Genomic DNA, 72,089 nt, shown 5'->3' with positions numbered 1-72,089 from the left:
ACCTTGCTTCGGTGCCCAAAGATTCAAGTTGACAAAGCTTATTCTAGAGCTGCTAGTGTCCCAGAGTTGTTAAAAAAATTGATGAACATCACAAGGATGAGTGAACAGTGGGTTGTTGCCTAAATCCAACAGAAAGGTGACAGTAAGTGCGTTCCTTGGAAGGGCTTACGAAATTTAGTACTGGTACACCCTGATGTAAAGAAAAGAGTCGATGTCTTCGCTCTAGGTATCTATGGATTAGTAATCTTCCCCAAAGCTTTAGGGCACATAGATGAAGCTGTCTTTGATTTATTTAATCGGCTCGGTAAAGGGGTTACGCCTGTTCCGGCAATATTGGCTGAAACTTTCAGATCTTTGAATGCATGCCGGAGAGCAGGAGAGGGAAGGTTCATTGGATGTGTACAACTCTTATTAGCCTGGTTTCATAGCCACTTCTAGAGAGTAGAAAAAGTTTCTTATCGAGTATTCTCTGATAGCTACTCCCCTCTAGAGGAATTGGTGGCTACGCCAAGGTGAGATGACGTTTCAGAAGAAAAATGGATGGCAATACTTCAGAATCTTTGAGATGAAGATGTCGAATGGAGAGCTCCTTGGTTGATTCCCGATGAGATTTTATACCGGTGCAGAGATTTTGACTGGGTTTTTTTGCTCGGGATATGGGGAGCTATTGGATATGCTTCTCTACTCGTATCAAGACAGTTTAGATCACGACAATTCATACCAGCAACGCAGGGATTGGCCCAATGTGAATTTTCTTATAAGGGGACAATTACAAGAAAAAAGGTTCGAGAAATGTCTTATGCTTGGAACCAAACTCGTCGAATGAAGATCTTGGCTGTGGGTCCGTCAATGACCCCCGAATATAGTCAGTGGTGTGATAAAAGGGTCAATGACAATATCCCGATGTCGAATCCAGAAACTGCTCGATCTTTAGAGGAACACCTACAAGTATTGCCCTCTGAGATAGAAATCATCAAACAAGATTTTGAAAAGAGGAGTTTGGAGTTAGGAAATAAAATAGAGCAACTAGAAAAAGAAAAATGCAATTAGGACTAGATGTTGAAGTTCAAAAATTAGAGGCCGACAAACTGAGAAAAGGGAAGAACAAGGCAGAGGAAGATCTAAACAGCCTGAAGATGGATTACAAGAAGTTGCGTAGGTCAATGAGAATTACCGGCTTGGGTAAAACGTCAGAATAATGGCAACAGGAAATCCAGGAGGAAAAGACAAAAGTTGATCAATGGGAAAAGAAATTCCAAGATACTCGAGCTCGAGAAGTTGCTTTGGAAAAGAGTCTATTAGTTTGCCAAAACGAGAAAGCGGGGTTGAAAGTTTGAGTAATAGAGCTAGAAAAGTCACTTCACCAGCACCATAGTCGTAATTTTGCGGTTGAGTTAAAAGTAAGCTTAAGCAAAATCGAGAAATTGAGAGGAAAGGTAGGAGAGCTTGAGGACGCGTTGTAAAATAGCGAACTCCGAATAGAGCTTCTTGAGAGGGGTACTGAACAGTGGCAGGAGCAGTTCCATCGGTCTCAAGACCAGATTAGAGAAAGAGATTTTATTATGGGCGAGACGGTGGCTCAAGTACGCGAAGTAGCCGATCACCTACAAACTCTGGCAGTTTAGGCCGATGTATTAAGTCTAAAGTATGAGTCAGAATTGGACCGAGGCCGAGAATTAGCTTGGCTTCTTAGAAAGGTTAAGGCTTTAAGTATAAGAGCAAAGCCGTATATGTAATTTATTTTATGTAAATAAATTTCTTCTCTAGTAAAGTTTTCTAATGAAGTTGAATCAGAATCAGTGCCTCTTTTTGCATTCATATCATGCATTTACATTACATCATATGCATCAAGTTTCATAAAATGACCCTAATAATTTAAAATATGACAGTTACCCTGGAAACCGACAAAAACCCATCAATCAAATATCACAATGGTACTCGTCATCAAACAAAAGCAATGGATCAGAAGTTAGAAAAGCTGGAAGAATTGAAAAAGGAAATGCAGGATCGAATACATGAATGACTGGATAAAATCTAACAAGATATGCTAGAATCCCAGCAAGTATTGATGAATCAACTATCGCAATTATTGGCTGGAGCGAACGATAAAGGAAAAAGCCCAGTAATTGATTCTAGAGCTGGTCATAAAGATCCCGTTTATCCTCCAGGTTTCACTCCGATAAGTACCCAGGCACAACCAGAGATGTGCCCGCAGAGAGTACCTGTCACTATTAGGCCTCAATACCAAGCTGGTGCCGCAGTACCTACAAATTTTCAAGTAGGCTCGGGTTCTAATCCGAGAGATGATCTGACCAACCATATCGTTCTTGATCTGGACGATGTAGCGGAAGTAAAAAAGGCAAAAGTATATTTACCGAAGCAACTTGAAGATAGGTGTAGGTGGCTAGAGGAAAAATTCAGAGCAATGGAAAATGCCGATTACCGTTACAAGATTAATGCCAAAGACCTGAGTTTGGTCCCTGACTTAGTTCTCCCGCCTAAGTTTAAATTGCCCGAATTTGAGAAGTATAACGGGACTAGCTGTCCTGAAACCCATATCACTATGTTCTGTCGGAGGATGACGGGATATATCGACAATGATCAATTGTTAATTCACTGCTTCCAGGACAGTTTGATCGGAGCTGTCGCCAAATGCTACAACCAGCTGGGTCATGCCTAAATTTGCTAATGGAACGATTTGACACAAGCCTTCATGAGACAATATAGCCATGTAGCAGACATGACGCCCGATAGGATCACGCTACAAAACATGAAGAAGAAACAGAATGACAGCTTCAGGAAGTATGCCCAGAGATGGAGAGAAATGGCAACTCAAGTCCAGTCGCCTCTTTTGGAAAAAGAAACCAAAATGCTTTTCATCAATATTTTAAAGGCCCCGTTCACTACTCATATGTTGGGAAGCGGCACTAAGAGCTTCTCAAACATAGTGATGACCGATGAAATGATTGAAAATGCGGTGAGAAAAGGTAAAATAGATGCGGGGTAAAACTTTAAGAGATCAGCCTCAATGAAGAAAGAAGGCGATATAAATAATGTGAGTACATACAACACGTGATATTCAAAGCCAATCACTGTTGGTTCGCCAAAGATGGTAGCTACAAGTCATCAGGGTCCTCCGAGGCAGGAAACCAATTCGAGGCTAGAAAGACCCCAGTTTACACCTATTCCGATAACTTATGGAGAGTTGTATCGAAATCTATTTAATGCATATGTGGTAGGCCCTTTTTATCTAAAACCTATGCAACCCCCGTTCCCTAAGTGGTATGACACAAACGCTCAATGTGAATATCATGCAGGGATAACGGGGCATTTGATTGAGAATTGTACTGCGTTCAAGAATGTGGTTGAAAGACTCATCAAAATAGGTATTGTAAAGTTGGATGACCCCTCCGGATCAAACGTAGCGGGAAATCTGTTGCCCGATCACACCGATAAAAGGGTAAATATGATAGCCAAGGGTGGAAGTAAGAGAATTAAGGTAGACGTTATGGAGGTAAGAACCCCAATGAATTGTGTTTGGGAACAAATAGTATATAGGGGTCTAATCACACGAGATTCAGACGAAAGGCCTGAAAGGAAAGGAACATACTGTGAGTTTCATGCCAAAGAGGGTCATAATATTTAGGAATGTGCAGAGTTTAGGACCATGGTACAAAATTTGATGGACAATAAGGAGATATAGTTTTATGAAGAATTCAAGGGATTTGAAGAAGGAGAGGTCTACGCCTCAGAAGAGGGACCCGTTGAAAGATTCCAGAAGGTTAATCACCCAATAGTGATTATTTCACGGCCAAGTCATAATCTAAAAATTGGTTCCCTTTTCCTATAAGGATAACAAAAGAGTTCCTTGGAACTATGACTGTAACGTGACAATTCCGAGAGAAAGAAACTTGATAAATGCTTTAGAAGAGAGCAATAATGATAGCTTCTACATACGAAGTGGAAAGCGTTACGATCCAGCAATTTCAAAAACGGAGCCTGTAAAAGGAAAAGCCTTGGTGGTCGAACAGAAGAAGAAAAAGGCGGTCCGACTAGAATTACATGTCAACGAGCCAGTAACAGAGATTGAAGCTAAGGAGGTTTTAAAATTCTTAAAACATAGCGAATACAGCGTCGTAGAGCAGTGATATAAACAGTCAGCTCGTATCTCGGTACTAATGTTACTTTTAAGCTCGGAGGCACATCGCAGCTCATTAATGAAAGTATTAAATGAAACTTACGTCGCTAATGACATCCCTGTGAACAAGTTAGACCGTCTGGTTGGTAACATAAGCGCTGATAACTTTATTTTCTTTAACGACGATGAAATACCACAAAGAGGTAGGGGATTGACCAAAGCTCTGCACATCACAACCCGCTGCAAGGAGTATACGTTGCCAAGGGCATTTTTTGATAATTGATCAGACCTAAACGTTTTACCCTTGTCCACTCTAAATAGGTTACCCGTGGACAGCTCGTATATGAAAACGTGTCAGAACGTAGTGAGGGCATTCGATGGTACTGAAAGAAGAGTAATGGGAAGGATTGAAATACCCCTCTTAATTGGCCCAAGCACATACGAGGTGGATTTCCTGGTAACGGACATCAAGCCTTCTTACAATTATTTGCTAGGAAGGCCTTGGATTCATTCGGCAAGAGCAGTACCTTCATCGTTTCACCAAAAATTGAAGTTGGTAACAGAGGGTCGACTAGTGACAATCAATGCAGAGGAGGACATCATTGCGGCTGTAACTAGTGACGCACCTTATATAGGGACAGAAGAAGAAGCGATTGAATGTTCATTCTGATCTTTGGAATTTGTAAACGTAACCTTCATTGTTGAAGGGAATAAGATCCTCACACCCGGAATATCCAAAACAAGAAGGATGGGCTTACAAATGATGGCTGGAAAAAGGGCTCTACCTGGAAAAGAACTTGGGAAATACCTTCAGGGGAGGGTGGAGATACCCAGATTAACGGACAAACGAGACTGCTTTGGCTTAAGATATAAGCTAGATGCAAAGCAAAAGAGGAAAGAGTTGGAGAAAAAGCGGGAATTGAGAAAAACGCGTTTTGATAGATAAGAGATTAAATGGGAGCCCATGGTATTCCCTCACATATCCAGAAATTTTGTATCAGGGGGAACCATTTATTCTGAGCGGAGGACGTAGAAGAAGGAAATGATAGAAGAAACGTTGGGGAATCTAAGCATCAATGCTATATACGAGGAAGAGCTGGGAGAAAGAAATTCATTAGGCATCCGCCCTTATGAACCGAGAAGCGTTCTAAATAATTGGACTGCAGAGGAGATCCCTGTAACTTTTAAAGTCGATTCAGAGTAATATTTAGAACACACTTGTTGTTCTGAGCCTGGGAGCAACAAGAATCTTTTGTAAAAGGCATATGTCTAAAATCTTATTTCAGTGAAATATATCATTCAGTCTCATTTTGAGCAAATATTCTTTTATTCTTTCCATTCCATTCATAAACATACTGTGCATATGATTATTCTTAGATTATTTTTCTTTGAATGTCTTTTTCACCTCAATAACAAGTCCCCAGATATTAATGATATGAGCGACACTGCTACTAACCCAGAGTCTCATTTTGAACAAGACTCATTCTCAGGATTTTGAAGATGATCAAGGCTGTAACTTATCTCCTGATTTATTAAGAATGGTAGAACAAGAAGAAAAATAGATCCTTCCTTATAAAGAGTTGGTGGAAGTTGTGAGTTTAGGGGAGGGAAAAGAAGTGAAAATTGGAGCTTGCATTGACGCAGAGATGAAGCGATATCTCATTGAGTTGCTCCAAGAATTCAAAGATGTCTTTGCATGGTCCTATCAAGACATGCCCGGGTTAAACACTGATATAGTGGTGCATCGACTCCCCATAAAAAAAGAATGTAAACTAGTTCAGCAAAAACTCCGAAGGATGAGACCTGATGTCTTGTTGAAAATAAAAGAAGAAGTTAAGAAGCAGTTCGATGCTGGTTTCTTACAAGTGGTCAAGTATTCAGAATGGGTAGCCAACATAGTCCCTGTTTCTAAGAAAGATGGTAAAGTGCGAATGTGTGTGGACTATAGAGATCTGAATAAATCCAGTCCCAAAGATAATTTCCTGTAGCCCCATATTGATACCTTAGTGGACAATACGGCCGGTTGCTCACTTTTCTCTTTCATGGATGGTTTCTCCAGGTACAACCAAATTAGGATGCATCCTAAAGACATGGATAAGACCACATTCGTAATGATATGATGAACATTTTGTTACAAAGTGATGTCGTTTGGACTAAAAAATGCAGGGGCAACGTATCAGAGGGCCATGGTAACCTTGTTCTATGACATGAAGCATAAAGAGATAGAAGTCTATGTCGATGACATGATTGCAAAGTCTAGAACAGAAGAGGAACATGTGCAAGTCCTTAGAAAATTGTTCATAAGGTTAAGAAAATTCCTGCTAAAGCTAAATCCAGCAAAATGCACCTTTGGGGCCAGATCAAGAAAACTGCTGGGGTTTGTGCTCAGTGAGAGAGGAATTGATATTGATCTAGACAAAGTAAAGGCAATACAAGAACTACCTCCGCCGCGTACTCAAAAAGAAGTTCAAGATTTTCTAGGGAGACTAAACTACATCGCTCAGTTCATTTCACAATTAATTGAGAAATGTGACCCCATATTTAGTCTCATTAAGAAACACAATCTAGGTATATGGGATAAGAAGTGTCAGAAAACTTTTGAAAAAGTCAAACATTACTTGTCCAACGCCTAGTGCTAAAGCCACTTTGCCTAGACAAACCACTAATATTGTATTTGGCAGTATTTGAAAATTCCATGGGATGCGTGTTTGGCCAACATAATAGGTCAGGATGAAAAGAAAGAGCAATTTACTATCTTAGTAAGAAGTTCACTGAATGCGAGATGAGATATTCGCCAATTGAGAAGCTATGTTACGCCCTGATCTGGACAACTCGGAGACTAAGACAATACATGTTGTACCATACAACCTGATTAATCTCTAAACTAGACCCTCTGAAGTACATGATGGAGTCGACTGCTCTGAATGAAAGAATGGCTCGATGGCAAATTTTGCTGTCTGAATTTCATATAGTCTATGTGAACCAGAAAGCACTAAAAGGGAGTGCAATAGCGGACTTTCTGGCCAGTAGAGCACTGGAAGATTACGAGCCACTAAACTTTAATTTCCTAAATGAGGATTTGATGTATGTCGCAACTACAGAAAAAGACTTTCAAGAGGACAGTCCTTGGAAGTTGAATTTTGATGAAGCATCGAATGCTGTGGGTAATGGGATTGGGGCAGTCTTGGTATCTCCCGATGGTGATCATTACTCATTCACTAGAAAATTAGATTTTGATTGCACAAATAACATGGCGGAGTATGAAGCATACATTATGGGAATTCGTGCGGCTATTGAACGCAAAATTAAAGTGTTAGAGGTGTATGGGGATTCTGCATTGGTAATTTATCAACTCAAAGGCGAATGTGAGACAAGAGACTCCAAGTTGATTAACTATCGAAAGCTGGTCATTGAATTAATTGAGGAGTTTGATGACATTACCTTCTGTTATCTCCCACGGGATGAAAATCAGATAGCCGACGCATTGGCTACATTAGCCTTTATGATCAAGGTGAATAAACAGAAGGATGTGAAGCCTATCCAGATGAGCATTTATGAGGCTTCAGCCTATTGTTACAACATTGACGATGAAGAAGAGAAGGATGGTCACCCCTGGTATCACGACATACTGTGATATGTAAAAAATCGCGAGTATCCCGGCCAAGCGACTGAGAATGAAAGGAAGACATTGAGAAGGCTGGCTAATGATTATGTCTTAGATAGGGAGATCTTATATAGAAGAGGAAAAGATCAAGTGCTGCTAATATGCGTAGACGCTGTGGAGGCCAAGTAAATATTGGAAGAGGTGCATGAAGGAGTTTGTGGAACACATGCTAATGGCTTCACAATGGCCAGGAAAATCATGAGATTCGGATATTATTGGTCCACCATGGAAGGGGATTGCATCAAATATGCCAAGAAATGCCATAAGTGCTAAATTTATAGAGACAAGATTCACGTGCCCCCTTCACCTCTCCATGTTATGACTTCTCCATGACCTTTCTCTATGTAGGGCATGGATGTCATTGGGCCGATCTCGCCAAAAGCTTCAAATGGGCATCAGTTCATATTCGTCATTATTGACTACTTTACTAAGTGGATAGAGGCTACTTCTTACGCCAACGTTACAAAGTCAGCAGTTAGCAGATTCCTAAAAAAGGAGATCATATGTCGGTATGGGATGGCAGAAAGGATTATATCCAATAATGCATTGAACTGAACAACAGCACGATAGTAGCGGTCTATAATCAATTCAAGATCAAACCCCACAACTCATCACCATATCGCCCAAAAATGAATGGCGCGGTAGAAGCGACCAATAAAAACATCAAGAAGGTCGTAGGGAAGATGACTGAGACTTATAAGGATTGGCACGAGAAGTTACCATTTTCCCTTTTTCCCTATCGAACGTCTATCAGAACCTCTACCGGGGCAACACCTTTCTCATTAGTGTATGAAATGGAGGCAGTTTTGCCCATTGAAGTAGAGATTCTTTCCCTCCGAGTTTTATCAGAACTGAAACTAGATGAAGCGGAGTGGATTCAATCTCGATATGATCAACTAAATTTGATCGAAGAAAAGAGGTTACGAGCTATACGTCATGGTCAAATGTACCAAAGGAGAATGATGCGAGCTTACAACAAACGAGTTCGTCCTAGGGAATTCTACGAAGGAGACTTGGTACTGAAGAAAATCCTCCTCATACAAAAAGACTTTAGAGGAAAGTGGATGCCAAATTGGGAAGGATCTTATGTGGTAAAGAAAGCCTTTCTGGAGGAGCGTTGATTTTGACCGAGATGGATGGCAAGAACTTACCTAATCCTGTGAATTCAGATTCAGTCAAGAAGTATTTCACCTAAAAAAAAGAAAAAAAAAAGAGGAGAGGCCAAGATGAAAACTCGCAAAAGGCACCTTGAGACCAAAGGGGTTTTGAATTGAAAACCTAGGAATGGGCAGTTCAAATTTTGGATCAAAATGGGACATGAGGTGATCAAAGCAGCTCAAATTTTGATCAGATTAGGGCATGTGGTGATCTTGTAATACCTAAATCAATAGGAAATGGTAGGCGACATCTTGAGGCGTCGACAAAATACTGTAGATCTCCTAAACACATGTCAAACTCAGAATGGTCTTCAGAAAGTTTGTACAGAGAAGCTCATACTGCGATATCTGGGGCACCTATTCCCATTTTTGTATTTTGATGAAATACACCATCTTGTTTAAATTACCCTCATTTTGTAACACCCCTAACCCATATCCGTCGCCGGATTAGGATTAAGGAGTGATACTAAATATCGAAATCTTACACTTAATAGAATGAACCAAATATCAAGCTGTATATAAATATGCGTCTTGAATATGTAAATATATATATATTTAAAATCCTAATTTATTTCACCTAATTATCAGAAACAATTTATTCGCCAAAAATATAAGTCAATAACAATCCACACCAAATATCAATCATGGTTTACTAATTAAAAATTTTATATCATTCAAATACTTAAAACATTTTAAAATTAACATTTATCAATACATATCATATGTCAAACCAATATTAAAACTACTATTTGCATACATTTATTTCATTATTAAATGATTAACTATGTAACATACTACAGGCATAAAGAACCAACCCTGTTTTGGACAGTAATTATTCATCAAATTAGACAGCAATAATATGCTTAAAATGGACAGCATTATACATCAAATTAGACAGCTTAAATATACTCAAAATTGGACAGCATTATACATTAAAATGGACAACATAAATATACTTAAAATTGGACAGCATTATACATTAAAATGAGCAGCATCAATATACTCAAAATTGGACAGCATTATACATTAAAATGGACAGCATCAATATACTTAAAATTGGACAGCATTATACATTAAAATGGGCAGCATCAATATACTCAAAATTGGACAGCATTACACATTAAAATGGACAGCATCAATATACTTAAAATGGACAGCATTATATATCAAATTTGGCAGGTTTAAATTGCTTCAATTGGATAGCATTATACATCAAATTATAACACAAAAATGTACCTATTTTCTCACTACCATTTTGTGCGCATATAACCATGACAACTTGAACCATATTATACACTATTAACCTCTAATTTTATACCTAATTTACATACTTAATATGCATACAATAAATCAAACCTGCACCACACAATCGATCATCACAACTTTAAAAAAAAAATTTATTGAACTCATATCTAAGCCAAATATATACATTATCTAAATCTAATTAATCATGCACATGATACATAAGCATATACCCCAAATTGTCCATTAAACTATATGTATCAAAGTCAAATTCAAACAAAAAGAGATGAGCCATTTTCGCATGGCTTTTAATTACACAAACACATTGATTTCAAAATCAACATTTTTAACTATGCTATACATGCCATATATTTGAAAACAATTTAGCAAAATACCAAAAGGAGACACCGATAGTGTGATGAGCTTAGCTGACGATACCCGAACACGTAGCGATCACCAAAATCTATACATCAAAATAATAATCCAACACATGGTAAGCTAATTTAGCTTAGTAAGTTACAAGCAAATAAAATCTACAATTTAACGTGACATCTAGAATAATATTTAACCAATTCATACTTCTAAATCATCTTACCTTTAGCTTACCATAGCATAATATAATTATTCACTTCATACTATGATTTAACAAAAATCAATATAATAACACAACTATAAGCATTTCTTCAAATTTAAGTACAAGGTCAAGTACATTATGCATTTTATTATCATAAAATATAAAGAATCATCTTAAATAAATATGATTCCAATTATAATCACCACCTAGGTTTAATACTTAATCTTGAATACCATCAAAATAATTATTACTCACTTTATTACTTATGATTTCTCGATAAATCAAATACTCGATATTAATAATCTTTCGAAAATATTTGATAAGTACGCACACTTAGTGCTTAATAATCAAACTTGCACACTTAGTGCTTCACCCTTATACTCGCACACTTAGTGCATTTCAATTAAACTCGCACACTTAGTGCTAATCTCATTATCGTATATTTTTAAACTCGCACACTTAGTGTTGGAAGTCAACAACTCAATACGTCATATTTCAAAAATTTTATCACTACATATATATCAATTCAATTCAGTATAATTACGTAGATGTTAATATAATTTAAAACGACACAAATATGTATGCTTAATAACTTACCTCAGATATCGTCGACTAATAGATCGGCTACTCAACTACCTTTGATTTCCCCCGATCTAAATCCGATTTCTTGGTTTCTTGATCTAAACATATTCAAATAAATCTCATTTAAACATATTTTTATCCAATTTAGTCTAAGAACACATAAATGAGAAAATTACATTTTTACCCCTACTATTTCACATTTTCACAATTTAGTCCTTTTTGCTCAAAACACAAAATATACAAAATTTGACTACACTCCTTAAGGGCCGAATATTCCTAGTGTCCATACAAACCCACACATTTCATTTATTTCACATTTTAGTCCCTCAAAAATTTTATTTTTACAACTTAACCCTAATTACTCAAATTCATCAAAAATTCAAAGACAAAGCATGTTAATCTTTCACATATCTTTCATATTTCATCATCAACTATCACAAAGCTCAAGCATTCATCAATGGCATTTCTCAAATCATCAACAATTCACAAAATTAAGACATGGGTTTTGAAGTATTCAAAACAACGATCTCAAAAATGTAAAAATTATCAAAAACCGAACAAAAACTAACCTTGAATTAAACTTCCAAAATGACCGAATATTTCAAGCTCTGAAACCTTGTTTTTCTTTTCTATTTTCGGTGATACAAACAATGAAGAAAAAGCTTATTTCTTTTATGTTTTATGATATAATAACATAATATTATACTATTATTATTATAACTTTTATATTTAATATATAAAAACTATATATTAACTATCATTGCCGTCCACTATCCTTTAAAATGGGCTAATTGCCCTTTAAGAACCTCATATTTAAAAGCCACTATCAAATAAACACTTTACACCTTAATAAGCAAACTTCACATTTTATGCAATTTGATACTTTTGTCAAATTAAACACATAAACAACAAAATTAATTCACGAAACTTTCACACATTTAAATTCACACATCATAAACACACAAAATAATATTAAAATATTTTTCAGACTCGGATTTGTGGTCTCGAAACCACTATTCCGATTAGGGTCAAAATTGGGCTGTTACACATTTTGTATTCCAGCAAAATTTTCTATCTTAATTAATTTATTCATTCTAAACTTTGTTCTCGACGAAATTTCATCTTGTCCATTATGATAATCTTTTTCTTTCTTCTTTCTTCATTGAAATAACGATTAATGGACTAATTATACTTTTATTGAAGGAGTTCTGCATATTACTCTAAAAGCTTCTAAATAATACGAGGACCTGAATCAGGACTATTGTTTAGAACTAACCAAACCTAAGGGTTGGAAACATTTGAAGAAGAATAGTCTAAATTGTGATCATTTCTTTGATTTTTTTTGAAGATACCAGTTGAACAAGAATGTGGTAATACATCAATGATAAAACCTTGATAAACAACGAGCAATGACAACCCTAGTATTAAGAAAACGGATCATTCTCATGACATTCTACATTCATGCAAACATTATTCATGTACATCTAGTCAGGAGCGTTTGATGCATTTTGATCAATACATCCTAATCGTCTAGACATAAGTAGGTCCATAAAATGGATTCTGCAGGTCATGTTCCCCAGAAAACAGATCGGCGAAGTCACTAACCTTATCCCCCTGAGGTTGCAGTGGAGCGGGTTGAACATACAAGTATTGCTTCCCTGAAGTTGCAGTGGAACAGACTGAAGCCACTAATCCTATTTCCCTGAAGTTGCAGTGAAGCGGATTAAAACGAGAAATCCTATACCTTTGAAGTTGCAGAGGGCCAGATTAAATTTTATCATAGCAATTCTTATCTCCCTGAAGTTGCAGTGGGGTAGACTGAAGCTACTAATCCTATCTCCCTGAAGTTGCAGTGGAGCGGATTCAAACAATGAATCATATACCTTTGAAGTTGCAGTAGGTCGAATTAGATCTTATCAGATCAAACCTTATCTCCTTGGAATCACAGTGGAGAAGGTTGAAGATACAAGTCTTATCTCCCTGAGGTTGCAGTGGAGCAGACTAAAAACCACAAACTTCGTCCCCCTAAAGTTGCTACTAAGAAGATTAAAGTTACAAGTCATATCTCTCTGAAGGGCAGTGGAATGGATCAAAGTAACAAGACACAGTGGACGGGAATGAAGCTACTTGAAGAAGATGAGCACCAGAATAAGTCAAGACTCGGCAAGACCCGGCAAGACCGGGCAAAATTGGTCTTTCTTAGTCTTTGCTTTGTTCTCGTTACACGACAACGAGCAAAGAGGGGCAGCTGTACAAGCCCATTTTTCCCGGGGCCCATTACAAATAAAACACTTAAAAACCTACCCAATAACCAACCCAAACAACCCATTACAACAAAGCCCAACTACCCAATACCTCAGCCCAAAACCCAAAATAAGGAAAAACCCTAGCAGAAAATAAAAGAACCCTAGGTGCCGTACCTCGGGTCTTCTGACTCTCGGACTTCTATGCCACCACACGTCCCAACAAGACCTACCCTCGCCCACCGCCCAAAGAACCACCAAAAAATAGAAGAGAACTTGCAAGCAGCAAAAATAATAGGAAAAAATAGAAACAGATCGGCTATAAAAGCCAGACACCATTTTTGTATTTGGCTTCTTCTTTTACAACTGGTTAATGAAAAGCAGATCAAAAAGCTTTAAGAAAAAGGTTGACTCCAGTGCTTCTATTTTCCTGTTCTTGTGTTTTTCTTATTTTATTTTATTATTTTTTTGTATTTGTTTTTTTACAACTCATTTGTAACAGAACGAAAAAGGAAAGGAAAATGAGTACTTACCGATTTTGAAATCCCGTTACTGGAAACCTTCTTCAATGTTGGAATCGGACCGAAAAGGGTACGAAAGACCCCTCCTTTTTCAGCCTCTTGGGTCCAGAGAGTCGGGTCTTTAAAAGGATTCGGGAACGGGGTTGAAAGCCCATCTTTTTCTGGCTCCGACCACCGCTCACGGCAGAGTTATGGCGAAGCTATGACGGCAACATGCCGGAGCCGGCCGCCATCTGGTCTGAAATCCAGAGGAAAAATAAAAGAAGAAAATTTTGAAAAAAGGGGGAGGGGGCGGCTGTTAAATGAATTTTAGGTTAAAATTTTATTATTTATAACAATGCCTATACGATGTCGTTTTGGGTCTGAGATTCAGACATCAAAACGGCGTCGTTTCACTCTCTTAACCCGCGACCCGACCCGTCCACCCTTAGGATCCGCGTGTTTCTGCGGTGAAGGGATATTTATGTGGCAAGTCCTTCCGCTTTCACGCTGTTGTGCAATGTGGTCCCTCTTATTTTCTTAAATTTAGTCGCGTAATTTTCCGCGCATTTCATTTCAGTCTGCACTGAAACGCTGCGCATTGAGGTTGGGAATATTGCCCGATCGGTCCCTCGTGCCTTCAGCGCGTTCTATTTCAGTCCCTATCCACTCATTTTTAATTTATTTGCGATTTAGACCCCTTAAAGTTCTGTTTTTAGTTTAAATTAATCCTTTTTTGTTGTATTTTTGCTATTAAATTAATTAATTTCAATATGTTATCATTATTTTTATTATTATTGCTTTTAATATTGTTATTACTATTATCATGCTTATTATTATTTATACCTTTGTAATTTTAGATTTAATTATTATTTGGAAAGAATGTTTTAGTTTTATTTATCTATATGCTTGTTATTTTGTATGTTGTTGTTTTGTCTTTTTATTTATCTTATTTTTGTTGCTATGACTCGTATTACTTTTACACTATCGTATCCAATATTGTTTTGTACGCATATTAACATCGAGTTTCATTTCTACCATTTCGAGTTAGATTAATTCGATGCATGAATCATTTTTTAAAAAAAAAATGGGTAAAACCTTGTATTGTAATTCGATAAAGTCGTACCCTAACTTACGGGATTTAGATTTTCTCGATAAATTCAAATACACAAATCATTTAAAACTAAAATTTTTTAATATTCTCGGGGATTAACAGAAGATCGTGTTCTAACTCACGGGACATGATCTCTTTCCTAAACTCGAGATAATCAAATATCTTTTAATTTTTTTCTTTCTTTTGGCATTTATTCACGTATCGAGAATTCAAGATATTGTATCCTAACTTACAGGATATAATTCTCTTTCTTGATTAACGTGAAATATGCTCATTTTCTCAAAATTTTTAGCATTTTAACAAAGGATCATGTTTTGAATCTTTTTCAAAATTTCAATCTTTTACACTAAGACACTACGTAATCAACTAGGTACCAATTTTGGGCGTTACGGGGGTGATAACCTTTCATCGTACATAACCGACTCCCGAACCTGTCTTCTGATTTTTCGTGGACCAAAATCGTTGTTTTGGTAAAACCAAATTGTTTATTAAAACAACCATTTTTCGAGATGGCCCGATCACACCTCATCAAAAAAGATTGGTGGTGACTCCTGTTTTCATTTTTGTTTTCAAAATCCAAGTCGACCCCTTTTATCAAAAAAATGGTGTCAACAATGCCAACTTGAGAGACTTGGTAAATACATTAACAACTTGATCTTCACTTTTACAATACTTTAGCTCAATTATTCTTTCATGATTAGGGTTTCGCAAAAAGGTAATATTTTATATCAATATGCTTGTTTCTTCTATGTAGCACAAGATTTTTTTCTTTTTTTGGCGATTGGATAATTGAGTTGTTCTCACAAAAAAAAATTGTAGTGTCTCTTTCTTGCTTGAATTCCAAGTCTTCAAGAATTTTCCTAAACCAAATAGCTTGACAAGAACAAGCTTGTGGAGCTTCAGTATGACCACACCAAACTAGTGGAGCTTGTTTTAGTCCATATAAAACATTTTTCAATCTATAAATTTTATGCTCTTTTTTTTATCTTAATATAATTATAGGGTTGTTCAATAAATACCTATTCTATGCAAGAATGTCAATTTGATATTTAATTGAAAGTTAGGCCAATAATTATGTATTGCTGATGCAATCATCAATATGATGATGTCATGTACTTTAACTAGGGCAAAAACTTATATATGGTCCACACCATACTTTTACTTGTACCCATTAGCTACTTACCACGCCTTGCACTTGTCAACTTGGCCATTTTCCTTCACATTTGTCTTGTAGAGACACCAATGGTTTTATGCCCTTTAGGAAGATCAACTAACTCCCAAGTATAATTCCTTTCAGTGGCTTCAATTTCAATATCCATTGCCTCTTGCTGTTTTGCTTCCTTAAAAGCACTTTCAAAATTTGTTGAGTCACAAACTACAAGCAATGCAAAATGAGTAAATGCATTATCATTTTCTCCAATTTCAGTAACCTCATAACCTTGCATCCATATATGCCTTCTTCGAACATGGTGAAGTACTTTAGTTACTACACTAGTTTTTCCTTCTTGTGTTGGCAAAATTTCAGTGGTTGGTGGAGAAGTACTCTCGGGCATTCGAGTTAATTTCTTCAACTTCATTAGCACAAAGGACTTGAGTAGGCTCCTGTTCATCCCAATCCCAAAAGTTCTCTTTATCAACACACAACATCTTGACTTATCACAAGTTTCTTTGTCACAGGATTGAACAATCTATATGTCTTTGATGTTTCATTAATACTAAAAAAGACACACTTCTCATTTCTATCATCAATATTCTTCTTTTTCTCCTTTGGGTGGCGATAATCTAGGGTCCAAACTTAAGGTCATGCCTTTAACCAATTTGAACCATCAATAGCCTTTTGATGCATTGATAATGTTTGGGCTTATTTCTCTAGAAAGATGAAGCCCCAAATAACAAATAGAAGGAACTTACCCTTCCGAAAGACCAACAAAAGATAAAACATTAAGCCTACACTACATAGGTGGGTACTATCCCTTACCATTGACAACCACCATATACGTTTTGTGGTTGGAATATCAAAGAAACAAAAAAAAAATACACGACAAAGAGACAAAAAAAAATACTAAAGGGATTAACATTCAAACCTTACAAAAGAAGCTATGGCTAAGGGTGTTTAAATTTTGGTTAAAATCGAATTAATCGACCGAACTGGTCTAATTTAGTTAATCGGTCACTTAACCGATCTAATTCGGCCGGAGGTCAATTAATGATTTTTTAGAAGTTTGATTATCGTTTAATTCGGTTCGAAATCGGGTAAATAACTGAATTAACTGAACTTAATAATTAATAATACAAATTATATGTAGTTTTAATTCGGATAATTCAGTCAAATGAACATTATTAATTTTATTTTGATATGTTTTATACTTGTTTTAAATAAAAAAAATAAAAACATATAAATTTCGGTTAATTTGGTTTTAGTTCGGTTAACTTTTTTTGAAAAAAAATTGATTCAGTTAACAGTTAAATGATAAAAAATTTGATTAATTCGATTAATACTAGTTTGGTTTGGGTTAACCGTTTGAAAAGCCCTAACCATGGCAACTCTTTAAAATGATCGACAACTCATCCTTGTTAGTCTTGTACCAACTCAGCAAATATAGCTTAACCAAACAATAATAGAATCACAACCCTCTAGGGTTAACAAACTAAAAACTATATACATTGCTTCAAGCCGAGCAAAAAAAGTAAGGTAAATTACTCCGATAGCCACTCAACTATTAGTAAGTTTCTTTTTTGATTACCCAACTATGAAAAATACTTACAAAATGATCACCCAACTAATCAATTTTTTTTGTCACTGATCATTAATAGCTAATGGAAAGATAACATGACATTTTAAAATTGGCATAATAACAAATTTAGCCCTTAACGTTTATACATTGTGTCAATTTAATCTTAATTTTAAAAAATTAGCTCTTAATATTTACACATTACCTAATTTTATCTTAATTTTACATGAAAATGTAATTCATTACACAATGAGTAAATTAGGAATAAAAACAAAAACAATTTTTTTAAAATTTCTATTTATTATTAAATTAGGTAATCCTCAAATATATTACTTTCCTTATACTTTAAATGGTTGAGAACTTGACATCTTTTAATAACAATTAACTCGTTTTTATTAGCTTGAGCTAACTGCCATTGACGAGGCAAATCAAAACTTAATCTTTTTGAAGTTGTTAGACTTGAAATCGGGTTGAACTAACAAAGTTACTTTTTATTTTTAAGGAATTGAATTAGCTAGTTTACAAGATTTGGGTCATGTTATTTATTCTTCTTGTTCTTCATTTTTTCCATTGAGTCAAATGTAGGGACGATATCACAAAGGATGAAGTGGTAGAACTTCAATCGCTCCTATTTACCAACGAAACCCATAGTTTGATGTTAGCTTTGGAGACCAATAATACAAGTTCATTATGACTTTGTTTGAACTCTCGGGTCCCTAGACCATTTAGCTTATCCACTCCCCAAACTTATCTAAGATTATTACGGCTTCGACTGTGGAAGTTGATGATATCAAAAGCACTTTTGTTTTCCTTATAATAGTGGACTAATTGGACGAGTGACAAGACTCTTTGTGTTTGTAAAGATGTAATAATGACAACAACAATAATAATAAGAGCAGCTCAGCTGAATTGACGTCGAATGATTCAAGCACAAATCTTATGAAGTCTAAAAAAATGAATCGGTGAAAACTTAGTTATCTCAGTTGTTAGTGGTCAATCCAACGATAAAGAATTAGAGTATAAAAAGAAAATAATGAGATAAGGTAAACATTATAACCTAGGGTTTTCGAGAGTTTTCATTTTTTGTATGCTTTTGATCAAATTTAGTTGATAAATTTATCTATTTTAGCTTTTTAGGTGAAAAAGATTGCAAAAAAGCAAAAAATGCAAAAAAGGACCAAATTATATAATGTGTAAACTTCGAGGGTTAAATGTTTTAAAATCAATACTAAATTGACATGTATAAATGTTTGAGGATTAAAGTTGCTATTATGCCAATTTTAAAAGTTGACAGGTCAAATTTTTGTTAGCCACTTAATGAAGGGCGACAAAAAAGAAAAAAAATCGAATAATTAAGTGATCATTTTGTAACTTTTCATAGTTGAGTGACCAAAACATAAATTTACTAATAGTTGAGTGATTATAGGAACAAATCTGAGGAAGGTAGGCAAGGTCCCCTCAAATGGAAAGATTGTTATATAAGTTTTTATCAAATGATTAAATTAAAAATTAGTTTAAGATAAAATTACACTTTAATCCCTTAAAATGAAAAAAAGTATTTAATCCCTTTAAAAATGATGAAATCTTAAATTAATATATTATAAAATTATATTATGGAATGATTCCACTGTAATTTTTCCAAAAAATAATATATATTGATTCGTGCTATGGTAGGGAGTCCTTAAAACCAAAGCAACGAAATGTAAAACCTATTTATAACTAAAGGCACTAATAACTTTCAGGCCCGACACACTATTTTCGTCGGAAAGAAATTGAGCGTAAAAGAGTGCTTCAAATCTATCAATATCGACAATAGAAGAGGCCATGGCAGGAACATATTGTATAGGGTCTAATTTCACAAAAGAAAAACCATATCATGTCATGTCATGTCATGTGAACCTTCATTGCCTTGTTCCTTTCTTCTCCTTCCATTACCTCTCCAAAATAATGAAGACCCATGGAATCATCCCGTGCATCCGACACCACAGTCACAGCCATACGCTTATCATACTTTCTTTGACTAATTATAATCGACGGTTAAGATCGTTTTAAGAAAACTTTGAATTTTCTTTTCCAAGAGGTGTATAAATACATTTCCTTTTGGCGGACTCTTTCTCTGCCATCTCTTCGCTTTTTAATTGTCCGAACGGTAAAACTCTATGCGGTTCTCTTATTTAAATTTAGGGTAAATTACATCCGTTGTCCCTTAATTTTGGTCAATATTATATTTCGGTCACTCAATTTTTTTAATTATTTAATAGTCATTAATGTTATCGGATTATTACTTACATGATGTGATATGTTATTTAAAGAGTTAATAACCAATTTATTCTTGAATTATAAATAAAATATTGTCTTGATATATTTAATTATTTTTTTAATAATAATTCTAAGTTTTTTAAAAAAAATATTAAAAATAAATTAAAATTACTAAAAATATAAAATGTATTATATATAATTATTATATTAAAATAAAACTCTCCCCACCCCGTTTCCCTTCCCTCCCCCATGCGTCATTTACGATACCAGCAAATGAAAAAATTCCGTCGCAGATGGTTATTGACATACCATACCAATACAGCGACCTGTCAAACATGGTAGATTCAAATACATTGGTGGGACTGGAATTTTGGAATCAATCCAGGCCCAGTTTGGACCATTTCAAGTAAGACAAATTAGATGAATTTGGTTTAAATGGTACAAATGTTCCTTTGAAATACATGTTAAAACATCCCTCATATTAGACTCACGCTTTTGTTCTTTTTCCCTTTTTATGGAGTGATTAAATTTAACCCTTTCATAATTTTGCATCAATTCATTTTGTAATTTAATGATGTGATAGTAATTTTCTTCTTGTACGAAATTAGGTATATGTAAGTAAAGCTAAAATAATCTATAAACCATGTCTGCTAGCTGGTAATTTAGAATGGGAATTGAAAAGGTTGGGAATAGATCCGTATAAATAATGAGATAATAAAAATGAATAAGAACGAGCATAAATATTTGATGTGGAAAACCTTCTGAAGAGGATAAAAAAATTACGGGTAAAAGAGACTTTAGCTTTTCACTAATGAATAAACAAATATGAGTACAATATAGAGAAAATAAACTTAAATGTACTAAACATATAAACTCATATCTTGAAAATAAAGCCCTAACTCTGATAGAATTCTCTCAAAAGGATACAAAATTTTTTCCATAGTTACCACGAAAACTGTCACCAAAACTTATCTGTGACTAAATCTTGTTGCCCCCAAAAGAAAAGCCCTATAGTCTGTTGCATTTGAGAACACGCCATCATGTCGTTTTCTTCTCGTCAGAATATTGTCTGTTGTATCGTCGCGACGAGGATTACGCTGTTGCGGTGTCGTCTAATAAATACAAAGCACACTCCACAGAAAATATTGTTTCAACCTTGCCTTTTTGTAGTGTCATATAATTAGAAATTTGTAGGACATGATTATTTCTTTTACAACCAAAGGCAAAAGAGAGGATCGGGGTGGGGGATAGTTTATTTTATTTTATTTTATTTTATGTAATATTAATATAATGAATTTTACTTAATATTAATATAAAATTTTTAGTTAATTTTTATAAAATTTTATATGTAATTTTAATATTTTTAATATTTTTAAAATTTAAAATAGTTATTAAGAAAATAATTAAACATATCAAAATAATGTTTTATTTATATTTCCAAATTGTTATCAGCCCTTTAAATAAAGGTGTCACGTTGTCATCTTAACCGGAGATAATATATGAATGGTAAAAATGTAACAATTCAATAACGTTAATGACTATTTCGTAAGTAAAAAATATTAAATAGCTGAAACGTAATCTTGACCAAAGTTAAGGGACAACAGGTGCAATTTACCCTTAAATTTAATATATATATATATATATATCAGAATTTAAAAAAAAAAAAGTATTCTCTGTCTTTGTCAACTCGAATAAGCTGCTTTTCGGTTAAGATACCGTATCAGATTCTGGTTGGAACTTTATGATCCAAAACGAGGACGTTTTATTCTCAGTTCAATACTTTTCTAACCACGGAACTGAGTTGAGGTGAGTTGGATTCTGACTCAGTTTTTCTCATGCTGATTTATTTGGTTTTTTTTTTTTTAATTCTTCTTTGTATATTTGAAGCTTTCTTTTTTGAGTTGCTGTAGTAGTTCTGTTTGGCCGGTGAGAAAAAGAGTAGGAAAAAGGTGGAAAAAAACAAGGAATTCGTTGTAGAGTTTGATTCGTTCCATTTTTATTTTCGTTCTGAAATTTTTTATGTGTTTCGAATTTTATTTTCACCTATTCTCCTCTAATGTTTCTCTGCAGTCAAACTAGAAATTCTAAGAAACTGAATTTCCAGCGGAATTAGCACCTGGAATGGGAGTTTCCTGATCCAAAATCAAATACTTGAATCAAAATTAAATTCTTAGTTCGTACTTTCAAAATCATTTAATTCTTGATTGTTAATACGATGACAATCGGGATAATAAGCTTCGCTTTAGCAAATTCAGAGACGACTTTCGCATCTGATCATGCCCCAATAGTTTCAATAAACTTATTCGTGGCGCTTCTTTGCGGGTGTATCGTGATTGGTCATTTACTAGAGGAAAATCGATGGATGAACGAGTCTATTACTGCTCTGGCCATAGTAAGTTTTAGTTTTGCATATATACACATAAATATTGTTAAGGAAACAAAAGCCATTAATTTTCGTAATTCCGAATATTTCTTTTTATTGCAGGGAGTATGTACTGGAGTTATAATTTTGCTTACAACAGGAGGAAAAAGCTCACGTCTTCTAGTTTTCAGTGAAGATTTGTTCTTCATTTATTTACTTCCTCCTATTATTTTCAATGCGGGGTGAGTTATTGATGCTTGCATTTAATCTTTACTTTTGTATTGTACTTATTTTTTAAAGAACACGATTTATTTGCTTTAGTTGTTTATGTAAAAGTACATATAAATTCGGGTTTTTTTTTTTTTTTTTCATTTTTTCAGTTTAGTTTTGGGTGGTATACCAGGACTATGTTGCTCTGACTCTTTATTTTTCTTAAATTATTTTTGGTAACCACACCCGAGTCCAAGTAACATGGTATTGGGATAATACTTGATTGTTCTTTGCTATACTAAAAGCATCTGAGCAAATGATTGATAATTTATCTTTGTACCAACAGATTCCAAGTGAAGAAGAAACAATTTTTCCGCAACTTTATGACTATCATGCTGTTTGGTGCAGTTGGTACTTTAATATCCTTTTGCGTCATTTCTATAGGTATGTTTAATGGTTTAATAACCTTATTATGTTTCATATTTTAATTTAGTTGGTGAAGCTCAAAGGTCTTACCCTGCTTGTGTTTTCTTGAACAACTTGACATTGTAGTTGAAGGTGGCTGGTTTATGGAATCCATTGGTTTCGAATTATTATTGAAACTCGGACTCTTATTTTGGTTGAAGTACCTTTGTGCAACATTCATGTTATTAGCACATATGAAGGCATGAGTATGGGATATGATACTACGAGGATCTTCCAAGTACAGTACATGAAAATACTTGGGAAAATTGAAAATAGATGCATCAGACACATACTCGTATTTGAGACTCGCACCTAAATCCTAGTAATATAGCAATTTATAATGAAATTGGCCATATTCCAGAGAATAAGGCTGGTTAAAGATTTTATAGCATGATGATGGAATAATTGGAACCATGCCCTTAAGTTATTTGTGTTAATAACTGCATATTGCATCTATATTACTTGGACTCAAGTGTGAGCACTAGGTAAGAGTATGTGTCTGGAACGGATATGTTAAATTTTTATAAAGTTTTTCAATGTATTTGGAGTCTTTGGAGGGTTATATTCTTATACCTATATCCAAAAATGTGTCCAACAAGGGTGATGAACTTAGGTACTTCAAAAAAGAAAAATAAAGTACTGGAGCAATATGGTTATCTACCTAATTTATATCCTACCATCTATTAATTTGTCCTCTTATTGTGAATTAGGTGCCATACATTTCTTCAAGAAAATGAACATCGGTGATCTTACTTTAGGGGATTATCTTGGTAATATTCGTGTCGCTATATCTTTTCCTATTATTGTTGAAATTTATGTTTTACTCTTTTGCTAATTCTACTCTCTTAACTGCAGCAATTGGTGCAATATTTTCTGCAACAGATTCTGTGTGCACTTTGCAAGTATGTCTGTGTGAGATCTAGATTCTTATTAGAACTTTTAAAGGGCAGTTGTGCTCTAGTTGTTGGACTCTTTCTTTAAGAGTACTTAGGTTCGACACCCGTATGCAACACTCAGAATCGAGTTTAAGTAACATAAGTTGTGGTGACCTATTCTCTCCTTATTCATTCAGGTGCTTAATCAAGATGAGACACCTTTATTATACAGTCTGGTTTTTGGTGAGGGAGTTGTCAATGATGCCACATCAGTGGTTCTTTTCAATGCAATCCAAACCTTTGATCTTTCTCACATCAACTCTACCATGGCTTTGCAATACATCGGAAACTTTTTGTATTTATTTATTTTAAGTACTTTGCTTGGAGTTTTGGTGAGGCTTTCTTTCTCTTCTCAGTTTGAATTTCCTTGATTTTGGTTGGATTTATTTATTTATTTTTGTTTATCTTCTACAGGCTGGACTGCTTAGCGCTTACATTATCAGAAAGCTCTATTTTGGAAGGTATGCATATAAGTAGTGTTCATTTGTTTGCCTCATCTAACTTGCTGAGGGTAAACTGAATTATCTGATAATTTCATGAGATATGAGATCGTAGAATGGTTGAACATTTCACATCCTCAATTTGGGTTGAACATAATATATTTATATTATGTTATTGTGTTATGTAGCGTTGATAACAGTTTGGTTCGGTTTTTAAACAACTATGATTAATGTGCAGTATTTTTAAGTTATTTTCACTAAGTTACAAAAATATTTATTTTTATATTATAAAATAAAATTAATAAAAATTAAATAAAATTATAATTCGGTTCAGTTTGAAGGTTACTTTTTTTAAAATATATATATATATATATATATTTTTTACTTATGAAAATAAAATTTGAACGGAATCAAATACATTAAGATAATATATGAACCAAATACTCCTATTCGAATCAGCTTTCAATTTTCTCTGTTTCTTTAAACCCTGCTGTTATGTAATTAGTTATATACACTAGTAAATACTTGCTTATGTCATATATGAAGGAAAAGAGTTCCATCTTTTAAGATAGTGTTATCATTTCTCTTCCCTTCTTGTAAAACAGGCACTCCACTGATCGTGAGGTTGCTCTCATGATGCTTATGGCTTACCTATCATATATGCTGGCTGAAGTAAGGTTTCCTCCTACTTGTATGGCACCTCTTGGGTTAACTTTTTTCTTTGTATTATGCTAAAGGCTGTCTCACCACAATATTTGGCCCTATTGTCTTGCAGCTTTTCTCGTTCAGTGCTATTCTCACAGTATTCTTTTGTGGGATCGTTATGTCTCATTACACATGGCATAATGTTACCGAAAGTTCGAGAGTGACAACCAAGTACGTCTGATATCCAAAATCATTTATTTTGATAGTTGAATTCTGTGTTGCTTTGATACTTGTGTTGAACACATATTAGAACATACATATGAGAATGCGATTCTTCAAGGACCTTCCGTTTATATGGAAAACATAGAAAACATACTCGGGTCAAATATATATTCGTATTTGACAATCATATCCAAGTCTAGTACCATAGGTTGAATTAGTTTGCCACTTCTTTTGGGTCTTGGGAGAAAGCCAGCCAATCAGTCATGGTACTGACATGTCATTACACCTAATCAAGGAACAAAATATTGAACCGACTGGCCATTCGAATTGACTGAACCAAAAATCAGTGGGCAGCCCATTCCTGTGGGTATCAAAAGAAAATTGAACTGGTTTAATTGCTGAAAACCAGTAATTTTTTTATAAGATACACATCTCTTAGTTTTATATTGAAAATACGAACACGAAGCTAAATACATTTCTTTTTGTTAATTATTAACTATTTTATTAGTTTATTTCACATTCAGGAAGTGTTTAAAGTATCTAAACACTAAAAATTCGAATCAGCATATTTAACCAGTTAAACCAGATGAACCAGGAAAACTGGCTCAATCTGTGGTGTTGTTATTTAACATAGGAAAAATTGAACATATCCTTGTTGGATACACGCTCATATTTGACATTAATATCTGAATCTGACTTACATAGGTTGAATTAGTTTGCTACTTTTTTTTGATCTCGGAAGAAAGCCAGCCAACCTTTGATAGTACTGATATGTTATTGCTCCCAATTGATTATTGCAGGCATGCTTTTGCAACACTATCTTTTGTTTCTGAGATTTTTATCTTCCTTTATGTTGGTATGGATGCATTGGACATTGAGAAGTGGAGAGTTATCAGTGACAGGTGAGGTCAATATTAAACTGTTTTTAGATCTTACAGATAACTTAAATGCAGACTTAATTTAACCCTTTCCTTCGCAGCCCCGGAACATTAGTTGGTGTTAGTGGAATTCTGTTGGGGTTGATTCTTGTCGGACGAGCAGCCTTCGTTTTTCCCTTATCCTTCATATCTAACTTGACAAGGAAAGCGCCGCACGAGAAAGTTGACTTCAAACAGCAGGTATGAGTTTCAAACCATTTTGATACATTATGATATTCTGACTCTTCATTTTTGTTGAAGTACTTCTGCCTGATACACGTGTGACAGATGGATATGGTGTGCTGACCTTTAAAAATCTGACCATACTTGTACCAGATACATATCCATATCCAACACTCATACTTGAGTCCGAGTAACATAGCTGATTTGTATCTCCAGTGTGCTTGAGACAGATTTGATGAATTCATAGCTCTCTTTTGACATCTGTTTTGCAGGTCACGGTTTGGTGGGCTGGTCTTATGCGTGGTGCTGTCTCAATGGCACTTGCTTACAATCAGGTATAAGATTCAATTGCTTTTTCTCTTCTTGATTGGATCCTTTATCTAATAAAAAATGAGTTTCGATTTCCATGCTTGATTTTATTTCTTGTATTCAAGTTTGAAATGAAAATTTTCAATACTAATTAAAACTAAAAAATAGATATTAAAATTAAAATTAAAATTAAAATATGACTTAACTAGACTTGTGACTAGTCGAGTCAAGCATTATGATAGTCGATAGCTCGAGATGTTCAAGTTCAACTTGACAATGACTGAGCCAACCCGAATAGTTTTCATACACAAGTGTCTCTTGTTTACACCCAATTTAAACCCTATGTTACTTTGATTGGGGTGAAACTGTCGGACATGAGTATGTCTCCCGCACGGGTATGTTCATGTTTTTTTCTAATATTGAGTCTTTAGAAGATCATATCCTTATACCCATATCTGGATCTGTCTGACATGGTAGAAAAATGAAAAATTATATGCAATTATATATTCTATTTAGTTATTATTTGAAAAAGGAAAACGAATATTCACCTGCAAGTAACATACGCAACAACCAAAGCTAGTAGAGAGACAAATATGTAAAGATGGACTAAACTATTTGTCCTTGCAGTTTACCAGCTTAGGTCATACGCAGTTGCGAGGAAATGCGATGATGATAACCAGCACAATCTCGGTTGTTCTTTTCAGCACAGTGGTAAGACACAAAGTATATATGTTATTTGAATTTGGATGTAAGCATTGGATACGAGTATGGTAAGATCTTTTCAAGTTTTCCCATGTATTTAGAGTGTCTTTGGTAGTCATATCCTTATAACCCCATGTCAGACACGAGTGTCAGGTATAAATACTTTAAAGAAAATAGAATCGGAACATCATAGTAAACTATCCCTTTCTTTGTCACCGAAGCTTTGATCATAAAATCTCATATTTTTCAAGTGGCAACATGGCACTCAAAAGTTGCTTTAATTGTAGCACTCTGTTATCTGATCTCGGGATGAATATCGGATATGAGAACATATTTGGTGCCTAGTATACTTCTCATAAGTTTACATATATACACACACACACATATATTTAAAGGATTAATTATATTTTCAAACTCATGTTTGAATATGCATTCGACATTAGTTTTTTTAGAAAAATAAAGAGTCTCGGTAACATATGAAGTACTTCATTCTTATATTCCTCCAACTCTTCATTTTTCTTGAAATAACCATATCCGATATCTGTGTCCGACATATTTTGAACACGAATATGGGATATGACCCCCCCCCCCCAAAAAAAAAAAAAGACACCCATATCAGACATCTATCCAACACTCCGACATTCACTCATGAGTCCCGGTAATCTATCTTTGCTATGTTTCAGTTAGCATGAATCTCCCTATGTAATTTTATGTTCCTCTAAACCATACAGGTTTTTGGATTGATGACTAAACCATTAGTGAGACTCTTACTTCCTTCTCCAAAACATCTCACGAGGACGCTTTCGTCTGAACCATCTACTCCGAAATCATTCATTGTACCACTAATTGGCAATGAAGGCGAACCCGAAGCTGACCAAAACAATCGTAATGCACGTCGACCGACTAGCTTGAGAATGCTCTTGACAACTCCTTCCAACACTGTGCATTACTACTGGAGAAAATTTGACGATGCATTCATGCGACCTGTGTTCGGTGGAAGAGGTTTCGTTCCGTTTGTTCCCGGATCACCCACCGAGCAAAATGGTCATCAATGGCAATGAAAAGGTACTAGTAGATTTTACATTAGAGTCAACAATTAAGGTATTTTATTTGTATATAAATATTGATATATTAATAAAATCACATTATATAGATTTATGACATTTGTTTAATAGTACTTTTTTTTATTTTTTGGGTTATGTAGTGTTTTAATAATATTTTCTTTTCTTTTCTTTTCCTAGCTCTATGTTGTGATTTAATTTATATACGGATTAAAGGATAATATGTATTTAAACTTATTTGGATCTACATTCTCTTACATATTGCAACAATCACAGTACTATGTGTTTAATTTTAATTTTTTTTCAAAGTATATAAATTATTTTATATGCTTTAATAATTTGTTATACGATATATTTCACTAATCAAACCCTCATCTTTCATTTTCATTGGAGTTTGTTTCATACAACATATTAAACTTTTTATGGGTTGAATACCTTAATGCATATAGATGTCACGGGCCAAAGTGCAAAGCCCGTGACCATGGCACAAGATGCGCCCCATGGAGGTCCATTGATAAGATGGGGAATATTTAGCCCACGAGAACTGGCCCGATTCAAGGAATTATTAGAGAAGCCTGTCAGATTGAAGCCTGGTTGGCCCGATGATGAAGACATGGCAACTTAGGCTAATTTTGGTAACTAATCTTAAAAGATAGAGAGAATCATATCTTGTAAAGATTGGATTAGATTTGAAATGGCAAATCTTGTAAATCCCTAAAATCAAGGGATATAGTGAATCTCGTCCGTCGATGTAAATGTATCTTGACCGTCGGTTTTGGGGGAGCTCAATTATAAATAGAGAGCCTCCCCCTCATTTGTATTCATCCATTGTAACTTGAGTTCTTAAGAGTAATAGAATTCTTGAGCATTTACTCAAACACTTTGTGTGCATTCTTTCTTTGGCTTTCTGTTGTTCTTTTGTAGCTTCTTTTGGCACAATCGCTTCCGCTACACAAATTGGTGCCTTGAAGGAGTTCTAAGGAATCCTCACTTTTGGGCGTAAAGGCTGACTTAGGCGAGTTTGGAGCAAACGGATCGCCTAAGGCCGCACGGTTTGCGAGACGAAAGGTCTAGCCCCGTGACAAGTGGTATCCGAGTAGGTTTTGAACCAAGTGATATTCGAGTTGGTTCGAAGGCACCGTTGGGATGTCAAAAGAAGTCGTTGGTCAGAGTGAGCCAATGGAGACCCATGGGAGGGCTAGAAAAGCCAGTCGCTCGAGGGAAATGCTGACAGCTTTGGAGAACCGAGTGGTCAATCTCGAGGAATCCGTAGGGAATGTGAAAGAGACGCTTGAATTGGTTGAGGGATGCACGGATGGGTTTGACTCGATGGAAAAGTAACTCAGAGATTTTGTGTTGGATTCTCTCGATGCAAATAGGGAAAAGATAAGGGAATTACTCGAGTTCACTGAGGAAAAGCTGGCAGTGAGGGATGAAGCTCTCGAGGATATGGCGTTAGCCATGAAGAAAGAAATAGAGGAGCTCAAAGGGGAGTTCGCGATCTACAAAGCAGCTTTAAGTAATGGGATGTTGTCTTCAAGACCGAAGCAACAGACAATGGATGTTCCCAAATAAGAGAAGTTCAAGAGTGCATGATCCGCAAGGGATGTGGACAACTTCTTGTGGGAAATGGAGCAATCTTCCGAGCGATAGGCATCGAGGATGATGCCATTAAGGTAAATACTACTTCAATCTATTTTACTGATGTAGCTCTCTTGTGGTGGCGTCATAGGTCCACGGATGAGAAACGTGGTGGTAACGCAATTGGGACTTAGGAGGAGTTCCAAAGAGAGTTGAAGAAACAGTTTTACCCTCAGTATGCTGAGAAGAAGGCTCGGGCAAAGTTGCGTCGTCTCACGCAACAAGGAACTGTTCGGGAGTATGTGAGGGCATTTAGCGAGTTGATGCTTCAAATCTTCGACTTGAGCGAGAAAGAAGCTTTTTATTGGTTCGAGGATGTGTTAAAGCTGTGGGCAAAGCATGAGTTGCGTAGGCAAGGAATCACCGAACTTACTGTAGCCATGGCCGAAGCAGAGTCCTTTGTCGAGCTTGGTCCAACAAAAGACAAGTTCGAGTTATCTAAGCCCAATGGAAAGGGAAATGGTGAGAGAAACCATGAAGAAGATGAAGGGGGACATAGCGATGGGGGCAACAGTACTGATAGTACAAGTGGCAATGGGAAACCACGAGATACGAAGCGGGGATTCAACAACCCAAGGGACAAGAGGAAGAGAATAAAATGATTCATTTGTCAAGGACCACACATGGCGCGAAAATGTCCGAATAAAGTGATAATTTCGACAACCCAGAAGAAAGAGGAGCCGAAGGAAGAGACGAAGCCTATCGAAGAGAAGACATCGAAAGTCAATTCGATGATGCTCATTCCTGGGAAAAGGAATGGTGGAAAAGGGTTGATGTTTGTGGACATCAACATTGCGGGTCAGAAGCGGAGTGCTCTTATTGATACGGGAGCATCGGACTTGTTCATGTCGGAAAAGGCTGCGAAGAAGCTTGGTCTGTCGATTAGGAAATCGAATAAGAAGATCAAGATAGCAACTTCCGAGAAAGCCCCAACTGTGGGAGTAGTTCGTGATGTGGAACTACAAATCGGCGAATGGAAGAGCAATGAAGAATTCGAGGTAATCCGATTAGATGATTACGATTTTGTGCTTGGCTTAAACTTCCTTGTCAGGATTCAGGCAACTCTGCAACCATGGGTCGATCAAATCCATATTGTCACCGGTCCATCAACAAAAAGTGTTGTGCCGGTGCATCGAGATGTGAAGGTCGGGACTAAGGTGTTATCGTCAATCTAACTAGTCGAAGATGTTTCGTATGGGAGAAACATTAATTCGTCGAACCGGAAAGGTACGAAAGCCCTTTCGGAAGTGTTAGTAGCGCAAGGGACCGATATGAAGCCCGCGGGATCGACTGTGGAGCCGTCACCTTTGGGAAAAGTGGGTTGTGCATCGAGCTTCGAGGGGAAAGGAGTGATTCAAAGACGGTCGAGACGAGTAAATGCTGCGAGTAAGGTACATTGCAAACACTCTGATAGTGTTTTGAATTCTGACTTGTTGGCTTGGCAAGGTCGTAGGGGCCCTTTCAAAGTTCATAAGCAAGGAGGCAAAGGGACTATGGGTGGTACGAAGCCAAGATGTGAGAATCCCGGGGATTCTAGTGGAAGCAAGTCAAAATTGGGGCAAGTTAAAGCGGAGACTTCTTGCCAACAGAATGTACCAACGAGTGCAACGGTTCAAGATAAAAGGCAACGGAAGCCGAGGCATAAGTTCTGAAGGAAGGGACAACCCGATCGCAAGGCAAGTCGGGAAGTAGCCGAGGCAACGAGAAAAGGTGAATCAAGTCAGTGTCATCCAGAAGTCGCAACGAGGGCGTTGCGAGAATGGGTGGGGGAGAATGTCACGGGCCAAAGTGCAAAGCCCGTGACCATGGCACAAGATGAGCCCCATGGAGGTCCATTGATAAGATGGGGAACATTTAGCCCATGAGAACTGGCCCGATTCAAGGAATTATTAGAGAAGCCTGTCAGATTGAAGCCTGGTTGGCCCGATGATGAAGACATGGCAACTTAGGCTAATTTTGGTAACTAATCTTAAAAGATAGAGAGAATCATATCTTGTAAAGATTGGATTAGATTTGATATGGCAAATCTTGTAAATCCCTAAAATCAAGGGATATAGTGAATCTCGTCCGTCGATGTAAATGTATCTTGACCGTCGGTTTTGGGGGAGCTCAACTATAAATAGAGAGCCTCCCCTTCATTTGTATTCATCCATTGTAACTTGAATTCTTAAGAGTAATAGAATTCTTGAGCATTTACTCAAACACTTTGTGTGCATTCTTTCTTTGACTTTCTGTTGTTCTTTTGTAGCTTCTTTTGGCACAATCGCTTCCGCTATACAAATTGGTGCCTTGGAGGAGTTCTAAGAAATCCTCACTTTTGGGCGTAAAGGCTGACTTAGGCGAGTTTGGAGCAAACGGATCGCCTAAGGCCGCACGGTTTGCGAGACGAAAGGTCTAGCCCCGTGACAAGACATAATTATTTTACATTTGATTAGTCACATCCTTGTATTCATTTTTTATATGACATATTCATATAATGCAACATCTTTATTTAACTTGAGTTAGAATTTTTTTACGGTTTGAATTTAATTTACCTCGATTATACTTGAATATGTTTTTTTTATATAAAAAAAAGATAAATTTGCTATAAAAGTTTCAATATAAAGTAAATAAAACCATCACTCAAAACTAAAACATAGGCTCAATATAATAAATTTTCCAATTGCTTTGTTCTTTTTACATAAGATTTGTTCAATTTATTTAAAAAAAGAAAGAAAAAAGAGCAGTAGGAGGTTGTATCCGAAGAGCAAGGTGAGAAGGTGCACACAACTCTTTTCACTCCACATTTCCTCTACAACATTTATGAAAATTAGCAAATATCACAAAGTTGAATGAGAGTTTGAGAAATGCAAATACTTATACTCTACACTCCCAACATGTTACTCCATTTCTTTATTTAAAAAAAAAACAAGTATTTGTGCTCATTACGTATTCATGCATGGGTATGGAGAATATTTTAGCTCATGAAGTCTCAAGTTTGGCTGAAAAATCCCATATTTGGAGCAGGAATGAGATATTTATCATGATTATTTGAAACTGATTGGTCCAGTTAGAAATTAGTTGAGTATGAGTCTAGCGAGTAGGTTTTAGATTAGTTGAGCCGCAAACTAATATGAACTGATTGGATTTATTTTTAATATTTTTTTAGTTTTTTTAATAATTCATTAAATCGAATTGTCTAGACTGATGAATCAATAGTTAGATCGGTTTGAATAACAGTTCAATTTACACTATTCATAAATCGAGCTTGGACAAAAATTTTTACATCTCGACTTGACTTGACCCAACACGAATTCAATTTAAATAAGAATAAAAATATTTTTTAATATTTTATTAAAATTTTAATAATAAAGCAATTTTTTTATCAAACCAAAATGAATTTCGACTCAACCTACAAATACTTTTTTAAAACCTTAATATTTATAGTTTTAAGATGTTGGTTTTGGTAAGTGAAGTTTGTGATATATGGTAGGTATCTATGATGGTGTTAACATATGACAAATCAACGTCACCCTTTTAGACTGTTGCACCAACAAACCCTCTCTTTCCCACCTACCCCTTTTTTCACTTAACCAATCTTCAAATCTATCTAACAAAAAACAACACCAATTTGATAGTGAAATCTACTTCAGGTAAATCTGATAAATTTAAACCCAATAAGATTATAATAAAAAGTTTTAAATTGTTTTTTCTAAGTTAATTTATGAAATTGGCAATTATTCCGGGCCCAAGGACGAAAGGGAGTCCAAAATTAAATTGTAATTTTTACAATAAAAAAAAATACAATTCCACCATTTTAATAGACTATATCTTTATAATTTTTAAAGGGTTAAATCAATTTTTTATATTTTTACGGGTGGCCAAAGTATAATTTTACTTTTAATAATTAAAAATTATAAAAATTTTAAGAAGGCTATATGGAAAATTCTTCATTTTAAGGGGGCCGAACCCCTGCCAGCCCCCTAATTTCGCCCACTATAGGGGTCTAAACTTTTTTTGAAACCAACTTTTTTTCAAGGAAATATGAAAAACTAACTTTGACCCTCAAAAGTTTTAAGTTGTGTTCAGCAATGCTTAAAAAAACATTTTTGGCTTGAAAATCACATTTGAAAGAAAAGTTATACTAAAAAAAAACTTTTGACTGAAATAAGTAGCTTTTCAAAAACACTTTTACTCATAAGTTAAATTGTTTAGTTTTCTTGGGCCAAAAGCACTTCCGGAAGTATTATTACTTTTTCATTCCTCTATTTTTCTTCTCCCATTTTGCACTCACTTTAAATTGCAAATGTTAATGTAAAATTTTAATATTTATATTTGGTATATAAATATTACCTATTTTTGAAACTTTAATCCAAATACATGTAATATTTTAATTTGTTAGGTTTATGTTTTTATGTTATGTCAAATTACATTTTAAAATAAAATCATTAATTAAAAAACATTTCTTAAAATAATACAAATGTGATAATATATAATTATAAAATGTAATGGTTATATTTAAATATTTAAAATATACATTTTATAAATAATTAATATTAATTGCTTAAAATATTTAAAATTATATTTCATATATTAAAATATTAACAATAAGTTATAATAAATTATTTTTATATTCTTATTAAAATATCATAATATTAACTAATTTAAATATTCGTTAAATGCATATTTGTTACTTTATAATACCATGTCTAAAATAGGCATTTTATTTCTCAAAAGCACTTTTGATAACAATACTAAACACTTAAATCTTAAACCAAAATTTTTAAAAATACTTTTCAAAAGTATTTTTTCACGACACTTTTAAAAGTTTTATTCAAAAGAAATGCTAAACTAGCCCTAGTCTCAATACAAGAACAATTGTTAAGCTCAAAGATTAATTTAGATAAAAAACAGTTTAAATTCCAATATAAAATAATTATAAAATTCAAAGAGCAATTTAGAAAAAAACTAGACCCAAAAATACTTATCAAATTGAAACCCAAACATTAACCCCTTTGTATATGATGCCCTCTAAATTTAGACTACTCCTTTTACTGTACAATAAATATAAGGGTAAAGTGCACCATTAGTCACTAAATTATAGATAAATTTTTGTTTTGCTCGTTTAATTAGAAAAGTTATAATTTGGTCACTAAATTATTTGAAAATTTTCATTTAAGTGAACAATTCAAAAGCTTTAATTTATTTAAGTCACTAGGCTGTTATTTTTTTTTTTAAAGTTCTGCCAGCAAGTTTCAAGTGATGATTTGACGATCAGTACTGTGGATTAATACCCATCAACAAGTAAAAGAACATAACTTAGATCCAAACTGATCTTATGGCTAGTGTTGGAGATCGGGAAAAAGACTGATTGAATTTTGGTTTATAAATTCATAACGTCCAAAACTGTTTCATGAAAAAGAAAAACTGAATTATAGAAAAGAAATGGAAAGAGAGCTTCCGATCGGTGCATACAGTTTTAACAACCCAATGACTTAAATAAAAACTTTTGAATAGTTAAATGACTAAAACAAAAATTTACCCATAATTTAATGACTAATGATATAGCATGTATTAAATATAATCATCCCTAATTTTTTATTTTGAAAATTAAAAATTTTAAATAGATTTTATGTTTTTACTCACTCGTTATAAAATTTAATAGTGGTAAAAAAGATAAAAGTAAAAGAGAAGATACACATGATAAGGTTTAATAATACAAGGTAGGTGGCCCAAGTGATTAAATTAAAAACAAAAGAAAAGTGATTATTCAAACTCATGATTAAACCTATTTCCTAACTTTCTCTACTCCTACAATGTTTTTCAATTCCCTACTTGAATTAATCAAACTTTTTTGATTCAACTGGTTCATATCGATTTTTGAATCAACTAGTTTAATACTTTTCCTTGAATCAATACTTTAATTGATACATTCAACAACCATATCTACAACAATAAATTTTATTTTATTTTTTAAAATTAGCTTGAAAGCTAATTTCACGATTTAAATTGTACGAACATTTATATTTTATCTCTAAACTTCGTAATTAGGTTGTTTTTAATACTTATACTTTTTTTGTCTATTTTGACATTTAAATTTGACAATTAGATCCATTTTAGTTTTTGAACTTGGAAAATATAAAACTTTGATGATGTGATACTCTAAAACTATGCCTCATCATCACTTGAAAATTAAAACACAATTATATAAAAATTCAGGTGATGATATAGTATAATCACAAAAGGTTATATTTAATGTTTTAATAATCGGGCTAGTGGTTGAACAAGTCAGATCACCGGTTCTCAGTTCAACCAAATTGACCGATACAACCATCAAAACCAACAATAATTAAATACAAAATTCATAAAAACCTAAAAGAATAAAAAAAAATTTATTAAGCTGGTTAAACTATAGATTATTGTCCTGATTTTTTTATTTTTACAAATTTCAAGTAATTTTCAAGTCAATCGATTCAACCCTTTTGTTCAAACCATTATATTGATCAATTCTTGATCTGACCTTATATCAGTAACACTGGTCACATAATCAAATCTTGATAGAATTTGAGTTTAACGACCAAAATAGATCTAGTTGTCAAGTTCAATGATTAAATATAAGTATAAGTACCAAAGTGGACTTAGTTGCCAAGTTAAGGGGCCAATAATTCTATTATCCCATTATTTTAATATTCATTTAATTTAACTGGATCCAATAATTGTCAAAAAGTCCCACCAACCAATTAGGTTCCCGGATAAAATTAGCCTACACCAATAACCCGTACACCCCAAAAGTGGGCTTTGGCTTTTTTTCTTCGAGTTTTCACTCTCAAAAACTTCACCAAATCCAAATGGATACTGTCAACCCCTTGGTAAGTCTTCATTGCTTTTGATTTTTGATTAATTTAGTGTTTTTTTGTTAAATCTATGAGCAGATGAAAGATGGTTTGATTTTTTTTTCAATTTGAAAGCTTGTTTCATCAGCTTCTGGTTTGAAAATGGATGTGAATGGAGGTGAAATGAGGAAGAATCCCACACTGATTTGTGCTCCATTAATGGCGGATTCCATTGATAAGATGGTGACTCTCATGGCTAAAGCTAAAGCTACGACTGCTGATCTTGTGGAAATTAGATTGGATAGTCTCAAGAATTTCAACCCTTTTGAAGACCTCAATGTTTTAATCAAACAAAGCCCTTTGCCTACACTCTTCACTTACAGGTTTTTTTTTTCAATTTTCTTTTCTAACTTATTTTCTTTGGTTTCATGCAAGTTTTAATGGTTATTTTTAAAATTTTTCTTTTGTTTTCTGGGATTTCCCTCTTTACCCGTGTTTGAATCTTTCATAAATTCCACCATTGATGGATCTTTTAAGCTTGTTTTGACTTGTTTAACTTGCAAATTTGTGTTGCAGACCAGTATGGGAAGGTGGCCAGTATGATGGTGATGAGAAAAAGAGATTAGATGTTCTTCGATTAGCCATGGAGTTAGGGGCTGATTACATTGATGTTGAGCTTAAGGTTTCTTCGTAGAACTTCATTTGTATACTGCTTGTATCCTACTCTTTTTTTTTTTTTTTATCATTGTTACTCAAACTTAGGTGTGAGTCTCAAATGCATTATGTGTCCGACATGTGTATGTTCGTTTTTTCAAGCTTTTTCGTGTATGTGAAGAGTTATATCCTCGTGCCCCTGTCCAGATATGCGCCTAACACTAGTACTTTCAGAAAAATCAAGAGTTGAAGTAACATAGTGCTTGTTTCTTACTCTTTGATCAATGTTATTTGAACTCCGGCATGAGTGTGAGTGCCAAATATGAGTATGTACCCCACATGGCGTGTTTAGTTTTCTCAAGTATTTAAAGGGTTATTTTTTCATACCTATATCTAGATATTAATCGGACATAAGTACTTAAGAAAAATGAAGAGTCGAAGTCACATAGCTCTTGATTGAAACATCACATCTTTTATATCTAGTTACTTTGTGTTTAAACTGTAAAGTCTACTGATCTTGGAGTGATTCAAATTGTATAGTGCTCGTTTCTTACTCTTTTGATCAATGTTACTCGTGTTTGGTGTGAGTGCCAAACACGGGTATATTTTCGACATGGGTGTGTTCAAATATTTTTTAGGTATTTGGAGAGTTATATCCTTGTACCCATGTCTGGACATGCGTCGAATATGGGCACTTCAAGAAAAATAAAGTCAGAGTAGTATAGCTCTAGATTGAAGCATAAGCTATGTTACTTGGACTTGAGTGCGAGTGTTGGATACGGATATGTGCCCGATATGGGTAAGGTCAGATTTTTCTAAAATTTTCCATGTATGTAGATTACATTTGAAGGCCATATCCCGGCATCCATGTGTCAGACACATGTACTTTGATGACAATGAAGAGTCCAAGTAACATAGAACATAACATCTTATTATATCAAATTATTTTGTCTGTAAACTGTAAACTTATAGTGATCCAAATTGCTGTCTTTTCAAGGTTGCTCATGAATTCATAAAATCCATTGGTGGAAAGAAGCCTGAAAAGATCAAAGTTATAGTTTCTTCTCACAATTATCAGAGCACTCCATCTGTTGTGGAGCTCGGAAACCTTGTTGTGAAAATACAATCAACTGGAGCCGATATAGTGAAGATTGCGACAACGGCCATTGACATCACTGATGTCGCACGAATTTTTCAGATAACCGTGCATTCTCAAGTAAGAATCATATACGCCATGAATATAAATATGAAACACAATCTTATAGCTTTACATTTGCATTCTTGAGTAGATTTGTTTATGGTTAATGCAATGTTGGACTTCTGAAAACCGAGCAGCAGTAGTGTTAATGTAAAACAGTTGATAATCTATGCCGAAAACTTTTGCATAATGATGAGTGTGACAGAAAGGGCCATTTCTGTTATAGATTTGTCGTTTTCTTTAGTCTCGTTGGAGCATTATATGTTTCTAAGATTCTTTGTATGTTTAAATTCTTTGGGTTGATTTGCTGCTGAATATTTCAGGTACCTATAATCGGACTTGTTATGGGCGAAAGGGGGTTGATTTCACGGATTCTCTGCACAAAATTCGGTGGCTATCTTACTTTCGGAACTCTCGAGGGTGGAGTTGTTTCAGCTCCTGGTCAACCGACTATCAATGATCTATTGAATCTATACAATTTCAGGCAGTTAGGTCCCGATACAAAAGTGTATGGGATTATTGGGAAGCCTGTTGGTCATAGCAAATCACCTATGCTCTACAATGAAGCATTCAAATCAGCTGGTTTCAATGGGGTCTTTGTTCACTTGTTAGTAGATGACTTAGAAATGTTTCTCCGAACTTACTCATCGACCGATTTTGCTGGATTCAGGTTCGTTCCTGTGTTGGACATTTTCATTTCTCACGGTGGCACATTTTTAGTTAGTGTACATATAGGATTTATCTTGTATAAGTTATTTTACGGTTTAGCCCAATTCTTTAATTTTCTAGAAGTACCTCTGTTAGACGCATATCCGAGCATGAGTGCCGGGATATGGGCTTCCAACGACCATCCAAATACATGGAAAAACTTGGAAATATCAAACGTGCCCATGACAATTTACATACCGTACCTGATACTCACACCCAGGTCTGAGTGGCATGGGTTAAGCCTATTATTACACTCAGAATCTTGGTTTCATATAGAATAATATTGCAAGATGATTTACTTCTGTGGCTTACATGCAGCTGTACAATTCCTCACAAGGAGACCGCAGTGAAGTGCTGTGACGAGGTAGATCCGGTTGCAAAGGTAATTTACTATTTACTTATCTAGCAATGGTAATATTCCCATCCACAATTATGTACATCACGATTCTTTCAACTTTTTCGGAGATGAGTGTTTTCTATGTGTCAAAACTGTGCATGATTGAACTTTATCTTTGATTAAATATTACAGTCCATTGGAGCTGTTAATTGCATTATAAGGAGACAGAGCGACGGGAAGTTGTTTGGTTGTAACACGGATTATATCGGTGCTATTTCAGCCATCGAGGATGGATTACAAGGTTCCTTGTTCGTTTTTAAGCAATGTACGTTTTCTGTTGTTTGTTTTGTCTGAAGTTCTTTAACCGTGTTTTTTCTTGACAGCTGGATATAACATGAGCAGTGCAGCCGGATCGCCATTAGCCGGTAAGCTGTTCGTGGTTATTGGTGCTGGTGGTGCTGGGAAGGCATTAGCTTACGGTGCAAAACAAAAAGGAGCGAGAGTTGTAATTGCCAATCGAACCTATGGTACGATGCACTTGTTTTTCTTGTTGTAGCATTCTAACAAGAGTTATTTTTTGTTTTATACATTTTCCGGATCTGCGTTGGTGATAATTTGAGATTATTGTTTATTTTATCGATTTAACTTCAAGAACGAGCTCGAGAGCTTGCCGATGTAATTGGAGGAGATGCTTTGTCTCTTGACGATTTGGCTAGGTTCCATCCGGAGGATGGCATGATTCTTGCCAACACAACATCCATCGGAATGCAACCTAATATCGATCAAACACCGATGCCCAAGGTTTGCTTTTTCTTTTTCCTTTTCCCCTTATGATAGCACATACTAATTCGAAAATTTCCGAAGTTTGGTTCAACAAGTTTTTTAGTTCCCGCGAGAGGGAAACAGGAGTCCGTCCTCTCATAGTAAGCATTGAGTGATCTGTTCAACATAAATTGCAACAATAAGGGAAGTAAGCAATTTCTATATTATTGCAGGACGCTTTGAAATACTATTCACTGGTTTTCGATGCCGTTTACACCCCTAAAATAACCCGACTCTTGAGAGAAGCCAAGGAAACCGGAGCCACTATTGTTTCCGGATTGGAGATGTTCATCGGGCAGGCCTACGAACAGTTTGAGCGATTCACTGGTTTGCCAGGTAAAACCTAACCGTAACGTATAATTTACCGTCTTTTCAAGTGGATCCACTCGATTTATTTCAGTTGATTAATTCATTGTCCCCTCCCCACAGCACCGAAGGAGCAGTTCCGGAGAACTATGTCAAAGTACTAACAACGTTGACACAACGACTCGTTTGTCTGCAGCAAATTGCTGGTTTGTTTTTACTATTCATTTGATGAGAAGGGCATTGAAACAACAATTTGTTTAGGAAGTACTTGAAGTGTTTTTGAATAATTCCAGGTTTTGTTTCATATGAACTTTATTTTCTTTATTTCCTATGATCTGTGAGTATGTACGATAGACCGGAAAATTCATATATTCCTATTCGTGTAATTTGCTTTGTAGTAATCGTGTTTATGATATAAATATTTACATATTAATAATATTCGTGTTATATAAATTTTGAGAAAAGAGATTTTTATTTTTTAGCATAGTTATTTATTTTACGGTCGAAAAATTTTAATAGCATTAGCATGGTAGCTATAAAAATTCTATAAAAATTCAAAACTTAACATCAATGGTTAGACCACCAAGATATGATTTATTAAAAAATAAAAAAGAATATAAAACCACTCATTTCATCAGTTCGGTACCCTAGTCTGACCAACTGATTCGGTCAAATTTGACTAAATATTTTTATTAATAAAAAGTTGAAAAAAAATAAAGGAATTTATTTCATGTCGAGGCAAAACCCAGGACTGAGCCCCGAAATTCAAAGCCTCAAAACCTGAAATTATCCGCCAGCTGGGAATCGACATTTGAACTATGAGACATGCCTTCAAATTTGCACCAACTGACCACCAAAATCGTGTCTTTGTCAAAGTCCGGCTTTATCACGACCGCTCGCAAACTGTTCGATGAAATGCCTCACAAAGACTCCATCACTTGGAATGCAATGCTTTCAAGCTACTCTCAATTGGGTCTTCACACAGATGCACTCTCTCTTTTCCACCTCATGAGATATACCAACACAAAGCCTGACCACTTCACCTTCACATCAACTCTAAATGCTTGTTCCGGCCTTGGCTCGTTTCGTAATGGAACAAAAGTCCACGCATTAATCATTGCTTTCGGGTACCAATGCTATTTACCTGTTAATAATTCTGTTATTGATATGTATGGGAAATGCTTAGATCCTTGTAGTGCAAGAAAAGCGTTTGAAGAGATGGGTGGAAGTATAAGAAATGAAGTGACTTGGTGTTCTCTTTTATTTGCTTATGCAAATTCTGGTCAGTTTAGTGTTGCTTTTGAAACCTTTTATGAGATGCCAAAAAGGGTTTTAGTTGCTTGGAACATTATGATTACGGGTTTTGCTCGATATGGGGAAGTTGAAATGTGTATTCAGTTGCTTAAAGAAATGAGAGAGAGTTTGTGTTGTTTTCCTGATGAGTGGACTTTTAGTTCTCTAATGAATGCGTGTACCGAATCCTTGGATTATGCATATGGGTGTACAGTGCATGGGTTTATTATTAAAATCGGTTGGAGCTCAGCTATGGAAGTAAAGAACTCGATTTTGAGTTTTTATGCTAAACTCGGTTGCATGGATGTTGCTATAAAAGAGTTTGAATCTGTTGGGTTACTCAGTCAAGTGTCTTGGAATGCTATGATTGATGGTTATATAAAAATGGGGAACACCATTGATGCCTTTCACGTGTTTCAACGTGCACCGATGAAGAACGTGATTTCTTGGACTAGTATGATTGCAGGGTATGCAAGAAACGGGGAAGGAGAACAAGCTCTTAACTTGTTTGTTCAGATGGTAAGAAGTTGTATATGCCTGGATGAGTTCACATTTGGAGCTATACTTCATGCTTGTTCGAGTTTGGCGGTACTTGGGTTTGGCAAAATGGTCCATGGTTGTGTGATTAGGTATGGCTTTCAAGCCTATGTCTATGTTGGAAATGGCCTGGTTAACATGTATGCTAAATGTGGGGATATCAAAGGGTCAAGCTACGCATTTAATGAAATTCTTGAGAAGGATTTGGTTTCTTGGAATGCAATGTTGTTTGGATTTGGAATGCATGGGTTGTCTACTCAAGCATTACAGATCTATGATGAGATGGTGGCACATGGGATGAAACCAGATAAAGTTAGCTTTATAGGCTTGTTAATGACTTGTAGCCATGCAGGCCTTATCAATAAAGGTCGTTTATTTTTTGATATTATGAGCTCTTTGTATGGTCTTACCTATGAGATAGATCATGTAGCATGCATGGTGGATATGCTTGGCCGGGGTGGGTATTTAGTAGAGGCAAAAGAGTTGTCTAGTAAATACTCGAAAAAAGATACTGTTGAGGCTAAGAGCAGCTCATATGAAGCCCTGCTAGGTGCATGTTCCATTCACGGGGATGTCAGAATGGGGGTTAGTGTCCGGGACGATTTACAGCACAGTGTAGACTCTCAAAAAGATATGGGTTATGTGTTATTGTCGAACTTGTATTGTGCTAGCGGGCAGTGGAAGGAAGCTGAGATTGTGAGGAAAGCAATGGTGGATCAAGGGGTCAAGAAAATGCCTGGTTATAGTTGGATTGAAGTGAAAAATAAGGTGACAGTTTTTGTTGCAGGTAACATTTCACATCCATATAGGGAAGAGCTATATATGATATTAAACTCTCTTGATCCGGAAATGAGAAATCCTTGCTTTTCTAGTTTCGAAATTTGAATATACATATATATACACAACACATACACATATTCAGATTCTCCGACAAGGTTCCATTGTTTGTACTGAATGGTTAATAGAGAATAAAGGTACCAAAAGGTTCTTTTGAATTCTTTCCAGCTTCTTTGCCTGAAGAAATTGTTATTTCCAAGGACTTGAAGTCAGATGTTGATAGCAGACATTTTAATGGTTCATGTTTGAGTGCTCCGGTAATAATGAAGCCAGTAATGGGATTTGATAGGAACTCCTGGTCAACTTCGACATCAAAATCCTTTGAAATTCCAGAATCAGTGTTGTAAAATTTGATGCTGACAAATCCCAGTAAAGTTTGTTGTTGGTCAGATAAGGGCATTGTATGGGTGATGATGATGACTTTGCCAAAGTACTATGGAGAGATTAAGAACATTGAGTTAAACCCAGTTTCTCAAAATACATGTGAGACGGCTTATTTCCAAGTTAAAAAGGGTTCCAAAGTTATAAGCAGAGCCTACTGGTAGGAAGGATGAATATGCCACCTTAACTAGAAAAGGTGAGAGATCGTTAGGAACTGGACGTCTAAAGTTGTATGTTCTGGAGAACTGGGATTGTAACATGGAGCAAGTTATGGACGAAACTTATTGCTGCACAGAGGCAGTAGTTTTAGAGCATATGGTTGGTTTTCATTCTGTTACAGTTGAAATCCATTGGACCGATCAGATTAGGTTTCTCTCATCAGATAAATGGTAGCCTAAGCCTAAGAGACTTCTGGGAACATTGACCCTGCACCATTGGAGGTACATTACCTATCTTCTTGGTTTTGAGTAGTAGCAAGATATGAAGTCCAATGCTGTCTGTTTTTTAACACCTTATATGTGTACAATACATGCACTTTAAGTCGGTCAGTACTTTTCTTATGATGCCTGATGTCATAAGAGCAATACAACTTTGGGGTAAAATCTTGATTTTTTTTTCTGTTTGCTACTAGGCAAAGCATGTCATGGCCTGAGAGAGGTGTCATGAATGTCACATTGGTTATGTATTAGAGTTGGTCTCGCTATAAGTGTTCATATGACCTTCAACTTACGAGGTGCTTTTTTTTGTGGACAAAATCGTGAGGCTCAATGGATTGAAATGGACAATACCTTGCAAGTTGGTGGGAACCATGAAATTTGGTATCAGAACAGGCTCTGGTGGTGCTAATAATATGCCATTAGGACAGTTGGCCTTTGTTGGACTAGAGGAGGTTGTGATCTTAAAGAGAAGCCATGAATGCTACCTTGGCTGTCTTCTAAAGTTGGTCTTGGTATACAATTGTCCGCACTACTTTCATCCTAGAAGCCCAATGAGTTAAAGTAGACAATGCTCATTCAATATATTTATTAATGTTTTGGCAAACAAAAAGTCTGTGTATTAATAATGTCTAAAATATTAACAATATCTCTTGAGGAAGGAATGTCTTAGGTCAGTTTGTGATACTTAACCAACTTGACTCCAGATCTGAACGCATGAAGTTGTGTATTTTAAAGATAGTAATTGCTTGCCCTCTGCCTGTTGTCATTTCATTCTGACTACTTATAATTAAATAATTTGTTTGAAACCCACAGAACAAGGAGGGCGTTTGGTCTAGTGGTATGATTCTCGCTTTGGGTGCGAGAGGTCCCGAGTTCGATTCTCGGAACGCCCCTTTAAAAGCAATGTTTTCTTTTTGTCCTTTTTTGTTTAAAAAAGTCAAGCTCTTTTTCTGATCTAAAAAGTCAACGAATAGTCAAGCTTATTTGAACATTAGGCGTTGGGTTTAGTTTTTGGGTCCAAGCCCATTTAAGAAACCAAAAGATATACATAAAACAGAAGGGGGCATTCCGAGAATTGAACTCGGGACCTCTCGCACCCTAAGCGAGAATCATACCACTAGACCAAATGCCCTTCTGTGTTTTCACCTGCAACTAGGTTTACTTAATTATGTAATATAAATCTAATAAATAACACTTTGTATTTTGAAAAAAGAATAAGAAAAAAATTATAAATAACTATTAAATTAATTTGGACGAAGAAGGATGATAATGTCATGTGGCAAAGCATAAGTAGTAGACTCAATAATTTGTGTATTGGTTTATTTATGTTACCATTTTCAATACATTCTCTATTTACATATTGATGCATGAATAGTTGATATTTTAATACATTCATGCACCATGTGTGCAGCACTTGGGATCGTTCAAAAATCCATTTCCCTGGAGCTAGGAAAACCCCTATTTACCGGGTCTGGGATCGATTTCAACTCGGATCTTGCCTGGTCTTTCTCGCCTTTCTATACTATGCCTTTCATCGTGAACTACTAAATCGACTCCTCTTGTTGGCAAAGAGAAATCTAGAAGGAGAACTCCCAGCTCTGGAGCTGATTGAATGATTCTTGTTCACTGCTAAGCTAATCGTTCTGTCCTACTTGACTTTATGTTGATACCTCACCCTAGGGTTAGGAGCTGGCTTAAGCCATGCCCTTACTTGACTCCCAAGACCGGATACGCAGCTAAGAAGAGAAAGAGCTTATCCCTCGGGTCAACTTTTGATTTTAGCTTTAGAGAATCTAGTGAAAGCAGAACCCGCGCCTTAAGGAAGAGTACATAAATTTAAGTCATCCCAAAAATTACACAACTACGAAGTAAATTATGTATCATGTGAAATAATTAATTAAGCTAAAGTGTAGTTAAAGAAATGAACTAAAACAATTTGCAACAATAAGTTGCTTACAATTTAAACAAACATAATTAGCTTTTCATTTTATTAATTACTTGATGATTTGTTAATGTTAAGAGATCTTAAGATGCAAATGCAATGAATGTGCTGCAAAGTTTGAAATAAAATTTATTTAAATATTAAATATTTAAATCTATTTAAGGGTAATAGAACCCAAGTTTAAGTTTCTTCTTACCCAAGCATAAAATTATCCCATAAAATTGGGGTCATTATTCTTTTCTTAATTAGCTTTAATTCTTTTATCATATATATTGCTTTCTTGGTTGAAAATCAATAAAAGGTCTGCGTTTTCATAAAATAATGTGAGAAATAGGAATTTCAACCTCTTGTCTAAGCATACATATGGACCTAACAATATAAAACATAATAAAATAAATCATAAATTTTCAACCAACCAGGATTTATATAAATATAAAATATATTAAACATATATATATATATATATATATATATTTTACAACACAAAAATCTTTTATAAGGTTTGACTTTGAGAAAGAAAATGGAAACTTTGTGTTCATTTTTATTATATAAAATTTTAAAATAATTAGATTTATTCCTAACTTATTTATTAAAACTTTAAAGTCAATTTTCTTCATTTTTAAAATTGGAACTAATAATTGGGAGACAACCACACCGCCCTTATTTATAGGTTTTATTTAATTTGGAAAATCAATTAGTATATCTTCATAAATTTGAAATTTAATCTTTATACTTTTATTTTTAGAAATTTAGTTCTTCTATCTTTTAAATTTTAAAATTCAGGTTTAATTTGCTAAATTTATTGATATGACATTTCAAATAAAAAAAATTCACTTGGTAGCAATGTAATTTTAAAAATGACATTATAATGAAACTGAATTTTAAAATCTAAAAAGTTATGATGGCTAAATTCTTAGGAATAGTAATATAAGAACTAAAATTCTAAATTTATGAAAAGTAGGAAGACTTATAGAATATTTTAACCATTCACATATTATAATTATTATTTGTAATAGATGTAGATTGGATAATGATTTCTTTCTTTTTTAAATATACATTACTTGGATATGCTTTTATGTTATATTTATTTTATTTTGTGTATAATAAATTCAGATATTCAAATATACAAATAATTTTAATATTATTAACAATCCCAAACACTAGTTCTGTTGGCCTATATAAAGGGGTTCTTAAAGCACTAACATTCTCAATTGAGTCTTAATTCGGTAAGAATGAGGGTTGGATATACCATTTTCATTCTCTTTGTTTCTCTTTCTTTGCTCGGATTTTTAAACGGTTGCAATGCACATAGGTTAAGGTATAACTTTTATAAGGTAACGTGTCCGCAAGTAATCAGATAGTAAAACGGATTATCACGAATGAAACTCGAACTAATCCAGCTTTGGGTGCTCAACTAATTCGAATGCAATTCCATGATTGCTTTGTTAGGGTAACTATATATATATATATATATATATATATTCAAATAAAGTGATTTTTAGGCTTCTTGGGAGCCAAGTTACATGTATATTAACTCTATTTGTTGTTTACTTTTACCGTGAAACGGTTATGTTTTGTTAGGGTTGCGATGGTTCAGTGTTGTTGGATACAGTTAATAATGGCTCCAAGGCTGAAAAAGACGCGATTCCGAATCGATCTTTGAAGGGATTCGATGTGATCGATGATATCAAGAATGCTATTGAAAAGGTTTGCCCTAATGTTGTTTCTTGTGCTGATATCCTTGCATTGGCAGCTCGTGATGCTGTTTCTGCACCGGTAAGTATATCTATTCCTATAGGGATTTAAATTTTGATATTTCATCATTCATATATTTCCACTTGCGTTTATTATGGTTGTAGTTATTGTGTTCGGTATTTATTTTTTGTGTTTCTATATAATGAGGCAATTGAGGGTGTAATTAAGCTAAGATGAGCTTTCGCTATCAGAATCTCGAGCTCAGCTCAAATTTTAATGTTCAAATCTCAAGGTCAAGTTTGATTGAATTTCAAATTTGATGTTCAAGTTTGATTTGATATAAAAATCGAAATTTTTGAGCTTGCTCAATTAAACTTGATGAACCTTATTTACTTGATAAAAGTTAAGTTGGATTCTCATGCTCAGCATTGAACTCGACTATACATGTTTGAGTTCGAGTTTCAATTGATAATTTTTATTATAATTAAATACATAAAGAAACTAAATAGGTTCATGAGTTTCTCCAACAAAAAAATTATAATACTTGAATTCGACTCGCATGATAGTTCGAGTTACTCAAGCTCAATTTGAAAATAGCAAATTGTACCTAATTCAAGCTCTTTTTTCGAGTACTAAAACCTGAGTAAGTTTGAGTACATATGTACTCTCATTTACACCTAATAACATATTCTTACTTTTAATAGATAATATTGATAAATTCGAGAATCGGTGTTCGAATCAGAATATTTACAATAATTCCTCAATTTCCGACTATGATTTTTTTATAATAAAAAACAATTAATAATATCATTTCTTTTTTGAATTAATATTATAGTTTAAGAGACGGTTATGGAACGTAGCCCTTGGAAGAAGAGATGGGAGAATTTCACTTGCAAGTGAGACCAATGGAAACATCCCTTCACCCTTTGCAGATTTCACCTCTTTGCTTCAAACTTTTAACAACAAAACCCTTGATGTTAATGATCTTGTTGTTCTTTCAGGTATATTTTTTATTTTATTTTATTACTTTATATTAAATTTGATAATACCAAACACGCGCACACATGAAAAATAATACTAGTCAGTTGAGTCATAACTCGATTGGTATGGATGACGTGGGTTCGAGTGCGCTGAAGCACATTATCTTCTATTTATGAATTAGGGGGGCTATGGATAATTCTAAACATTATGTAAAAAAAAAAACAGATATAATTAGAACATGATTAAAAAAAAAAACTAAAAGCAGAATACTAAAACATGAAAAAAACATAATGGGTGTGTGTCCAAACAAATATACATCCATAATCAAAAGACTTCATTTTGGGGATGACGGTAGGTCAAATATCACTCGCAAATCTGAATCCAAATTAAATATCATTTTGCGCTGAAGATATGAATCTCATTCATTATTCAGATAAAGCAAAATACATAGATTTTTGCTTCCTAAAAAAACTCAAACACATTTCCTTTGATGACTAAAGTTATGTTTTAGTCATCAAAACTAGTCCTCAACTTTGGTTAAAGTTTTCACAAACTAATAAAAGCGTATAAATATCAATAAAATAAATTATAAAATTAAATAGAATAATTAATAATAAATTTAAAAATGTTTAAAAAATATAAAATATCTCATTTATCATCTTATTCTCTTAAATCTTATTCTTTATATTCGTAAACCTAACTCAACAATAAGATGGAGTCATCAAAATTTCTAGATTTATGATTATCTCTTTTATTACTTGATCAATTCAATTAGTTAAAATTTTTAAACAAAATTATAATTAATATTTATATAATTAAAATAAATATTATGATATGAATTTATTTTAAAATGTGACATAATTGTATTTAATACATATTATATCATATAAAATAATATACATGCACATTTAAGGATATATAATATATTAATTATTATAACATTACGATATTACAATGAGTATTCTTCTATTAACTATATGCAACTTAAGCCTTAAATATGTAACTAATTGTATATAGGCTAGGCTCCTCTGCTGCATCAACTATACTCATTCCCACAGAAAAGTATTTTTTTTACCGGCCAATCCTAATTTCAAATAAATCACTCTTCCTCATTTGTTCTCTTTTCTTACCTTCTTTATTAGTAAAAGGGATCCTTGAAAAAGCTTTTTGACCAATTCGATAGAATTTGACATATGGCGATGTTATCTCCAACCAACATGCCAAACGGAATTTAATATGTAATATTATAATATACACAACTAATATACCTTAATTATATAATACTAATCATATATCTTATAGTATACCATAAAATTAGTTACATGTTTAAGGTTTAGGCCGCATATCATTAATAGAATAATGTTATAATAATTATCGTACATTCACAATTTAATCATACAACAATTTGCTATGTTATATGTCCTTAAAAGTGTATGCATACTATTTCATGATATAATATGTAAAGATAATTATGTCATATTACAAAATATGATAATCACAGATATAAAAATTTTGATGATTTCATCTCATTGTTCAATTAGGTTTACGAGTACAAAAGAATAAGATTTAAGAGAAACTACATAATATTTAAGAGAATAAGATATTTTTTAACATATTTAAAATTATTATGAATTAAAATATTTAATTTTAGAAAATATTTTTAATTTTATTATTAATTAAAATAATCCCTAACCACTTCAACTCAATTAGTCTTTGATTAAACTATGAATGAAATTCGTATTAGTAATTTAGCATTAAATTCTTGAACCAGGCGCTCACACCATTGGAGTTGCTCACTGTGGAACATTCTCAAGAAGACTCTACAATTTCACCGGCAAAGGTGACGCCGATCCAACCTTAGATCCGACATGCGCCGACTTCTTGAGGAAACAATGCCCGAACCCGGCAAATCCGAAGACGATAGTGGAAATGGATCCTGGGAGTTCACGATCATTCGACAAACATTACTATCACATCTTACGCCAAAACAAAGGATTGTTCATATCGGATGCGGCGCTTCTCACAAACAAGGAATCGGAATCGATTGTGATTCGGTTACAAAGATCAAGAGGCTTGTTTTTCGCTGCATTTGCGAGGTCCATGAGGAAAATGGCCGCCATTGATGTTCTTACTGGAAAGGACGGAGAAATCAGGCGAAATTGTCGTGTTGTTAATCCCTGAAGCATTTCCAAGATTTAGGGTTTGGGATTCGCAGGAACACATACATGAAAAAGAATTTGAAGAAATTAGTTTTTTTTTTAAATTTAAAGGTAAATAAGGTAAAATTACCATAGAAGTCCATGTATTATATCCTCGTTTAGTTCCTTTACTTGAAAAACAGAAAATTAATCTTCCTACGTTAAATAAAAGGAGTAAATAAGTCTTTGCGTTAAAATTCTACCGTTAAATACTTATTTTGATGTTTTATATATAAAAGATGATAAAAAAAAAAGTTGACTCTTCATCTTCACATCATTATTCAGTTTCGCCTCTACTAATTTATTTGAGCAAGTTAGCCTTTTACCTTTCAATGTTGATGTTGTATTCTTTTGTCTTATTATCATATTAATAAATAATTTAAATTTTAAAAAATAAAATAACTTTTAATTTTCCAATAAAATTTCTATATTATTTTAAAATTTGCAAAAGAATTTTAATCTTTTAAAATTTCCAAAATTTAAAGAATATAATACTCTTCAAATTTTTTTTAAAAAGTAAACTTAAAGATTATCTTAATTGTGTAAGTAGTATTAAAATATATTTATACCAAATATTTATATCAAATATTCATTACATTTTTGTTTTCATATTTTTAATAAAATACATTAAAATTTATAATATTATGTTCTTTTGATTTTTTTAAAATTGAATAGGTTTCTATTTATAATTTGGTAACTTCTAAGAACTTTTTTACAAAATTATTTACAATTTTCAATTTTATAAATATTTATGAAAGTTTGAAAAACTATTTTTTTATTTTTTAAATATATTGTGTTATGCTTTTTGGTTTTGAAGAGTTTTATTTTTTAATAATTTTTTAATTTTTTGTAATTTTTTATAAATATTTTAATTTTTATAATTTTAAAATTATTTACTAATATGACATATAAGCTAAAGTAGTGCCATATGTTTAGATTGCCATCTGAGTTGTCACGTTAGCGTCTAATACAATTCTTAAAAGATTTGTTAAGTTGTAGAAAGCTTTTTCTAATTTGACTCAAAATAAAATAGTTGAGAGTTAATTTCTCCCAAATAAAAGAATGAAGTCAAATTAAATGAAGATATAAAAATCGAGAGTTAAATTTATTATTATATATAAAATGACAAAATATGGAATTTGTTAGGCTCAAGGGTGAATTGAGATTTATAATGGTTTGGTTGCTAGAGTGTTTGATAATTGTTGATACATATGATCAACGGATGTGGAAGTAAATAGGAGAATTTTGGTCTAGAAGGCCAATAAGTAGAGAAGAAGAAGATTATAAGAAAAAGGGGTGTTTCCGATCCTCGTCCCAAAAGGGTTTTTGGAATTGTATTTTAGTGGGTTTTTTGGGTTGGTTCTCCAGGTTGGATTCTGGGTCGGGTTATTATATAATAAAATATAGAATATAAAATATAAATATATATAAATTATTATCATCGTATAACAATTTATCCCCCACCTAGTCGAAGAAGAGTTATAAAGTGACTCTTTTGAGACAAACTTACACATGTGAAGTGTGTAATTGGGGACTTACCACGTGAGTTTTAACTTGAAATTTTATTGAATTAATTAGATGGGTTTACATTCTTTCCATATCAAAACAATTATTTTAAGGGGGTGTTTGGTTCGCCGAATGTAACATTATAACTCGTAATGTTACATTTTTGAATGTGATTACGATTTTTGAATTGTCAACATTCTGGCCATCTCGTAATCACACATTACGGAATAGTGTCAAGATGTCATTACGACTCATTTTTTAGGTTATCTTAGATTACAAGTGTAATCTTAAATTTTGAATCAATTTACCCTTTATTTTTATTATTTTAATCAATTTAGATTTTTTTCTTAAATAAAGTTAAAGACTAATTAAAACAAATACATACAAATAAATCAAAATTTGAAAATATTTTATTTTCTATTTAACTTAGCAAACAATTCTAAAATGCACAATTGTTTTTAATTTAATTAAGACATAATATTGTATTGTACTTAATATACAAATAAATATTATATTTACGATTATTTAAAAAAATAAAAAAATGACATGATACTAAAAATTAAATTAAATAATAATTGTAAAATCAAATACTAATTAAAGTAATTTTAAATTAAATTATTAAAATGACAGCCTCACAACTAGACTAGATCATGGGTCGGGCCACCCGGCCCAGCTCGAAGGCCCACCCGAAATGTGAAAGGATTTGTGTAAAAATATAGGCCCGAAAAATGGGCTTGAACAAAAAAATAAGGCCCGTTTAAAAAATAGGTCGGGCCTCGGGTAAGGTATTTTGGCCCGAGCCCGGCCCAAATTCACTAAAAGACAAAAAAATATGCTTTTTTTAATGTTATTTTCTTGTTATTTTCTCTCTATTTTGCAATAATTTTACTATTATGTTTCTACTATTTTATTGTTATTGTTTGGATATTGTATAAAACTTATTTTATTATTAATTTTGTTATTATTTTAAAGGCATTTGTTAATTTTGTTATTATTTTAGAGGCATTTGCTTGTTAAGTTGTATTTATTTTAGTGTTATTTAAGTCTACATATTTTTTAAAATTTATTTTCAATTTGTTGGGAAATATTTATTTTGATGTTTTTAGTATTTTTGATGTATTATATATATTTAAAAATAATATAAAAAATTAATACGGGCGGGCCAGGTTGGGCCTGGTTCTAGCATTTTTATCCGGGTCGGGCTTGGGCAAAATTTTAGGCCCGTGCCTTGTAAATGGGTCTGAATTTTTAGTTGAGCTCGACTCGGCCCAGCCCGACCCGGGCCATGAGCACCTCTACTTACAACTGTAATGTCACGTTTGGTTGGGGGGAATGGAATAGGGCTGTAATGGAATAGGACTGTAATGAAATAAAGCTGTAATTAATAATTCAGTTGTTTGGTTGAATAGAATGGAATAGAGCTGTAATAGCATTCTTGTTTTTGGTTGGATGGAATAGATGTTGTAATTGCATAAAGAAAAAGGTTTAAATGACCAAAGTTTCTTTAGCGAATTTTTAGGTAGATGATTATTATTATTATTATTATTATTATTAAATTTTAACAAGATTATTATAAAATATAATTTAATAAAAACAAAAACAAATAATTTAATCATATTTTAACATAATTATTATTAAATATAATTTAATAAAATAATATATAATTTAATAACGTTTTTAATATAATTATTATTAAAATATGAATTAATAAAATCATAATATATAATATTAGAAAAATAATATATAACCTACATTATTATTTTTAAACTGTAATACATATTTAATGTGTTAAAATATGATTAGCGAAACAAATAATTTAATTACCTTCTAAACTAAAAGCAAAAGATTAAAAGTAATAAATAGCTTGAAAATTATATTTTACATCCAAACATAATGTTCATACATTAACAAAAGTTATATGATATCATTAACTTATATGCCATCATTTATATGTTAAATTTTACAACATCAAAAAGTTATAATAGTTTATGACATTCTACTAATGGCATCTTACCATCTAAATATTATATATACAAAAAGTTACCAAAATATCACTTACACAACCATAATTTTTAATTGTCAGCAAGAAATCTTTTCACCCATTCCAATCATATAGAAGAAAGTAAACTGAATAAAATTAGCATTTGCGTTGGATGGTCTGGGATTTTGCTCAACGCACAATAGCGCTCATCCTCATTTAGTCCTTCTACTTCACATAAGGCCTGATATAATTTTTGAGCACTTTCTAAGAGGCAATGCTCCTACTTAATTCAAGGCCAACAGTCTGTATGTTTTCCCCCAAAAATATGACAGTATCAGTATTTGAAGTAGAAATTTGTTCACTTTCATCAGAAATCTTTTTTTTCCCTCTTTGAAGATGTGGAACCATCTTGGTTTGGCTTCAACGATTGCGGTTGTGTAGCCAAGACATCCATCTCATCCAAGAAAGCATCATCTTCACATCCCTGGTAATTGCTTCCTTCTTCAAGATTATTTGTAGTAGCTATATCCTCAACATCTATTTATTCAACAATATCTGCAGTTGTTTGAGCATCTTTTGGCTCGATCTTTTGCATATATGGAAGTAAGTTGATCACAATAAGGGAAACTATGATGTCTGAATTGACTGACTACTTTATGACTCTATAAAAAAAAGAATTCACATTAGAAATAAGTTTGGTCGAAACAATATAAAAAAATAGAAAATAATTCTTACGCTTATATATGAGTTCCACATAGCACATTTAGCAACAACCATCTGCCTATATTCGTCCCAACCAAAGTCGCTATTGTCTTTTCCACTAAACATGTCTTAAACGGTTGCCCAATCCTTTTTCAATGTCTTAATCCTCGATTCAAGATTAGATTTAGCCTTCAACATAACATGAGGTAAAACTTTTTCTAACATTCTTTCTAGCTCATTTAAATAACCGGCCTTGAATCCCGTATCTGTGTTATAGGTTCTAACATTGTACAAGTCAACCATACAAGCAACCAACGCAACATCTTCTTCTGGAACCCATTTCCTTTTGATTCCTCAAGAATTTTAGGAAGAATCACTTGATCGTCAAAAACCTGACATAATTATCTTAAAAAAAATACAAAATTAGAATTAGGTTCAATATTATGAATCAGAAGGTTGACTTATAAGATTATAATACATGACAAATCAAAAGAAAATAAATTAAAGTTATAATTCAACAAGTCTAGTACAATTCATAAAGACAATTCAAACAACACCAAAGTTTCGTAAAATAAATACATGAAATAACATAAAGAAATTAACCTTCTACCATGTTTTAATAAACTGAACTAATCTCTAGATTCTTGCCACTCATAGAACATTTGATTGGCTAGTTCCATCCTTCAGGTAGCACATGTAACCGATAGATGAAAATTTACGATATTCGTTTCATTATCATCTATCACATTATTATTTAATCCTTCCCCCAACTCCGCTTCAATAAGATCGAGACTCATATAGGTTCGAATAAAATTATGGAACAAACAACATGTAATAATGATTCTTATGCACCCTCACAGGATAGAATGATGAACTCCTAAGTATTCCCCATCTAAGTTTTAATAACCCATAGCATCTTTCAATAACACTGCGCGCTGAAGCATGTTTCATATTGAAAAATTCTTCTGGAGTACTTGGATGGTAACCTTGATGCCACTCATTCAAATGGTATCTTTGTCCTCTAAAAGGTGTAAGAAATCTCTCACAGTTTGTGTAACTAGCATCAACTAGACAGTAAAAAGAAAAAAAAAATTATCATGGTTAACTTTCTCAAAAAAAGTATGATTTCAAAAATTAATTCAAATTCCTTAAATTCTACACCTTACCATGAAAAACTTTTAGTCCATGTCTCATACTAATGGCATCTCGAAGAACACATCCATCAGCAACAGAACCTTCTCAACCAGGAAGAACATAAACAAAATGCATATCAGGTGTACAAACACCTAACGTATTTGTTGCTATGTCACTTTTTTGTGTTTGATATCTAGATTTATCAACTTTTGGAACCCTAATCTTGATACGGGTTCCATCTAAAACACCTAAGCAATTCTACATCACATGTATGAAACATTGGGTTAAGATACTATATTTAAATCTAAATTAATTAAGTTATGTACGAACTATATATGGAATTCACTCCAATACCTTGAATCATTTCCACATTGGGTTTGTAGAATTAGCTGTAATTGGCTCTGACTTTTTAAATAACACATCTTGTAGGCGTATGACAACATTTAAAACATTGTGAAATAATCTGCTAACGGTTTCCTCGGACTTATTAAAATGATGTTCGATAACTCAGTTTTTAATATGATGAGAAATTATATGTAAAAACATTGCTACTTGCTCATCAACAAGCATGTTCCTTGGCGACTTCAATCCTCCTAAAGTTTGTAAAATCTCACATAATTAAAAAAAAAAAACAAATTCTATTCATCCTAACTTGTTCAATACAGGTCTCAGCACTAGCGTGCACAAGTCTTTTTACATAATCTCGTTGTGCATAGAAAATCTAAAATATATTATCTAATCATTGGTTTAAGTATGTAGGCTAGAGACGACACCTAATGTAACTAAGAACCAACTCGCAACTGTATACATTTGCAACCATACTGTTAATGCAAGACCAATTCTTTTTCGCCTCTCACTTTGTACTATTAAAGGCAAACAAGTCATTATTGCAAGATGTTAAAGTGTTAGATATCTTCAAATAGCATTATAAATTAATCTTAAAACAAAATGTGATGCATATATCTTCAAAGCACACAACGTAAAGCTAAAAAGAATAACTAATTTGCTATTTTGATGTATTATATTATGCATTATAAATACTAATAAAAAGCACCATAATCATTAGCTTAGCAATAGTGTGGAGCCGTGGACAACTACAACTACATATTTCCTAAGAAGTACTGCTAGATTCAACTTGATTGATATTTGGACTAGTTATAACATATTTCCTTCAGTGTAGTTTTTAATAACTAAATTAAAAGACTCAACAATGCCAATTTGAGCCATGATTACTTTATTGGTTCTACACAAGTCTCTATTATAAAGTTGGCAATCCATGAATAGATGTATTTTTTGAGATAGTTTCTATTATAGAGTTGGAAATCCATGAATAGATGCTGACTTTTCTTGTTAAATTGTGTAAATATGATATAAAATTATCAAATATATTAATATTTAAACATTAATATGATATGTGTGAATTAACCCTAGATTTTATGTTCAACATGGTATAATTGTATGCTATTTTATGGTATTCATTGTTGTCTAATTGTGTGATGTATGTATATCCAAAATAAATAAAAATCATGAAGGATGTGTGAGTATGTTTTATTTAAGAAATATGCTAATCAATTATAGATATTATAGAAATAATATTTTTAAAAATAAAAGCATTTATATACATCAAAATAAAAATAAAATAAAATTTATAATATAGATAAAATAAAATTTAAATAATAGAACAAAATTTAAATAATGAAATTGACAGTTATGTCTCAATTTGTAAAATATAAAAGCTAGAAATATGACATAAGTGTCACTAATAAGGATTAAAAGGGATTGAATTTTCTAAAAAACAAAGGATTGAATTGAATTTACTAATAAGAATTGGGTGCAATTGTAATTTGCATTATACTTCGAAGGAGAAACTCAGGTTCAAATTTTAAAGATAGCATTGTTGAGATGGAAAACCGTAAATCTTGAAAAAAATAATTCAATTATTAAAAACTGCAGTGAAGGAAATATGTTATAAGTAGTCCAAATATCAATCAAGTTGAACCTAAACCACTCATTGCGCAAAAAAAGACTTAGCAAAGACCAAATCTTCAAGTCTACTGCTAAATCAATGGCTACCATTGCCAAGAAACTACTTGGGAAACAACAGAAAAAAAAGGCCAAACATGTTTGTGAAAATCAAAGAATCACATTTCTTTTAACTAACCATATTTCACATAAACCAATACATCAAGATTTTTCCCCCTTGCTTCAGCAGTAAATATGCTAAAAGAAATTTAAAAAGTATAAACAAAGCCCCCCTAAAAACTCACAAAAAATTAATTAGACAGAGTATTGTAGAATCTAACTCCAAGATAGTCTCAAAATTGTTCTTAATCTACAACATTTAAAACATAAAAGAAGAAAAGAAGAGACGAAAGCTTAACAACATTTTGGAGTTTCATCATTCCAATTTTATCTACAATATTTAGATTTAACCTTAAAATCATAGAATTGTTCATCACTTAACTGCGCCAAGCAATCAAAAAGAACAGTATATTGGGAGTATGCTCAAGTTTGTATGTCACCTAGCCAAGATTGTTCATAGAATAGTTTATCACTTAACTCTCAAAATTGTTTGAGGTTTCATGCTTTTTCTAGGACCTAAATATCAAGAAATTGTTAATATTCGTTTAGGGGATGGGACAATCAGACGTGGTCTAGTCCTTGAAGTTTATGGAGAAAAAGCCGTTGTTCAGACATTTTCTGCCTAAAATTCTCTACCTTTCCTTTGTAACTATGATTTCCTATTATATGCACCTTTATATCATGCCAAAATGAATAATGTCTGATGTTGCAACTTCACTAATAGTAGATTCTTTTATCCTTCATAACTCTAATTATATGTCACCTTGGCTAGGTTTTAGAAGGAACATCTGGAATTGACAACAAATATACAACTGTGCAATTTATAGGAGAGGTATGTGACGTCCTAATTTTCTCTTTTATGTTCAATCCTATTCTTGCATCTCCTAATTTGATTTGAAAATAGCTTACCTCAAAAACCTAGCCAAGCAATATCTAGAATTGTTCATAAAGTATATTGGGAGTATGCTCAAGTTTTGGTCACTATGAATATTAGGTCCCAAAAGCATTAAAGAAGCAATTGGATGTAATATTTATAGATGATAGGTTTTTGTGATGAAAAACAAGTGCTTAATGTTAAAGCAAACAAAAACGTGCAAAAAAGGAGATTGTCAAACACTTGTGGGGAGTGAAAAAATGAAATGGAAATTATGGGATTGAGTAAAGCAGCACAGGTCATGTGCTATTAGCATCTCTTCACAAATCAAGGCATTTTATTTTCATTTATGCTGACTAAAATGCACACACCATAGACCATTTTGCCAGCATAGAATATTATCCACCATCTTATTTGTCTTTTATTACCTTCATTTTTTTAATCAGGCACAGATTATGGGACTTGTATGCTATATAAGTGTCAGCGAAGGATCAAAATGGTCCTGAGGAAATGAACCAATCAACTTTATATGCTATATATGCAAATGTAGAAATGGACTAATCAAAAAATCTTACGAGCTTTCCATCCTTTGCAACATCGAAATTACTCTCATCATGTTCTCACCATCCGGTCGTGTCAATCACTTTTCAAGCAACAAAAGGTACCCCTTACTAATCACACCCCATTGAATTACAACTATATATCTTTGTAGCGACCTAAAAATTTTGTCCAAGGGCGCTAATCGAAGTGATTATTGAAAATTTAAAAACAGAGTTTCGATTATATTAAAAAAGGGAGTCGCCACCGATCTTTTTTTCCTAGGTGTGATCGGACACCTAATAAATTCTCTTTTTAATAGAAAAAATTATTTTATAAATTTTCTTTTAAAAAAGGCCAAGTTTAGGTCTACGTCAAAATCCAGAGACAATTAGAGTTCGGGAGTCGGTTACGCCCGAGGAAAGTATTAGCACCCTCGCAACGCCCAAAATTGGTATCTCGTTAAACGCGCGTTGTCTTAATTTTAAAAAAATGAGTTAAATTTAATATTTAATCGTGATCCAATTGAAACATGAGAATTTTTTTTGAAACACGAAAACTTTTGAAATACGAGAATTTTAAGAACACAAAAATTTTTAAAACACGAAAATTTTTGAAAACACGGAAATTTGTGAAACACGGGAATTGTTGAAAACATGAAAATTTTTGAAACACGGGAATTTTTTGAAAACACGAAAATTTTTAAAACACCGGAAATTTTGAAAACACGAAGATTTTTGAAACACCGGAATTTTTGAAAACAGGAAGATTTTTGAAACACGGTTTTTTTAAAAAAAAACAAGAAAATTTGTGAAAACATGGAAAAAACACGAAGATTTGTGGAAACACGAATTTTTTTTGAAACACGAATTTTTCGATTTTTTTAAAAGACGTATCATATTTAATATGAACCGGTGATATTCACTCAACATAGCGATGAAATCATTGAATTAGTGTCAAATCGATTCAATTTAATATTTAATCGTGATTCTATTAAAACACGAGAATTTTTTTAAAACATGAATATTTTTGAATATTTTTTATTTTTAAAAGGGCGTATCGTGTTTAACACAAACTGGTGATGTTCACCCAACATAGCGATGAAAACGATTTAATGTTAAATCGATTCGTTGCCTTATTTATTGAAATTATTTAAAATTAAAAATAAAATAAATATAATGATGTTTTATAAAATTAAAATTAAAATAAAGAAAGTATTAAAAGCATAATATAAAATACAGGATATTATAAAAATACACAAATTAAATTAAAAATGGAAAAAAGAAAATTACCGAAAAGCTCGAAAATACGAGCTTAATTGAATGGGTCGCACGACTTGGGCCCTTTTTCTTACTTCTTTTTTTCTCTTTTTTTTTTCTGTCTGGACTGCTGGCTGTTTGGCTGCTGCTGGAACGGGCCTGAGGGGGCCTGCTGGTTGCCTGGCCTGCTAGGCCTGCTGTTGGGCCTGGCGCTGAATTGGGCCTGCTCTTGGGCTGTTGTTGGCCTGCTTCTTTTTTTTTTTTGCTTTTGCCTTCTTTTTTTTTTTGCTTTGGACTGCTTGAGTTGGGTTGTTGGGAGTGGGCTTAGCCTGCTGTTGGCTTGCTGTTGGGGCTGCTGCCGCGGGACGGGTCAGTGGCTCGGGTTGCGGATCGGGTCGGGTCGACCCGACTATTCTATTTTTTTCTTTTTTCTTCTTTTTTCCCTTTTTTTCTTTCCCTTTCTTCTTTCTTTTTTTTCTTCCTTCTTTCTTCTCTTCTTCTTCTTTCCCTTCGACCTTGCTCTTCCTCGCCGTCGCCGCTTTCTCTGCCCAGTGTGACGGTCTCCGGCGTCTCCTCTTCTCTTCTTCTTCTCTTCTTTTCTCTTTTTTTTTGGTTTCAGTTGCTGTTTTTATTTTCCTTTTTTTTTGCTTGTAGGTGTTGACAACGACGATGTTGTGGTTGCGGTGGCGGTGGTTGCGGTGACGGTGGGGGAATCGACCGGATTCGAAAGTTTTTTTTGAAATTTCTCTACTATTTTTTTGCTGCCCGAAAATGAATCCCCCTCTCTTTCTCTCATTTTCTTCTTTAAAATCCTTCAATTTTGTCTTCTTCTTCTTTGTTTTCAGGTGGCAGTGGAGCAATCATGGCCTAGGGAGGCTGCTGGAGTAGCTGGAGGTGGGAGGAGCACGGCTTGGCTGCTAATTGCGGCGATTTGACAAGTCCAGAAGGACCAAACTGCAGAAGATGCGAAATTTCTAGGATAAAAGTGTAATTTTAGGAAAATATGAGGCCAAAATGTAATTTTTAGAAAGTTTAGGGGCCTAAATGTAATTTACAAATTATTAGGGGTTAAGATGTAATTTTAGAAAAAATTAGGGGTCAAAATGTAATTTTTGAAAAGTTCAGGGGCTAAAATGTAATTTGTATTTTTTGTTTTTGTTTTTTTCAAAATTTTATTATTACTATTTTATTAATATTTAAAAAAATAAAATGGGCTAAAACAAGTCCGAAATTAAATCATAATGGGCCCAATCATAGGGCCTATACGATACCAACCCAGCCCAAAACCCTAACTGGGCAAAATTCAGTGATGACAGCTGCCCCTCTTTGCTCATCGCTGTGAAACAGGGATAGAACAAAGACTTAAAAGCACTGAATTTTGTTCAATTGTCCAAATTTTTTTTGTCTATATTTTTTTTGAAAGCCTAAAATTGAAAATAGATTGGTGTGCGATTCGAAGTTCAACTCATTTCTCAGATTATGAGTTGACCTTTGAAAAATAGAAATTGAAAAATACCTCGGCATATGACCCTAGGCTCAACTCACATCTCGCAATATGAGTTGATTTTTGAAAAACAGAAATTAAAAATGCCTCGGCGTATAGCCCGAGGCTCAACTCACCTCTCGCATTATGAGTTGATTTTTTTGGAAAACAAGAAATTAAAAATACCTCAGCGTAACCCGAGGCTCAACTCACCTCTCGCATTATGAGTTGATTTTTTTTGGAAAACAGGAATTAAAAATACCTCAGCGTAACCCGAGGCTCAACTCACCTCTCGCATTATGAGTTGATTTTTGGAAAATAGAAATTAAAATATACCTCAACATGTGACCTGAGGCTCAACTCATTTCTCGCAATATGAGTTGATTTTTTTGAAAAACAGAAATTGAAAATACCTCAGCGTGACCCGAGGCTCAACTCACCTCTCGCAATATGAGTTGATATTTTTGAAAAGTAGAAATTGAAAATACCTCAGCATGGCCCGAGGCTTAACTCACTTCTCGCATTATGAGTTGATTTTTGAAAAATAGAAATTGAAAATACCTCAGGATGTGACTCGAGGCTCAACCCACCTCTCGCATTATGAGTTAAATTTTTTTTTGAAAAACAGAAATTGAGAAATACCTTGGCATGTGCCCAAGGCTCAACTCACCTCTTGCATTATGAGTTGATTTAAAAAAAACAGAAATTGAAACATATTTCTTGAGAAAAACAGGGTTTCAAAAAAACATCTGGTGAAACTAAAAGCCTTCTTCTTCATTGATTCTGTGCAGCTTTCTCCCAGTATTCCTTGCTCTACTGGTATACCTGTATATGTCATGTATGATGTTATTATGATATGCACATGTTTGTCCTAAATGTTTTTTTGTCTACATGATCATGCCATGCACCCTGGGCTGTTTGTCACGTGCCCCACTTTTGATTTTCGTGAGGGTCCGCATTCATTTCCTCAATTCTTGACTTTTCTCTCCAGTTTTGTACTCATCCTCAAGTTTCGCGAATAATCCACATTTCTTCGTATATCACTCTCTTGCCCCTTGTTGAACTTTTTTCTTGCTTTGGGGCCTTTGTACTTGTTAAATCCTCATACAGGTAATGTTCAACATTCCTTTTATTTAGAGTATGTCATCTTACTATTTATCATTTAAATGAATCAAACACGAGATGCATAAAAAGACAAAGCAGGCATGAAAGAAATACCTCACATTCAATTTTTCAAAAGCAACAAATCAAAGAAAAAAGACAAGGAAGTTCCAACAAATCAAAGAGAAAGTGAATTCAATTGCCACAAATGCTCTAGATATCCCATGCATGAACTTCTCCACATTTCTTCATCCTGGATCTTTTCGAACACAACTTCTTGTGTAGAAGATTCCAAGCTTCTGAAAATGCTTCAAATGTTGCAACCTCGACACTCGACTCCTCGTTCAAGTTGTTTTGCTCCTTAAGTCCGAATATGTTTCATTAGGATGCCCTTTCAGGTTTTCATCTTAATCTTTTGTTTATCAAGACCCCCTTTTCGGGTTTTTATCTTGATTTTTCATTTTTTGTTTTTTTAGGCATAATATTTCTTCACAGCATCTGAGTTCACTGGATTAGGCAATTCTTTCCCATCCATCTCAGTGAGAATCAGAGCTCCTCCTGAGAATGCCTTTTTTACAACGTATGGCCCTTCCTAATTTGGCGACCATTTTCCTCGAAAGTCTTTTTGTATCGGGAGGATCTTTCTTAGTACCAGTTCCCCTTCGCGGAATTCTCTTGGCCGCACCCTTTTATCATGGGCCGTGATCATTCTTTTCTGATACATCTGTCCATGACAAATTGCCTTCAAGCGTTTCCCTTCAATAAGGTTTAGCTGATCATATCGAGCTCGAACCCACTCTGATTCTTCTAATCTTGTCTCCATCAAGACGCGCAGGGATGAGATCTCTACTTCGATAGGCAGAACGACTTCCATCCTGTAAACCAGAGAAAAATGAGTTGCCCCCGTAGACGTCCGTACAGAGGTGCGGCGTACAAAGCGAATGGTAGCTTCTCGTGCCAATCTTTATATGTCTCAGTCATCTTCCCGATAATCCTCTTAATGTTCTTATTAGCCGCTTCTACTACTCCGTTCATCTTCGGGCGATAGGGTGAAGAATTGTGATGCTTTATCTGAAATTGCTCACATACTTCTTTCATCATCTTGTTGTTCAAATTTAAAGCATTATCTGAAATGATTCTTTCAGGTAGACCATATCGGCATATAATCTCCTTTTTTAAGAACTTACAGATTGCAGCCTTTGTCACAATAGCAAACGAAGTGGCTTCTACCCATTTTGTGAAGTAGTCTATAACCAAAAAGATGAATCGATGTCCATTGGAAGATTTCGGGGAAATTGGCCCTATAACATCTATGCCCCACATAGAAAAAGGCCACGGAGAAGTCATGACATGAAGAGGCGATGGAGCTGCATGAATTTTATCGCCATAAATTTGACATTTGTGGCACTTTCGTCCGTAGCCAATGCAATCCATTTCCATCGTCAGCCAGTAATAACCAAGTCTCATAATTTGTCTGGCCATAGTGAAACCACTGGCATGCGTTCCACAAATTCCTTCATGAACCTCTTCAAGTATCTTTCTAGCTTCAACAGTGTCCACGCACCTCATGAGCACTTGATCTTTTCCCCTTTTGTATAGGATATCCCTGTCAAGAACAAATCTAATCGGCGATTTCCTGATTGTTCTTTTGTCATTCTCATTTGCTTGCTCGGGGTGCCTTTGATTCTTGATATACTCCAAGATATCATGGAACCATGGTCGTCCATCTGACTCCTCCTCAATACTAAAACAGTGTGTGGGGGTCTCATATATACTCATTTGGATGGGCATTATCTCAGTTTCTCTGTTTGCTTTGAACATCGAAGCCAAGGTGGCTAGGGCATCAGCCAATTGGTTCTCCTCTCGTGGAAAGTAGTTAAAAGTCACTTCTTTGAATTCTTTGACCAATTTCGCAACGAGATTGTGATACCTGACTAATTTTGGATCTCTAACTTCCCAATCTCCATGAATTTGATAAATGACTAATGCTGAGTCCCATGATAACTGCACGGAGTCCCATGATGCAAGCTTCATACTCTGCTATATTATTGGTACAGAAGAAATTCAATCTGGTAGTAAGCGGGTAATGGTCCCCTTCAGGTGACACTAAGACTGCTCCGATCCCATGCCCCAATGCATTTGATGCACTATCAAAGCTCATATTCCATGCCTTCTCTTTTGATGACTCGCCCTCTTTTTCTGAAATGCACATCAAATCTTCATCTGGGAAATCAAATCTCAAAGGCTCGTATTCCTCCGTTGTTTGACTTGCCAAGAAGTCAGCTATTGCGCATCCCTTTATCGACTTTTGGCTCACATATATGATGTCATACTCAGTTAATAGGATCTGCCATCGTGCCATTCTCCCTGAGAGTGCAGGTGACTCCATTATGTACTTTATTGTGTCCAGTTTTGAAATTAACCATGTCGTATGATACAACATGTATTGTCTGAGTCTTCGAACCGTCCAAATTAATGCACAACAAAATTTTTCAATTGAAATGTATTTTGCTTCATACTCTGTGAACTTCTTGCTGAGGTAGTAAATTACCTTTTCTCTTTTCCCCGACTCATCATGTTGTCCCAGTACGCAACCCATTGAGTTTTCAAACACGGTCAGGTACAATATTAAGGGTTTTCCAGGGGTCGGGGGTACTAGTACCGAAGGATTAGATAGATACTATTTTATCTTGTTGATGGCCACTTGGCACTCTTCATTCCATTCTCTCGGATTATGCTTTTGAAGGAGTCGAAAAATTGGATCACACTGATTGGTAAGTTGGGCAATGAATCGAGCAATGTAATTCAACCTTCCTAAAAATCCTCTGACTTCCTTTTGTGTGCGTGGGGGAGGCAATTCTTGTATAGCTTTTATCTTATCTGGATCAACCTCGATACCCCTCTCACTGACAATGAAACCTAGCAATTTTCCTGAGGTAGCCCCAAACGTACATTTGGCCGGGTTAAGCTTCAACTAGAACTTTCTTAATCTTTCAAACAACTTCCTAAGACTCCCAACATACTCTCTTTCTCCCCGAGATTTGACAATCATATCATCGACATAAACTTCTATTTCTTTGTGCATCATATCATGGAATAACGTCACCATGGCTCTCTGATATGTTGCCCCAGCATTCTTTAATCCGAACGGCATTACCTTGTAGCAAAAGGTCCCCCACATTGTTATCAATGTAGTTTTCTCCATGTCCTCGGGAGCCATCTTTATCTGATTATATCCTGAGAAACCATCCATGAAAGAAAACAAAGAATGCTTTACCGTATTATCCACCAAAGTATTGATGTGTGGTAAAGGAAAATTATCCTCGGGGCTTGCTTGATTCAGATCACGATATTCCACACACATTCGCACCTTGCCATCTTTCTTCGGCACTGAGACTATATTAGCTACCCATTCTAGATACTTGGAGACTTGTAGGAAGCCAGCGTCAAATTGTTTCTTGACTTCTTTTTTTATCTTCAACAGCATTTCAGGTCTCATCCTTCTTAGCTTCTATTGAACAGGTTTGCATTCTGGTTTCAGTGGGAGCTTATGGACCACAATATCTGTGTTCAACCCTGGCATATCCTGATAAGACCAGGCAAACACATCCTTGTACTCATGGAGCAAGGCGATCAAATCCCGACTGGTGTTTTCTGAAATGGAAGTCCCAATCTTCACTTCTTGTTTCTTTTCTTCATTCCCTAGGTTCACTACCTCAACAGATTCTTGATGGGGTAGGATCTGTTTCTCTTCTTGTTCTACCATTCTCAGTAAGTCAGGAGACGAGACACAATCTTCAACATTTTCGTCAGCTTCGAATTCTCCTAAACAAACAGCCTTCTCAAAATTGATTTCAGGATTCATATCGGGATTATTCATGCCATTGATATCTGAGCACCTGAAAGGTGAATGGAAAAAGCTATAGAAGAGCATTGAGGTATTGGAATCAACACACAATGATATGAAATGATATGAGACATATGCCGGAAAAGGATATGAATAGAAGGAGTAGTCGATAAGTTAATGGAAATGAAAAGAACATGACAATATAAAACAAAATGCATCTTCATTAATGTTCATTGAATTGATAAAGAGCAAACATAAGCTCTTACAAAAGGAACCCTACTATTTAAGGACACACGAAATGAAGGGTTAACATTGGGCATTACTCTGAAGGGGACTTAAAAACTACAAGGAGGTCCACAGCAGTCCAGTTGTTCAAAGCAAATCCAGGAGGACAAGGGTGTATCATTGAAGCATTCTTAATTTCAGCATTCTCATTGTCAATAGTATTTAGGCTGATATTCTGAAGACCATTTTCAATCAATAATGTGACAAAGGAGGATACGCCAACAGCTCACATTCTAATTCCCGGCCTGAAGATCTCGCGATTCTTCTTTCTCAATCTTTTTGCAATTGTTTTCTTCTTTGATGTATATTTGGCTTGAACCCCAAACCGTATCGATCCTTGTGGTGCGTTGGTTTCAAAGCTCTAACCATCCCTTGTTGATATTTTCCCAAGGCTTTCCTCGCTCGAGCTCCTTTTCCCATAGTCAGCTTAATTCCCATCTTGGTATTCCTCGACAGTTTGGGAATGGGGATCTTATTCCCTTCAGCAACAAATGCAGCATTAATAAATTCCAATGAGCGAAAAGAACATTCTACAGCATCTTCGCTTATTTCGATGTAGGGTGCATCAGCAGAGATAGATGCGACGATGTCTTCCTCACCAGCGATAGTAATCAAGCGTCCATCCATGATGAACTTTAATTTTTGATGGAGAGATGAAGGAATTGCCCCAGCAGAATGGATCTAAGGTCTTCCTAAGAGGCAATTGTATGAAGGCGTGATATCCATGACCTGAAACTCGATATCATATGCACATGCACTTTTAGAGGAATTTGGATCTTTCCATGACCTCTCGTTGCGTCCCATCAAATGCTCTTACTATAGAATGATAAGGCCTCAGATAGGACATATCAACCGGTATCCTAGAAAGCGTGGCCAAAGGCATAACATTGAGTGCAGATCCATTGTCAATGACCACATTTGGTACTATGTAGCCCTTGCAATTGGTTGTGATGTGCAATGCTTTTACGGAGCCCCTACCATTTGGCGGTATTTCGTCATCACTAAAAGAGATGAAATTATCTGCATTCAGATTATTTACCCACCTATCAAGCTTTTCCACATATACATTGTTCGCCACATAAGCTTTGATTTAACACTTTTAGCAAGGCGTTTCGATGTGGCTCCGAGTTCAACAATAGAGATAGTACCGAGATTCAGGCCGGCTGCTTGTTTAATTGTTCTACAACGTTATATTCACTGTGCTTAATGAACTTTAAGAACTCACATGCTTCCTCCTCATTCACAACCTTTTTAACTTCTTGCTCGGGCGGTATTTTAACATCGTCCTCAACCTCATACATTGGTGCTTTTCCTTTTTGGCTCGGACCAGCAACCTTCTTCTTTGGCTCAACCGTTTCGGGAGAACAACACCTTCCGCTGCGAGTAAAATGTCCTACTCCGCTGACATCTTCATTTATAACTTTTGACTTTTCACCTTCAGGCACAACGATATTGACATCATACTTCTACGATACTGCCTTGTTGTCATTGTAAGAGAAAGGAGCAATTACTTCGATTATCAAACTTGGTTTAACTTCTCCACTAACTTCTTCCTTCTTTGCCTCGTAATAAATCACTAAAGGTCTATTTACGCTATAAGGGGAAGCCATCGATTGATTATCAAAGGCACATATTTCTCCTTCTTCGGCCCCCTCCACCCTATCAAAGACCTTGACCTCTTTATTATCCATCATGTCCTGAAGTAATTTCCTAAATTCCTTACAAGATTGGATGTTATGCCCTTCGACGCCATGAAAATCACAGAAGCCCTGGTCTTTTGTACTTTCTTCTTTGAGAATCCTACTAGATGGGCAGAGCAAGCCATTTTCAATCATCATCTCTCATACCTTTCGCAAAGGTGTCCTTACTTTGGCAACATAACATTTGGCTTGCCAATTGTCTTCACTTGTCACCGCACTTACATTCCCGCCAGTATGGTTAGGAAGGGAATTTCCCGTCACATTGCTAACACCACCGAATCGCAGGATACCAGCATCGATAGACCTTGAACCCTCCTTTTAAAAGCAACGCAGTTTTTTGTAGAATGCCCCTGATTTCCAGCGTGATATATGCAACTAGCGTTAGGATCATACCATTTCGGGTATGGAGGCTTAAGGGTACCATGTAATGTAGGGATATTAATTGTTTTTCCAACAGCTTCGGGTATAATTCTCCATATGATACAGAAATTAGAGTAAACTGAGGTCTTTCAGGATTGGGTCTTGCTGGTCTATGTTCATTTTTGGGTTGGCTTTGTGTAGGCATGGTGTTTGGTGGGAACACGGTGAGTGGTCTTTGGTTATTCATAGCATAAACGGGGTAAGACGAAGGTGCTTGATAGTAAGGACCTTGAGGAGGAAAGTAGAAGTTTGAAGGTGGGCGATAATGTGGTCGTGATTGGGCGGGGTACGAATCGGGTACTGCCCTCTTCGAACCCTCGGGGCCTTCCATTCTCTCACTTTTGACGGCGTTTTCAATAAGCTCCCCAGATATTACAATATCTGCAAAGTTCTTTGTGGTGCTTCCTACCAATTTATCGTAAAACGACGCTTTCAGAGTATTGATGAAGAGAACTGTTATCTCTGTCTTAGTTAACTGGGGTTCCACTTGAGCAGAGATATCCCTCCATCTTTGTGCATATTGCTGAAAAGTCTCTGTCGGTTTCTTTTCCATCATTTGTAAAGTTAGTCGATCAGGCACCATATCCGATACATGCCTATATTGCTCACAGAATGCTGATGCTAAATCCTTCCATGATCGGATTCTCTCTCTACTAAGCTGATTATACCATCGAAGAGCTGAGCCAACCAAACTATCTTGAAAGCAATGTACCAACAATTTATCATCGTTCACATAACTAGTCATCTTTCAGCAAAACATGATCAGATGCGCCTTTGGACATCTTGTTCCGTCATACTTCTCAAAATCAGGTCCTTAAATTTTGGGGGTAGAACCAGATCGGGTACCAAACTGAGTTCTTTGGCACTCAAAGTAGAGAAAACTTCGGCACCCTCTACCGCCTTGATCCTCTCTTCCAGGATCCTATACTTATCCTGAGCGTTATTGTCATCAATTTTCAACCTTGCTATTTCTACAGGATCATCTAGGTCTGGAACAATTGGATCCGATACAAATATTCCTTGCCCTAGAAGAGCAGATGGAGCAGGATGTTGTTCCAAGACTGTAGGTTCCCTTTGAGGATATCCTCTTTGCATTGCATGGACATGAGGTGGAGTGAATCCCGGGGGATAAAGTGGATCTTGACTAGCTCTTGCCTGATGTTGCTCTACGATATCAGGGTTCTGCATAGGTCCCTTTCCTTTGACCAAGGCCGTCATCATTTCCACCATTTTGGTCATTTGATCCCTTTGCTCGAACGATTCCTCTCGAGACCTCACCATCAAATCTCTCGCCTCTTGCTGTGACTTGGCCAGTTACTCTTGCAACTCTTTTTGGGTCTTTTCCATCCTTTCCATCCTTTCATTGAGTTCGACATCCATAGCTCTAGCTCTTAAGCGCGTCCTATAAGAGTGACGTGATTCCAGACTCGTAATGTAGCAACTGTGGATTAGACGGTTTTAACCTTAGCAAATGATTAGGGTGATATGAGCATGCAATGAATAAATGAATGAGTAACAAATGAATGTTAATCATGCGTAAATATGCAAAAATATGTGTTGATTCCAAAATGGCCCCATATTTGGGCGTTTCATTTATCAAAAGAGTCCCTTACAAAAAGTTTTGCCATCTTAGTTTTAACAGTTACACAAACTTCTTAACCACATCGCCTTGTTTCTTTATACGTTCCAGGAACACCGATATGCTTGACCTTTGGCTAGGAGGGTATTGGCAACTGAGAACTT

General features: G+C 34.6%; 5 protein-coding genes and 2 non-coding genes across 12 annotated transcripts; 6 read left to right on the top strand and 1 right to left on the bottom strand.

The window, feature by feature from the left end:
- The first annotated feature begins 7,043 nt into the window (after window positions 1-7,043).
- On the top strand, window positions 7,044-7,772 carry LOC105797612 (uncharacterized). Its single transcript, XM_012627558.1, has one exon. It carries the CDS (start codon window positions 7,044-7,046, stop codon window positions 7,770-7,772), a length of 729 nt encoding a protein of 242 aa, XP_012483012.1.
- A 14,109-nt stretch (window positions 7,773-21,881) lies between these two features.
- LOC105798840 (sodium/hydrogen exchanger 1) lies at window positions 21,882-28,758 on the top strand. 6 transcript variants are annotated; one of them, XM_052621354.1, is made up of 16 exons: window positions 21,925-22,011; window positions 22,116-22,178; window positions 22,276-22,597; window positions 22,691-22,809; window positions 23,124-23,221; window positions 23,953-24,012; window positions 24,098-24,144; window positions 24,315-24,509; window positions 24,592-24,638; window positions 25,223-25,289; window positions 25,393-25,493; window positions 26,285-26,386; window positions 26,464-26,602; window positions 26,857-26,919; window positions 27,521-27,604; window positions 28,327-28,758. In XM_052621354.1, exons 3-16 carry the CDS (start codon window positions 22,421-22,423, stop codon window positions 28,654-28,656), a joined length of 1,629 nt encoding a protein of 542 aa, XP_052477314.1. In that variant the 5' UTR covers window positions 21,925-22,011; window positions 22,116-22,178; window positions 22,276-22,420; the 3' UTR covers window positions 28,657-28,758. The 6 variants fall into 6 exon arrangements, with proteins under 6 accessions (XP_012484501.1, XP_052477314.1, XP_012484502.1 ...); XM_012629048.2 differs by having other exon boundaries at window positions 21,926-22,011; window positions 22,116-22,183; XM_012629047.2 differs by lacking the exon at window positions 22,116-22,178 and having other exon boundaries at window positions 21,882-22,011.
- An 8,255-nt stretch (window positions 28,759-37,013) lies between these two features.
- Window positions 37,014-41,587, top strand: LOC105798841 (bifunctional 3-dehydroquinate dehydratase/shikimate dehydrogenase, chloroplastic). Its single transcript, XM_012629051.2, has 11 exons — window positions 37,014-37,145; window positions 37,245-37,492; window positions 37,686-37,791; window positions 38,761-38,979; window positions 39,285-39,631; window positions 39,988-40,051; window positions 40,199-40,307; window positions 40,390-40,533; window positions 40,659-40,807; window positions 41,002-41,164; window positions 41,258-41,587. The coding sequence occupies exons 1-11, from the start codon at window positions 37,125-37,127 to the stop codon at window positions 41,296-41,298; spliced, it is 1,611 nt and encodes a 536-aa protein (XP_012484505.1). The 5' UTR covers window positions 37,014-37,124; the 3' UTR covers window positions 41,299-41,587.
- Window positions 41,588-41,689: 102 nt separating this feature from the next.
- On the top strand, window positions 41,690-45,308 carry LOC105798839 (pentatricopeptide repeat-containing protein At2g36980, mitochondrial). The gene is made up of 2 exons (XM_052620686.1): window positions 41,690-44,622; window positions 44,814-45,308. The coding sequence occupies exon 1, from the start codon at window positions 41,960-41,962 to the stop codon at window positions 43,847-43,849; it is 1,890 nt and encodes a 629-aa protein (XP_052476646.1). The 5' UTR covers window positions 41,690-41,959; the 3' UTR covers window positions 43,850-44,622; window positions 44,814-45,308.
- On the top strand, window positions 44,991-51,484 carry LOC105797610 (peroxidase 24). The gene is made up of 4 exons (XM_012627556.2): window positions 44,991-45,131; window positions 48,143-48,337; window positions 49,092-49,257; window positions 51,009-51,484. Exons 1-4 carry the CDS (start codon window positions 44,991-44,993, stop codon window positions 51,416-51,418), a joined length of 912 nt encoding a protein of 303 aa, XP_012483010.1. The 3' UTR covers window positions 51,419-51,484.
- On the top strand, window positions 45,441-45,512 carry TRNAP-UGG (transfer RNA proline (anticodon UGG)). Its single transcript has one exon. It is a non-coding gene; the product is annotated as a tRNA-Pro (tRNA).
- On the bottom strand, window positions 45,680-45,751 carry TRNAP-AGG (transfer RNA proline (anticodon AGG)). Its single transcript has one exon. It is a non-coding gene; the product is annotated as a tRNA-Pro (tRNA).
- Window positions 51,485-72,089: the final 20,605 nt, after the last annotated feature.

The sequence above is a fragment of the Gossypium raimondii genome, chromosome 9 (assembly GCF_025698545.1).
Source record: "Gossypium raimondii isolate GPD5lz chromosome 9, ASM2569854v1, whole genome shotgun sequence".
Lineage (NCBI taxonomy): Eukaryota > Viridiplantae > Streptophyta > Magnoliopsida > Malvales > Malvaceae > Gossypium > Gossypium raimondii.
This window is presented reverse-complemented; position numbering and strand designations above follow the sequence as displayed.

What these genes read in the sequence shown, in the direction of transcription:
- LOC105797610 (XM_012627556.2), top strand. Translation starts at nt 44,991, where the DNA reads ATGAAATTTGGTATCAGAACAGGCTCTGGTGGTGCTAATAATATGCCA. An exon ending in GTCTTCTAAAGTTGGTCTTG is followed by an intron (nt 45,132 to 48,142) that starts GTATACAATTGT and finishes ATGTTTTGTTAG; the next exon opens with GGTTGCGATGGTTCAGTGTT. An exon ending in GTGATGCTGTTTCTGCACCG is followed by an intron (nt 48,338 to 49,091) that starts GTAAGTATATCT and finishes TTAATATTATAG; the next exon opens with TTTAAGAGACGGTTATGGAA.
- LOC105798840 (XM_012629047.2), top strand. Translation starts at nt 22,421, where the DNA reads ATGACAATCGGGATAATAAGCTTCGCTTTAGCAAATTCAGAGACGACT. An exon ending in CCTATTATTTTCAATGCGGG is followed by an intron (nt 22,810 to 23,123) that starts GTGAGTTATTGA and finishes TTGTACCAACAG; the next exon opens with ATTCCAAGTGAAGAAGAAAC. An exon ending in TGGAGAGTTATCAGTGACAG is followed by an intron (nt 26,387 to 26,463) that starts GTGAGGTCAATA and finishes TTTCCTTCGCAG; the next exon opens with CCCCGGAACATTAGTTGGTG.
- LOC105797612 (XM_012627558.1), top strand. Translation starts at nt 7,044, where the DNA reads ATGGAGTCGACTGCTCTGAATGAAAGAATGGCTCGATGGCAAATTTTG.
- LOC105798841 (XM_012629051.2), top strand. Translation starts at nt 37,125, where the DNA reads ATGGATACTGTCAACCCCTTG. An exon ending in ACCGATTTTGCTGGATTCAG is followed by an intron (nt 39,632 to 39,987) that starts GTTCGTTCCTGT and finishes GCTTACATGCAG; the next exon opens with CTGTACAATTCCTCACAAGG. An exon ending in ATCAAACACCGATGCCCAAG is followed by an intron (nt 40,808 to 41,001) that starts GTTTGCTTTTTC and finishes ATATTATTGCAG; the next exon opens with GACGCTTTGAAATACTATTC.
- LOC105798839 (XM_052620686.1), top strand. Translation starts at nt 41,960, where the DNA reads ATGCCTTCAAATTTGCACCAACTGACCACCAAAATCGTGTCTTTGTCA.